Source organism: Hemicordylus capensis, chromosome 4 (assembly GCF_027244095.1).
Source record: "Hemicordylus capensis ecotype Gifberg chromosome 4, rHemCap1.1.pri, whole genome shotgun sequence".
Taxonomy (NCBI): Eukaryota; Metazoa; Chordata; class Lepidosauria; order Squamata; family Cordylidae; genus Hemicordylus; species Hemicordylus capensis.
Window position 1 is genome coordinate 6,500,584 of NC_069660.1, and position 71,277 is coordinate 6,571,860.

Below are 71,277 nucleotides of genomic sequence, written 5' to 3' on the forward strand. Positions count from 1 at the left end.
CTAAAATGCCCTCTTGTGGTGGACGCCCAGCTGCTGCGTACAGATGTCCGCTCTATCTTCAGTGATGGCACTAGGAAAAAAATCTGGGCAGGCTCAGAAGGGGCAAAGTGCTTTTCTGAGGGTAAGGGACAAACTTCGTCCCACATGTTAGATTTCTGAAAGAGAACTATTGCCCATTTTATGAAGTATTTTTGAATCGGTGCATTAAATGTCTTTCCCCAGAAATAAGGCCGGCTGATCCTGATGGAATTAAAAGTTCCCTTTGTCACCCGAGTTCTGTCACTGACCAGGGCGCTTTCCTGGAACAGCAACAAAATGCCCCCATTCAGGCAAGTCGCATTGAAAATGTAAACAGCAGGTGGAGCAGTCTCGCAGCAACTAACAACCCGAAAAAACAGCAACTTTTTCACGCCAGATGTACAACGTCCTTGCTCTATATCGCAGCGATTAAATTCTCAACAAGGCATTGGAAATGTGAACGGCACCCTCCTGCCCCCCGTAGGGACTGCGGTGTCACGACGCAGGAAGTATGGAAGCACACTTCCGAGATTCGTGCTGACCCCATTGTAGGGTCTAGTCTGGAAAGCGCCCAGTGGAAGCGAATCCATGTGGCTCAGAGTTACCCTGACGGTAATAAAGAAAAGCACTTGGAATAGGTGAAAAGTGACTTGTGCTTTCCTCCAAGAAACCATGGGGGGCGGCGGTTTCCAGCAATAGGGGGTGAGTTACTTCTTGTGGGGTGCTTGCCCCATCACTCCTACTGGCACTGCTGGGGTCTCCCATGCTTTTGGAAGATAGGAGGTAAGCTTGGGAAGAAGGACAAAAGCCTGTAGACAGAAGAAACATCAAACCACTCTAAGTGTCATCGCTGCCTTCTAACCTTGCTAACTGGGCAAAGAGGAACCTTTTAAAGTGGTGACTTTTATATCTAGCGGGGGAGAGCAACTGTCTCAATTTGTCATGTAAATCACTTTGAGAAATGTTTGGTTTGGTTGAAAAGCAACATATACATGTTTTAATAAAATAATAATCATGGGAATAACTTCCAAGTCTACAGGCGACTGAGCTGCAACTATCCATGGAGAGTAAATACTGTACTCTCCTGGAGTATCTTGTAACATATGTTTTGAGTACTATTTTCAATCTGGTTTGTACAGATGGATCCCACCCACTCACCACATACAGCAGATGGCATTTTTAAACATTTACTCCAGATCAATGATTGCTACCAAAAAACCCCTCCAACCCTCTTAGAGAAACGTTTGATTCAGCTGTAATAGGTGTGAGATATTTCTGCTTCTGCCTTAACCTGTCACTGGATGTGACTGTTAAGTGTTTTGTTTCAAAAACAGAAAGTGTAAAGTTGACGGAGCAGGAGAATTCTCAGGTCATGAAGGGGTATCCATGTGCCATATGTGAAAATAAATGACAGGCTGGAGCGGCTGGTCCTAACAAGCGAGGGGGTTGGGGTGCAGGGTGCCAAAGGAAGCACAGCTGCCTCTGCTTCCTGGAGCGCCATTTGCTGCTCTCTCTCCCACACCATGCTGCCTGTCGGCTGACCATTCATCAGGTAGAGCTGCATGTGACGAACGACCAGCCTACAGGCAGCATGGGACGGGAGAGCAAATGGAGCTCATGAAGCAGAGGCAGCTGGGCCTCCTTTGGCGTGGTGCCTCCCTCCTGGCTCAATAATACCAGCCATTCCTGATTAGAGCAGACACTGGGATCAGGGCCTATCTGGCCAAGCAAGATGTCCCAGAGCTTATTTACTTTCACAATCTCATTGCATTCCCTTCATATGTGAAGCCCTGGCAGAGGTGGAGAGTGTGTGTGCCTCATGAGCAGAGTAGAGTGAAGCCATCCCCAAACTTTAGCTTTTGCCATTCAGAGCTGACAAGGATGATGGGCCAATGCTCTGACTCAGAAATTGGTAGCTTCATATAGGAGGGGTAGGGATTTAATGAGCTGTATGTAAAGATCCAACCTAGCCACTCGACAGCACTGATGCCAGAGAAAAAAGGTAAGAACATGGGACTTTTAAACACTGACACCATGTAACGACAATGCCTGGAGAGAAGCACCATGACTACAATTAGTTAAAGCAATCTTCCCACTCAAATTCCTCAACATTTCATTATTTGTCTCCAGAACATTTTTCTACTGTCCAGGCCAATTCTGGACATGCGACAATTGTACTCTAAGTCCATGAGTACAGCTGGTTATAGATTGCATAAATTAGGGATGTGCACGCTGAGGTCGTGCACAGGTTTGGAGCTGAAATGGTTTGGACGCTGTGATGCACATGGCACCACGCATGTGCGGGCACCATTTCCTGACCACGCAAATGACGCCCATGTGATTAAAAAAACCCTCTGCAGAGTTCAATGAGACTTGTACATCAGATTGCACCCTCAAAACAGGCAGGTCATAAAAATTTAGCATAAATTTGGATTTACATGAGCACATGTGTGCAGTGCTGTCACAGCAAATTCAAAAATGCAGGTGCTCTCTCCAAGACACTTCCCATAGCCACACCCACCCTAACAATCACACCCCATAGCCACACCCACTCCAATAGCCACCCCCCCCACTTAGATGAAAGTAAAGTGTGTTGTCGAATCGATGAAGACTCCTGTAGATGCAGTAATTTGAGATTCTTTTAATGAAAGGCGATATAGAAATGTAACAATAAATTAATTAATTTATCAAGAATACGCAACTCTATACCTGCTTTCCTGGGAGTAAGCCCCATTAAATTCAATGGGACTTACTTCTGAATAGACATGCATAGGATTGCATGGGTCTGCTCTAAACATACAGTTCAGTTAATGGAAGATTAAAGTGTGATTCAGTCATTATGATAAATGAGTGTTTTTGTGTGAATGACTGTGCCTGTGCTCATTTTAAAAGTGAACCCGGACACAGGCCCTTCAAATTCAATGGTCCAGATAGGAAGTTCACCTGCACTCAGCATAACCTGTGAATGACTGTACCTGTGTACACTGACTGTACACTCGTTGAATTATGAGTGTTGAACATGACGTGTGAATGGGGCTTAAGTGATTGCTATTTTATATTCATTATTGCGTTAAACAAATTACAGACGTAGCTTTAAATACAACTTTTAGGAAACTAAAAGCTAGTGCAAAATGGGCAGCTAGAGTTTTATCTGGAGCTGCCCGGTGGGAGCACATCACACCCATTTTGAAAGAGCTGCACTGGCTGCCAGTTTGTTTCCGAGTCCAATTCAAGGTGCTGGCTTTGACCTTTAAAGCCCTTAATGGCTTGGTCCCCGGATACCTGAGGGACCGCCTGCTCCCAAGGGTTGCTGCCCGCTTGTCGAGGTCATCTGAGGGGGCTCTGCTGCGGGTGCCGCCAGTGAGGGAGGCTCTGCTGTCGTGCACACGGGACGGGGCCTTCTCTGTTACTGCCCCCAAACTCTAGAATGCTCTCCCGGTGGCTATTCGCTCCTCAGTCTCCATCACAGCTTTTAGAAAGCATGTGAAATCTTGGCTTTTTAACGATTGTCTCTACTGCTGCTTCTTTGTATTTCGTACAGTTTTTAGGCTTGTATTTTAAATCTTTTTAGTCAGATTTGTTTTATATTTTAGCTTAATATTTTAATTGTCATTTTTATAGTGTGTGTGTGTGTGTGTGTGTGTGTGTGTGTGTGTGTGTGTAAACCGCCTGGGGATTGTTTTAATGAAAGGCGGTATAGAAATTTAACATTAAAATAAATAAAATTAAAATAAGCCGACAGATCTGAACTTGGGAGAGCCGCGTCTCTGCTGAAGCCCCGAAGGGGGAAAAGAACAGGGCCGGGGACCCTTCCGGTCTCTCCCTGCGCCGCTACCCCACCGTATGCCCAGCCCGTAGGTGGCGCGTAGAGATCCAGGGGTGTAGCTAGGGAGGGGCGGCTGTGTTTGCCCCTCTCCTTGGCGGCCCCCTGGAGTGAGGGAGATAATAAAGAAAACAGGGAGGGATGGAGCTGGGGGCCCCTCAGGGACCTGGGAGCCCGGGGTCTTTGAACCCATCTGCTCCATCATAGCCCTCCATCTCAGCCGCCCTTTATTGGGAGATGAGGGCTGCTGCAGTCCCGCAAAGGCTGGAGAGCCTCAGGCTGAGCTCCGCTCCCCCGCCCCCAAAAAACTCCAACTCCCAGGAGGCCACGCGGGCGAAGCAAGGGACGCATGCGGGGGCACAGGCTCCGCGAAGCTCCGCCCTGACGCTTAGAGACCCGGGGGTGCTCAGCAGCAGAGAGGCTGCCGCGCTAGAGAGGCCGTGAGTGTGTGGCGGTGCAGAGGAGAGGAGCCCGCTTCCGCTTCCGGCCAGCCTCGCTCTGGTTCCTGCGGCTGGCGGCCGAGCCTTGTGCCTCCGCCATATTGTCTGTGTGAGGCCGGCGAGTGAGTGAGGGAGAGAGCCAGTGAGGGGGGAGAGCGCGCGCAGGAGGCAGGAAGGCGCGGCGGCCGCCCCAGGTAACCGCGGCAGAGGGGTGGCTGGCTGGCTGGCTGGCGGGAGGGAGAGGCGGGTGGGCGGGAAGCTGAGAGGAGGGGGGGGACAGTGGCCCCTCCCCCTCTCTCCCCTTCTCCCCCCCGCGGCCGACCACATAAACCCGAGGGGGGTGGAGGAAGGTAAGGGCCTCTCCCCCCCCATCAAGCGCAGCCTCAAGCGGGGGGGGGGTCTCCTTCCTCGTGAAGCGGCTCCTGCGCCCCCTCCCCCCCGGGAGCTGCACGGTGGCGGAGTTCCTTGGGGGGAGGGGCTGTCCTTCCTGAGTGGGTGGGGCTCCTGCCCGGGTGGGGGGGCGGGCTTGTCTCTCCCCACCCTTCTGCACAGAAGGTCCCTTCTTTCCTCTCTCAAGCAGCTGCGTAGTGGGAAGCTCCCCTCGGGTGGGTTGGGGGGGACCCCTCCCCACCCACCCACCCCACCCCCATGTGGGGCAAGGATGAAGGGGAGAGGGTCCCCATAGGGATCTTCACCTGCCCTCTTGGGTGAAAGGTGCCCCTCCCCAGGATGCCAGGCTCCTCTTGTGATAGAGGATCTCCCCTCTTCCACCACCCTCTGCCCCTGGGGGTATATTGGAGCTACTCCTTGCATGCTTGGATAGCACGATTTGGGATGTAGGCAGTGATTTCTTCTTCTTTTTTAATGGTGGGCAGTGTGAAAGAAGGCTCACCTCTTTGTAAGGCCTGCAGTGGCTTTTCTGAATAGTGTCTTGGTGGGGGTGGGGCACGCCATTGCAGACAAGGAGGAGATGCCTCTGTCAAGGGGGTCAGTGGAGAGCACTCAGCACAGGAGGCCCCAAACCTGCCTGCCCTTGCCAAAGATATTGCCTCCACTCTGCTTATTGGGGCATATTTATCTGTGTAAGGGAGTTTACACTTGAGGTTCACCAGTGTGTAAGCCTGAGCATCTTCCAGAGGGACTGTAAAAGTGTTATGTTTGGATAAATGATGAGTGATGAGGTCTAAGTGGCGGGCAACATGCAGCCTAGTTAATCATAACTAAGCACTGTTGGAATCAGTGAAACAATGTAGCCATGACTAATTTAACTCCCATTAGTTTCAGTTGAGCTTAGTCTGGGCGTGTTGCTCAGAGTGTGTGAATCTGCATTTTTAAAAACTTGTCATAAAGTTTTTTTATTTGGGTTTTTGTACATAGGGCCGTTCACAAATATTTGGTAAATCATAAGGGGAAGAGTACTTATGGCAAATATTTTGTAGATTCCTTGCTTCTGTGCTTATGAGAGTCATAAGGATTGTCTTGCTGGATCAGACCAAGGTCTGTCTATAGCATCCTGTTTCCAGCAGTGGGCAGCCAGGTGCCTCTTGGCACTCAGCAGAGTAGAGCATGCAGATAATGGTCCTATCCTCTTGTTTGTCCCTAGCACCTGGTATTCAGAGGTAAACTGCACAAGGAGTTTCCCTTTTCCTGTTGAGACTAATAATGGTTGGCTGGTTGAGCCATCCTCCATGAACATATCCAATCCTGGTTGAACGCAGTGCTCTTCTCTCACAATCCCTTCTCTAGAACACCTCATTTGCTTGGTCTTGTAGCGGCTTTCCACCTTCTCATGGGGTAGCAAGTCCATATCGTGCTCTGTATACTGACACATTTCTGTGATTACAAAGGAGTGGTCTTCCTTCTTCACCTTAGTACTGTGATGCTCTTCATCCCATTCTACAGCCGATTGTTTGACAGCCAAGTTAGATGCATCGAGGCAGTCCAGATGTATTTTATTAATGTATGTGCCCCATTCACATATTAAGTGGAGAGTTACTTTAAAAAAAAACTTGAAATTGAGTGTGTGTGGGGGGGGGAAGCAATATGATCACTACAGTGGAGATTTGTGCTGTTTCTTATCTTCTCAAAAATGGCAGTAGAAAGGAGATTTCTGGAGAGGAGATCTCTGTGGTGCTGGGTGTCCTGCTCACCAAAGGGCTGGGGGTGCTCACTACTGGTGAACTGGCATGTGGATTTGTAGATGTCTTCACATGGCTAGGTCTCACACTTGGTTTAGCCCTGAGAATCCACCTCCTATCAGTACTCTGATGATGATGATCCTTGAAGTGTTTCTTGTTAAGTGTACAAATCCTGCAGGTGCCTATTCTAGTTTCTCTATGTTCGTCTGTTGGCTTCTTTTTTGTGGGAAGGTGACATTATTTATTTACATTTCTAGCCTGCCGTATACCCAAAGGTCCCAGAGCGGGTTACAATAAAACCAATATAAAGCATAATTAAAATTCAGCATCATAAAATCAAAAATACAGTAAAAAAAATACAGTGCCTGAGAGGGGAATAACCACTACTTCTCTAGTCAAAGGCCAGGGTAAAGAGGTGCGTCGTCACCATTCTCCTGAATGTGCACAATGTCGGAGTTTGGTGCACCTTAGAGGGGAGGGCATTCCACAACCTAGGGGCCACCACAGAGAAAGCCCTCTCACGTGCCCGTACCCCTTTAACGTCTGACAGTGGTAGTACTACCAAGAGGGTCTCTCCTACGATCTTAACTGACAGGCAGGTCTATATGGGAGAAGGTGTTTCTTCAGGTATTTGGGGCCCAGGTTGTTCAGGGCTTTATAAGTCAGTGTGAAAACCTTGAATCTGGCTTGGTGGCAAATTGGCAACCAGTGCAGTTCCTTTAAGAATGGCATGATGTGCATCTGGCCAGTAGTGCCCATCATAAGTCTTGCTGCTGCATTTTGCACTAGTTGCAGCCTCCGAACCGTCTTCAGGGGCAGCACCACATAAAGTGCATTACAATAGTCTAGTCTGGACGTTACCAGAGCATGGATCACTGTGGCCAGGCTATCTCTGTCCAGAAAGGGTCATAGCTGGCGGTCAAGCCTGAATTGAAAATAGGCACTCCTGGCCACCGTTGCCACCTGGGCCTCCAGCAACGAATCCAGGAGTATCCCCAAGCTACATACCTGTTCCTTCTGGGTTACTACCATCCCCTCAAGAACAAAGTCTCTTCACTTCATGGACTTGAGAGCCCCTGACACACAGCACCTTCAACTTATCTGGATTCAGTTTCAATTTATTGGTCCACATCCAGCTCATTACCGCCTCCAGGCAACAGTCAAGCACCTCAACCACCTCTCCTGATTGAGATGGAATAGATAGTTAGAACTGGACATCATCAGCATAATGGTGGCACCTCAGGCCAAACCTCCTGATGACCTCTCCCAGCAGCTTCATATAGATGTTAAAAAACATAGGGGATAGGATCGACCCCTGCGGAACCCCACAGGTCAACTCCCAGGGGACTGAACAGAATTCCCCCATGGCAACTCTTTGATATTGACCCTGGAGATAGGAGCGAAACCACCGCAATGCAGTGCCTCCAACCCTCAACTCTCGAAGCCTTTCCAAAAGGATCCCATGGTCAATGGTATCAAAAGCCACTGAGAGATTGAGGAGAACCCACAGGGTAACATTGCCCCTCTCCCGGTAAAGGTCATCAACCAGGGTGACCAAGGCCGTTTTGGTGCCATGACCAGGCCTGAAGCCAGCCTGGAATGGATCCAAATAATCAGCTTCCTCCAAGGATGCTTGAATTTGAGTCACCACCACCTTCTTGAGTACCTGGCCAAGGAAGGGTATATTTGTTATTCAATACTTATTACTATGTATAAGATGTATACAGCTCATACAAAATGGCAATCCCAGTGCCTGAGGGGACATCCCCCCACCAACTGTTCATGATGGTTTTTCCCCATAGCCAGCTGCATGTGGAAATGTCCATGTGTAGTTGAGTGGTGGTGGTCCTTTCTTGTATCACCATAGGTGGGGTGTAGGGGACTCCTGGTTTTTATGGGGTCCCACTGTTAGCTGAATATTAAGATATGTGTCTCTCTCAGGATACTTTTCTCCCTTAGTCTTAGGGGAGACTTGTACTAGTAGGGGGTTTAGTGGTGCTGCAAGCATTAAGTATTAGATTAATCAACTAAAGTTATAATTGATCAATTGGTGGGGTAGTAGTTCTAAGCAGTGAGGGCAAATTTTAATCTCTGAGGTTGAGAATTTAGGGCACTTTTGTGACTGTAGGTCTTCAGGCTATTTTAATTTTGTTATGTTGCTATAATAGGAATCACAAAGGATGGCCTTTCCTAACAATGAGTGATCACTTGTATTAAACTGTGAGGTCTCTAGTTTCCTTCAGTATCTCAGAAAAGTACCTATATTGAGGGTATTGTGACCGATAGATTTATTTAAATTTAATCAATTTAAACTGTCTGAAAACATTTTTAATTGTGCGTTATCACCCAATATAGTAGTGCTTGTCAGCATACGACAACACAGTTAAAAGGCAATAATAAAATCAAAATAGAAAGCACAATAGCAGGGGATAGGAGATAAGGTTAAGAGTGTGGCACACCCCAAGCTATAGGGAGTCATATAGGTAACAGACCAAACACCCAGAAGGCCAAAGGCCTGCTGTAAGAGGGGGAAAAATGTTCATTTTGTTACAAAAGGTCAGTAAGGAAGGGACCATGTGGCTTTCTTGGGACAGGGGGTTCCACAGTGTGTGGCCGCAGAGAAGGTCCAGTCACGCATCCCTATCAACTAAAACTAATGACAGGTGACTTAATATAGAAGCTTCATCCTTAATTTTTGTAGTGGGGCTTCTCCCTTTATCTGATGGTAGGATGACCCTTTTGTGTATAATGAATTACTCCTCTAGTGAAAGCTTCTGCTGTCCCATGTCTGCATGAGGGAAAGGTTCTCCTTCCCCCAACCACAATATTTAGTAGGATAGAGTAAGACTAATCCTGGTTTGAAAGTCTTCGCTAGGTTGTAAGGGAGGGAGGGTGACAAAGGGTCAAACAATTGTGTAACTGTTTATTGTCTTTGAGGAAGATAGGAATGGGTGTTCAGTTGTAGTTTACCAGCTTTCCAACTGGCCATGCCTTGGGAGTGGTCATCTCTCTAGTATCTTATCTAGAAGAGGGTGAGGGTTATGTAGGGCATACTATTTCCTTAATCTCAACTAGCCTCCCCTTTTTACAAAGCAGGGAAGCAAATCTGATTAGTTTTTCCAGTCTCACTCTCTTCTGAACCCATTCCAAAATTCGGGAGGCAGTCAAATGTTCTCATTTGAAATTAATAATTTCAGGATGTGAATACAAGCCATAAATACAATTAGTTTATTGTAATATTATCCATGCACCAGTGTTGGTTGCTAATACCCAGTGAACAATTTGTAATCACATTTGTCCTTATGCAAGATAGTATCCCCCTTTTCAAGCTATATTTGGACCTCATTTGCTGTGTATGCAGGGAGAGACTGTTTGAAAAACGTTCCTATGGTTCAGGGTACGAGACACAGCACTCTCCACATGGCCAGCAGAAGCAAGATAAGCAAGCAGATGCTTGCTTTGTTTTGCTTGTTCAGTTTCAGAATATGGACTGCAGAATCCTGTCTATATTACGTTTAAAGATCACTTGGCCTTTAAGGTCTCTCAGTGAAGCATTCATTGCTGTGGTAATCAAGTCCATCCACCTTGCTGCTGGTCGTCCTCTTCTTCTGTTTCCTTCAACTTTCCCCAGCATCATGGACTTCTCAAGGGAGCTGGGTCTTCGCATAATGTTTGCGAAATATGATAGTTTGAGCCTGGTCATTTGTGCCTTGAGTGGAAATTTTGGATTGATTTGTTCTATGATCCATTTGTTTGTTTTCCTGGCTGTCCATGGTATCCTCAAAAGTCTTCTCCAGCAGCAGAGTTCAAAACTGTTAATGCTTTTTAAAATCTTGCTTCTTCAAAGTCCAGCTTTTGCATCCACAGAGTGTCATGGGGCAAACCATTGTAATGATCATAGCAGGGTCTTAATCTGTTCTCCTCCTGCCAATAGGAGAGCACCATTGGCCTGTGCACCCAAGCAAGGCAAAATTGATTGCCCTGGAAATAGTGGATGTTCCCGTTATTTGTACAGTAGAGGTTTAGACCCCAAGGAGCTCTCTTGCTGTTGATGAAAGTTAGCTTTCAAAATCTTGATTAGAATCATTAGGTGCTGGCAGAACAGAGTTTTGCAAACAGTCGGCTTTCAAATCCTTCAATGTGAACCCAAGCAACCTTGAGCAGCACTTAACACTTATAGTGTGTAACATCCAGAATGGAACAGGTTGTGTACTAATAAGCCTGGGAAGCTTGTGTGCTGAATGAACTTGAAAGGTGGTGTTGGATCTTAATGGCCTCAAAAATGTGGTCCCTCAAAGTCATAAGAACGTAGGACACTAACCTCTACTGAGTTGGACTATTGGCCCATCTAACTCCATATTGTCTATTCTGGCTGGCAGCAGCTCTCCAGGGTTTCAGACAGGAGTCTTTCCCAGCCCTGCTTGCAGATGCCAATGGAATTGAACCTGGGACCGTCTGTGTGCAAAGCAGATGCTCTACCACTGCTTCCCGGCATGAATTCTTAAAGTCTACATGTAGCCAGCAAATGCATGAAATGCTGCTGGCCAACTTTCTCTTGTTTAACTCCACTCCCTTTCCCCAGAAGCCCTGTCCCATTCAGAGCCCCCAAAGGCATGACTTTACTAGTGAACATATTAAAAAAATGTGTAGCCATGTCACACATGATTACATATGTCGTCGCAGTGCATGCAGTGGCTGGTGCATGTTGTCAAACTATGGGTGGTGTTTTAATTAAGTGTATTGCACGTGAGAATTACTTGCTTTGTTGAATTACTTCCATAAAGATCTGCCCTACTTTCCCCTTCCCTAATTTTCCCTTCCAATAAGGGAAATGTGCACAGTTGATACCCTCATCTCAGTATAAGAGTCTTGTAATCAAACATGCATATTTTTCTTCCACTAAAATGCCCAGATCCCCCTGCAGGCTTGAACATTTGAGCCTCCAGAACATTTTGCACATTATCACAGTGCAACTTGAGTCTTGTGAGTTAGCCTCCTGGAACAAATTGCTAGTTTCTCCAGCAAGCAGCTGAGTTTGTACTTGGGTAAGTGTGATCTCTGCCTGCAGATCCAAATTCTGTGCTCACTAAAGCATGCAGATTAATCTTGTATAGGTTTTCTAAGTCCTGTTTCCTGCCAAGCTTCTATATTTGGGCAGGAGAGCTGATCTTGTGGTAACATGCATGAATTGTCTGTTTTGCTAAGCAAGGTCCACCTTGGTTTGCATTTGGATGGGAGACTATATGTGAGCATTATATGATATTCCCCTTAGCTAACAGGACCATAGTTGAGTGAAAGAGCATCTCAGAAGGTCCCGGGTTCAGTCCCTGGTAGCATCTCTAGGTAAGGCTGGGAGAACCTCCTGCCTGTAACCTTGGATAGCTGCTGCAAGTCAGTGTAGATGATACTGGGCTAGATGGACCAGTGGTCTGACCAGCTACCTATGTTCCTATTTCAAATGTTGGATGTAAAATGACAGTACAGGATTGGTATGATGGGCATAGAAATTGAAGTAGTAGGGGAGAAGAAAATATTTTGGAAAGGCAAATGGCAGATGTGCAGTCCACCTGCACCAGAATAATTGCCAACATTTTTAGACTGCTCTTCTGCAGCTGTGCAATGTATTTAGATGCTGAAGTTCTCAAGAAACTTGGATCTGCAGGACTATTCTCTTTGTGAAGTGCACACACTGAAGCTTAGAGATTGGCTTCTGTTCATTTCACTCCTGGTTTGTTCTGTTCACTTGCATTTAATTATGAAAAACTTCATGCTTGGCTCTCAGCAAGTGTGCCTAAATTATTTGCCACTACAGATCATAAAGTGTGAAAAATAGGGTGAGTGAGAAATGCCCTACTGAGATGAGTCAAGGAAGTTTGCATCCTTCTAGAAATGCTGTTTGCACTAGTTGAGGAGGTGGGGAGATGGCGCACCGTCATCTTTGCATTTTCGTACCATTTCAGGAAACTGTAATGGTTAGAAGTGTGCTTTCTAAATAAAAATCATGGCTCGAAGTTTTATAATTAGTTTAATTTCTCACCTTTTCCGTTCCAAAGGTGGGTACCAGTACTTTAAAACATGCTAAATAAGATACTTTAATATTTGGGTACTAATTTTAGAACTTTTGTTGAAAGGAGTTTAATATTTGCCACTTGAGTAACCTTAAGGGAGAGTCCTTTATTTTAAGGTAATCTAGATCAGGGATTCTCAGCGTTGGGTCCCCAGATGTTATTGGACTTCAACTCCCATAATCCCCAACCAAAGGCCACTGGGGCTGGGATTATGGGAGTTGAAGTCCAAAACATCTGGGGACCCAACGTTGAGAACCCCTGATCTAGATCATTGGCCTTAAACTGGTAGGTCAGGATTGGCACGTGGATCATGCTGTGGCTCAGATCATGCAGTGACCTAAGGTCTGCTGCAATAATGGATACAATCCTCGTTTCATATCTTGGCTTGCTTGCAAACTGGTATCTATATTAGCTTAACATCGCCAGGTTTAGATATCATGACAAATCCTAGCTTGTTGTAAACCATGAAAGGAAGTTGAAAACGTTCTCCCCCCACATGCAAATGTGAGGGGGTGTATGTGAACCCAAGGCTCATGATTATCATGCTAAACATGGTTTTGTGTGATGTCTGAAATGGACGAAACACTAACTGCAAAAGAGGGCTGTGCTACTATTAATAGTTGTGAGGCATTCAGCAGGTGCAACTTCTCACCTGCATCTGTCAAGTTGTACTTGACAAACTTCCTCTTTGTTACAACTGCGAAGGTACAAGAATCTCATTATCCTCCATCTGGTCATCTAGCTCTTAAGAACAATGATATGTATGGTGAAAAGTTAAAGGTAGGGCGGGGAGGGGTGAAGAGTGGATTCTGGTTCTTGAGCAAAAATGGCTGAACTTCTTTACCATGAGCCCCACCACCTGTTAAGATCACCTGGAGAGGTTCTTCTGTGGTTGCCACCAACTCATCTGGTGGCTGCTCAATAACGGGCCTTCTCCGTTGCTGCCCCTGGACTTTGGAATGTGCTCCCTGTTGAACTAAAAGCCTCCTCATCTCTGGCAACTTTTAAAAAGGCACTGAAGACACATTTATTCACCCAGGTTTTTAATCAGATTTATAGTTTTAATATTTTTAATATTGGGTTTTAAATTCAAGTTTTGAGCAGTATAGAAATATTTTAAATAAATACATTTATTTTTGTTTTAAAGGGTTTTTTAATGTATCGAGTTTTTATAAGGTTTTGAATTTTTTTTTGCTGCTTTATTGTATTTTAAAATTTTTATTCCCAATTATTGATTGATTTTAACTATTTTATGATATTTGTGAACCGCCCTGAGCTATTCTGTAAGGGCAGTCTACAAATCGAACGAACAAATAAATAAATAATAAAATGTTACTTTTGAAGGCAGAAGCCCCTTATGATTGGCAATATTTATTTTTATCATTTTATTTTATTCAATTTCTATACCACCCTTCCAAAAATGGCTCAGGATGGTTCACACAGAGAAATAATAAATAAATAAGATGGATTCCTGTCCCCAAAGGGCTCACAATTTAAAAAGAAACATAAGATAGACACCAGCAACAGTCACTGGAGGTACTGTCCTGGGGGGTGGATAGGGCCAGTTACTCTCCCCCTGCTAAATAAAGAGAGTCACCACGTTAAAAGGTGCCTCTTTGCCATTTAGTAGGGCTGTGCACAGGCTGAATTACAGGCCTGTTCCAGATAACTATCCAGGCCACTTGTGTGCTTTGCCCACAATGCAAGGGATTGCATTGAGCCAATAATGAGTACAGTATCAACTCGATGCATTGTTGTGTGTAGCTTCTCTGAAGAAACTGGTTGGCTTAAGAACATAAGAACAGCCCTGCTGGATCAGGCCCAAGCCTATCTAGTCCAGCATCATGTTTCACACAGTGGCCCACCAGATGCCTCTGGGGAGTACACAGGCAAGAGGTATGTGCATGCCCTCACCTTCTGGGCAGCCTCACTGTTTGAAAACACTATATTCTCTTTCCTGGTACTGTCCTACAACGTCATGACATTGCCTCCTTTTCCTGGTTCATTAACAGAGGAAAACATGCCTGTGCCTGTACCCTATAAGTTACAGGGTATGGCCATCCCTCCCCCCCCCCAACCGCCGTAATGCACCAGGAAAAGGATGCAACACCATGAGGCTGCATCCTTTACTGCCACATTATTGAGCGAGACCAGGAAGGAAACACAACATTTTGAAATGCTACCGCCATGGTTACCCAGTTCTTCAAAGAAGCTGGATCTTCGCTAAAGGTAAGCCCACCCCCACCCAATGCTTTTCAGTACAATACTGATATGAGGTGGCATTGTATTGAATCATTCCCTGATGACATGATATTTTTTCATCAGAATCATTGATGATGAAAAATACTTTGATAGGGCTTACATTGCCTCAACCCAGTTATTGGCTCAATGCAATGCGCAACCCTAATATTTAGTCTTATTTATTTATATACCGCTCTTCCAAACGTGGCTCAGAGTGGTTTATATTCAAATAAAAAACCAATTAAAATCAGATTAAAGGTAAAATTAGATAAAGTTAAAAGAAAATATAATTAAAAGCCAGGCTAAAAAGATGGGTCTTTATGGCTATCCTGAAGGCCTCCAACAAAGACAATCTCATCAAGAAAGAACATTGTGACTGTTCTTACTAGTAGCAGCTAAAATTTCATAGCAAAAGTATGAAAATGGTAAGTATCCTGGATGTTATTCTGTGCTTAAAAAGAAAAACATGGGACTTTGAAATAATGGGAGGTGAGCAATAACCAATATTCAAATAAGAGACAGAAGACTGGATGAATTTATTGCAGTATGGTGCCCATTTACTGTCTCTCTTAAGCATTCCATGTATGAATATATGAATATGAAATAGGAGGTAGAAAATGTTTCGAATGACATTTTACTTTAAATATCCCCCCAAATTCAGAAATATTTAAAATTCGGCTAGTTTTATTTATTCGATTTCCTTCCAGAATGGCTCAGGGTGGTTTACATTAAAGCAAAACAATTAAAATCAATTAGCAGTTAAAAACAGAGGTTGTAAAACACCATAAAACAATAGCAGCTAAAACATTCAAAACAGATTAAAAAACCCTGAAAAACCAGGTTACAACGTTAAAACCATTTACAACAATTTAAAAACCCTGGAAGGCCAGGCCAAACAGACAGTTTTGAGGGCTCTGCTGAAGGCCAATAAATAATTCAGATTATGGATTTCTGCAGGGAATGCATTCCACAGCTTAGGAGCAGCTACAGAGAAGGCCCGCTTCTGAGTCGCCACCGGACGTACCGGTGGTAGCTGGAGACAGACCTCTTCAGATGACCTTAATGTGCGGTGGGGATCATGTATAAGAAGGTGCTCTCTAAGGTAACCTGAACCTAAGCCATTCAGGGCTTTAAAGGTAATAACCAGCACTTTATATTTTGCCTGGAAACATATCGGCAGCCTGTGCAACTGTTTTAAAGCAGGCATAATATGGTCTCTCCGGGTTGTCCCAGAGACCAATCTGGCTGCCGCATTTTGTACATAGTTTGGAAACTTCAGTTAGTTCAAAGGCAGCCCCACGTAGAATACCCTGCAATAGACAAGCCGGGAGGTTACCACCTGGTGCACCACTGTTTTGAGGTTGTCCTCTTCAAGGAATGGACGCAGCTGTCGAATCAGCCGAAACTAATAGAAAGCACTCCTGGCCATAGCCTCCACCTGAGATACCAGGGTGAGGCCTGGGTCCAGGGGTACTCCCAACCTGTGTACCTGCTCCTTCCAGGGGAGTGCATATTTGTGGTGTGGTGTTCATAATATTTGGTTTTTCTCACACAGTATAGGAGGTCATCTGTAACAATGGGTTAGAAGCAGGGCAACTTAGAAACGGCATGAAAAGTTTGATTTCTAGTCCTCTCCAGCCCTTGGGCTTGGAGGGGTTGACGAGATAAAGTACCTGATTTACATTGATATAAGGCAGATAAATAATTATTGCCCCATGCCTGCTTGACTGCCTTAGTTACAAGCCAGCCAAAGCAAAGCAAGTATGCCCTGTTGCAAGTGCTTCCAGAAAACATGCAAGCTCAGATTCAACTGTCTTAGGCATCTGAGATGCTCACACTATTATCTAAGCTAGTGATCTTCACTATTTTTCAAGCAGGGGCCAGGGCCCTTTAAGAGAGGTACAGCCCTCTCTTAACAGTTCTAGGAGGAAAGCACTGGGAAGGGCTTCACTTTCCAGCACTCTGTGTACACTTTCCAAGAGGTGCAGGGGCTCAAGAGGGCTTTCCCATAATGGAGCATCCCCTGGCACTGGGTAGCGCAGCATTGCATGGTGGGAGCAGTCATCTCCACGTGCTGCCAGAGGGACTGTGCGGAGTATTCAGCTTTGACTAAAGCTTCACACAGCCCCCCCGTAAATTTTTTTACAGGTAGCCACACTTAGGGTTGATGTGGACTGCCACTGGGCCCTGGACCTTACAATGAAGAATGTTGGTCTAAGCTGTTGGTGGCTACTCTTGATACAGCTAGGCAATAATCTTAACATGGGAGGAATTTGGCTTCCAAGAGAGATTCTTATATGCCTCAAATATGTAACAGGCTTGACACTTCTGCCTATTTGATTTTATTGTATGTTTATATACAATGCCCTATGGCTGAGCATAATAACTGATATTGGCATATGTCTGTTTCAACTGGCTGTGTGTAAAGCCTTCCTATATTGTGACTCTAGAGCTACAATTGTGGCTGGGGGTGCTGGGAGTTGTAGTTCAGCAACATCTGGAGGAACCCAGGTTGGGAACCACTGCTCTAGTACAATATTGAGGTGCTGAAGCTTTGCTAAGTCTAAATCTCCTTTACAGCTCGCCATTTACCTAATTGCTTAAAATGTGCATCTTCTGTCCAGATGAGTAGCTTGCCAAACCAGTTGTTCCAAACTGCCCTATAAAGTGTGGGTGGGCTTGTAAAGATGCTCTACTTCTGTGCAAGCCCTTGCAAATCCTGGCCTAAGTAATCATCCGAATTTCCATGAGACACACTTTGGTTTTTGGCAGAAGTAGGAATAAGAATTTGAATGCCAACTGTGAGGATGGTTCCAACCCATGTTGGGACCATCTCTTCTTTGCATTCTCCTTTGCTTTTGGTGGCTGCTGGAGCTCCAGACCTGATTGCCATGTTTCTTTCCAAGATCCCTTATGCACATATTGGAGCAAATGTGCTTTACTCTGTTTAACAAAAAAAAGCAGCTGAGAAAGATTTATATTTATTTATTTATGACCCATGGTCAGCTTAAAAATCAACTAGAAATAGTAGAATAAAAGAGGTTAACCAGAGGTTAATAGTTGCTAGAAAATAACATCAATCACATACAGTATGAATCAAAAACTTAACTAGCAATTGCTAACAATAAAATATAAATATAAACTAAAAATTCACGAAGAACTTATGCATGAAATAAAAAAGATGCAAGAGTAGTGGGAAAGCAGAGACGAGAGACCTTGAGGGCTGGTTATAGGATCTTCATTAGTCTGTTGTAGCTTGTGGGCTATCTATTAAGAAACAAAGACAGAGTATGATTCTGTGCTGTGGTCCAATATGCAGATGTTTTAGATTAGCAACCATATTGTGTGTGTACTTGGAAGAGAGTTGTATTGTGTTCAGTAGGGTTTACTCCCAAGTAAATTAGCCATAGCCTTTTTATGGGCAGTTCAGCTTTTCTTTTGAAGAACAGAGGAAGCTGCTTTATAGTGTCAGAAAGTACCTCCAGTATTGTCTATGCTGACTAACTGTGACTCGCCAGAGTTTCAGATGGGTCTTTCTATTCTCTACCTGCATATGCCAGGGATTGACTAGTTTTTTCCTCTTCAGAGGGATTTATGGAAACCATTTCTATCACATAGCAGGTATTGGGTATCAAGATGAGCAGTAGATGACAAGGAACTGTCCAGACAACTCGGTGACTGGAAGCAAATCTGGGTGCATTTTATGAATATCAACTGCATCTTAGATTTGGGATCAGAAGAATGTATGGATGTCGTGGTCGGAAGTGAGTGGCTTTCCCTATCTTGTGAGTGTGAAGGGGAGAGAGAGGGGTCAAGACCAGTGTTCTCTAATTTTTTTCATCTTTGTTCGGAATGAGTTTTGTTCTGGGCGGCATTATCAAGGCGGTGTGTGCACACGTGCATTCAGAGTGGGGCCTTCCTGATTCAACCTGAGCAGAATCTAAAATTAACCGAGCAGACATCCAAAAATGTGTGGGCATGCACACATACCCACCTTAGAGGGAACAGTGGTCAAGGCATGTAATGGTGGAGAATTGGCTAGGAGTCCAGGATCACAGGTGTTAATAGAGGTTATTTTGCAAGAAAGTGGAGGGAAGTAGGAAGGTGACCATCTGTCTTTAGGAAGTAGTAAGAAAATTAGATTGTGGGGTGGGGGGGTATGTGTGTTTTTGCAAAGATGAGAGATTAGCATTAGAAATTGGCACTATTGGGAAGGAAGTATGGTAGTAGTCTTGTGATGCAGTTTGGATGTAGACTTGGGAAAGAATTGCCTACTTCTAGGTAGCCAATTTTCCTGTGAGAATGGTTTCCTTCCATGTAAGTAGCTTGCTAGACTAGTTGTTCAAGCTGCAGCAAGCATTTCCATAGCTTAAGATGAAGATCCCCCTTTGAATTGTTGTACCTTTTGAATTGTTGAAAAAGGTTTCTTCCTATGGAAAAGCACAAAGCCTTAGAGCAGGGATAAGCTTGGCAGAAAGAACTGCATTTGAAACATGCCATTAGTTGGACATGCATAGCTCCTTAAAAGGCTTCTGTAAAAGGTTCACAATTGGAGTGGGCATGTTGTAGTCTGCCCTTCTGCAGTTCTTGTTAATGTTGCACAGGAGACTGCTTCCCTGGCCTCTTCATTGGCCAGTTTGGAGGGCATTTACTCCCTAACTGGACTGCAAAAAGCTTTACTTTAGGCAAAGAGGGAAGCATCCTCAATCAGGGCATCCTCCTGAGGATCTGCTTCTATCTCTGCTTGGCACAGTCTCTGGAATGCTCCAGGCTCACTACCCCCAGCCTCCTGTGGAGTGCCCAGTCTCTCGCTACCCAGCTTTGAGTCCCCCATCACTTGTCTGGGACCTCCAGTCTTCTTTACCTCCCCACCGCAGCACTTCTGATGCACAAGTGCTCTGACTTCACTTCTGGCTTGGACTTTTATTCTTTGAGGTTGGAAGCTAGTTAAGACACGTGGCAAGGTAGAGAGAGAAGGTCAGAGTTGTACATCTTGTTCAGTTTCTAGTGAGTCTTCAAGAGTGGTCATGCTTTAGCTTTGAAAAGAGTTGGAATTAAATGGGAACTGAATGAACACTTCAGTTACAGGGTTTGAAAAGTTCCAGTTGCTTGATTGGCTGGATGACAAACTTTTATGCTAGTGACTAGGAATTCTAAGTGTTTCTTTAGCCTTGGTCTACCATTTGGTCTCCTAATTAATTGTATTACAGGAATTAGACTTAAGGTTTCAAGGAAGAAATTTCTGCCCTGTCGGGATGTATGGGCAATCTTTACCAGCTGGATTTTCAAACTCAAACCTCTGTTTAAAAAAACCAGCACAGTATTTACTAAAAGTGTGTTTCCAGGTCAAATCACAAGTCTTAATTTTCCAGACAAAATGCAGCTTTGAAAACTGTTTGTAGTATACACAACTCGTGTGTGTACATATTTAAATTGTGGTCTTCCCCCATACCCCAGTCAATTTTGAGATTCCTTTGTGTTTGAAACAACACAGTATGTAATTGCAGAGGATGAAAATGATGGGCCGATGTATGGACATACAAAATTGTTCTTTATTCCTCTTCTGTACCTCTGTCTTGTGGGGCTCACTTACATTTCCATTCTTTAATAAATGTGCTGTCTCTAATTTAAACCAGTGTTTGTTAGATCTACCACGTAGAACTAAAGTTTTTTCCTCTCTAGGGAATTTGCAAACCTCTTATTTGGCTGGTGTGATCAAAATCTAGTCACACCCTATAGTCACGTGGGAGCCTTAGACGTCCAGAAATTGGGTGAATAAATCTTGCTCAGCCTTGGTAGCCATTAGAAATCTGTTGTCCTGACAGATTCTGCCCTTCTGCCGATTCAGAGTAGCAGGTGACACCTTGTCTCTGACTCTGTGGTGCTTAGGAGATACTCAGAAGTGGTATTTTTAGAAACGTTTCTGTCCTGCCTTTCTGTTCTTTGGGGCTTCCCAATGTGACTAACAGGCTTTACAACAATCCAACAAATTAAAAACAAATCATTAAAACCATTGAACAGCTAAAAAAAACCAAGCCCAACCATCTTAATAACAATAACAAACCAGATACGGTGTAATTAAAGCAGCATAGAAGATGCAATCAATGAGTCTCTCACATGCTTGCATGCACACACAATTCCCAAGGCTCCAAAATCCTAGTGAGATAAAGGAAGAAGTGTCACACCTAAGAGCTTTAGGGGAGCTAGTCTTGCAGGCATCCCAGGGGAAAGCCTTTGAAAGGGAAAGTGCTGGAAGATGGCCCGCTTTTAAAATAGGCGTAAGTAACTGGAGGTCAAATATGACTCCAGCATAGCTCCTTATCCCAAGGAACACCTCGCACCCCCCATATTTTTATGCACCTCAATAATTTTCTCCAGATGAATTATAGCTTTTAACAATATTAAGTAAATCTTGTATATATGTGAATGATTCACGAAGCCTTTGGCTTTTATCCTGGAACACCAGGGTCAGTCTATAGTTATTAAACTAGTGCTCTGTGATTCCTGCAGCAAGCAAGATTGAGTCCTGATCTTTGCCACTGACACAGCTGGGAGATGCCTGCATTTGTTGTTTAATATATTTATATACTGCATCTCCACAAAAAGTTCCCGAAGCAGTTTATATTGCAGCAAAAGGAATGAGAAAACCTTTTTTTAAAGGTTTCCCTTCATCTTAAGACCCCAGGGCAGTTGTTAACAAGATGATCAATAAAAACAGAACAAATGCATCTAAAAATTTGAAAAGAGCAGAGAACAGCTCTTTTGGCCAAAAGCCTGAATAAAAAGGGCAGAAAATGGTTCCCTGCCCTGTGATGGAGATACCAGTGATGGCCACTGAGAGGGATTTTATGCTGGGATGAATAGAGACAGTTGCTCACCTTCTGATAATGTAATAACCACCATTTTAAGTGGTACTTGTATGGCCAGTTAGCAGGGGTCCATCAGTTATAATAGCTGAAACTTGGTGGTTTTGGAATATTTTGACAATATAGAACCACAATCAAATAATAGGCAGTAATATGATTGGTCAGTCTGACCAGTGTGGCAGCCACATCCTGTTGCCTGGTATTGATTCTTGATCTCTGATTTTAAGCTTGCCTTATACACAGAGTAAAATTTCCAAAAAATGTTTCCAGGTGCCATGAAAACCTGGCAATTTTGTCATTTCTTGTACAAAGCTAGACCTTCATATTCTGTATTTTAGGGTTCTCAAAACAATTTGATAACTTTCATTACTACTTTGAAATTGAGCATTACCCCTTTGTGATGTGTCTTCCCAATAATTGTGCTTAGAACATGAGGTGTCTTATTTATGGGTAAAACATTTCTAACTTGCCTGACTGTGAAGTGGGTAAATCTAGCACAAGCCAGCCATCATGATTCTAGAAGGCAGCCTACAAAGATGGCTGAAAACTTCTAGTTGTCCTGATACTATAAGCAAAATGTTTGTGTAGTTTAACAAGGGAGTTAACCTTGACATTTCACATGCAATTTTGAAAAAACCACCTTCCTAAACTAATGGTGAAGTTCTGTTGAACATTGTTCCATCAAATCAGAGACTAGAGGAAACCCCACAGATCATGGAGAAGCATTCGAAAGGGTAGTTGTGAGGTTATCATGGGAACAGAGTTTATCAGTAGCTTAGTGTGGGAATAGAAAAAAATATTCCAAGTTCCTGTTGTGACATATTAAGTGACTTTAAAGTTCATATGAGATTGATTAAAACATTTTTTAAAATCCTAGTTCTCCCTTGAAGTAAGAGGTCGCAACTTACAAAGGGTTAACTTCCCCCTCATGCTCCCAGTAGACTGAAAATATCAGGTATTTTTCAGGTATCCTGAGGTCTGTCCCCTTTCCTTTTATGCTCAGGGAGTCAGATCCCCAGTTCCTTCTTGTCTTTGCTCCTGGTAGGCCAGATTTCTTGGGGCTTCTGTCTCATCCATCCTTTCTCAAATTCAACTCTTGGTGAGCTAATTCTTTTTATTCCTTTCCCCCAAGAACTAACTCCCCTCTTTCAAAAACAAACTAGACCAGAACTGAAAACACCAGTTTGGCCTTTTACATTGGGAGTTGATCCCTCGCATGTAAGGGAAAACTCCCACAGACTCTCTCTTGGAGGACCCCGGGATGGAGGCCCAAGGTAGGGCCAAGCATAAGAACCAAGGCCACCAAGCAGGACCGCCATCGGTCCTCGCCAAATGGTGCATACAAATGTCTCCGTTAAAAATCCTAGATTCCATTCTTACATTTTTAGGTGTCAAAGGTGTCCCTGGTGGCGCGGAGGAGCCCCTGGTGGCGCAGTGGTAAAACTGCCACCCTGTAACCAGAAGGTTACAAGTTCGATCCTGACCAGGGGCTCAAGGTTGACTCAGCCTTCCATCCTTCCGAGGTCGGTAAAATGAGTACCCAGAATGTTGGGGGCAATATGCTAAATCATTGTAAACCGCTTAGAGAGCTTCCAGCTATAGAGCGGTATATAAATGTAAGTGCTATTGCTATTGCTAAAGAGCTGAGCCAGGGGAGTTAGCCTTGTGGAAGGAGCCCTCTTTATATCCCCTACATAAGGAGTAGAGTTTTCTGACATCAACCTTTGATAGGCAGGCAGCAAGAAGCTTCTGGATTGGCTGGGAGTTTGGCTTTTGTCATAGGGCTGGCATACAAGTCAGTGGATCAATCGGATGTTGCCAGTTGACTGGTCAGTTGACTGCTCATTTGAGCACTATCAAATAGTCATGAAGCTGATGCTTGAAGTGTTTGCCTGCTACTTATTTAGCACAACTGCCTTTAAACTGACTTTTAAGTAGTTGTTTACTTGATTTCTTTTGCAGTTTCATTTTTTTATATTGCTGTAAACTGATCCTAGTTTTCTAGGATAAAAACCAGAGAGAAGAACTGTTCAGTGAATTGCTCACATTTATAGCAAGCTCACCCAGTGTTTTTAAAAGTTACAATTCATTATATTTTTTAAAAAGTTAATTTCTCTGGTGCGTATTCTGGCTAGTACTTCATGATCAGACGATGTGATTTTTACCAGGAGTGAAAAAACCTCCCCCATTAATGGAATATCTGCTGCTTGTGGAAGTCCTGGTAAGGGTGCTGACCAGTTCGTTTAAATAAGTTAACTCATATGTTTCTGTAACTCCAATCCTGTGGATGATTAACTTCTCTCTCATGGTAGTTCTTCCAAAATCAATGCTTAAATACTTCATTATGTTTTTATACCATTTTTCTACCAGAGAGCTAAAGCAGTGTACAATAACACAGATAAATACAATTTTTAAAACTTAAACCAAAACTGAATTATTATTCAAAAATATTTGAATGGTCAATTGACATTGTTTATTGACTTTTGGTCTGACCATGTATCCAGACCCACTGAGTTCTCCTCAAGTCCACTGAGTTAATGATAGTAGGGACAGGGCAGGAATAAAGCAGGATTTGCATCTCTCAGATCTTGACTCTATGCATGCTTTCATGGAAGGAGGTTCAAGTGATGGCTATTGATGGCTATAGATTATTTCATGGTTCATGAAATATTACTTGTTCATTATGGTTCATGAATTATTTCATATTATTAGAGATAATAGAGAAACTCAAGGATGTAGTACACCGCTCTGGGCTCCTTGGAGGAAGAGCGGGATATAAATGTAGTAGTAGTAGTAGTAGTAATAATAATAATAATAATAATAATAATAATAATAAAAATAGCAGTTTCAGGGCAGCAACAGCAAGAGAGGGGGCATGCCTTCATCTCTTGCCTGTGGGCTTCCCAGAGGCATCTGGTGGGCCACTGTCTAAAACAGGATGCTGTACTAAATGCTGTACTGGACTTTCTGTACATACACAGGATGCTGTGTATGTTATTGCTTGTAAGCCGCCCTGAGTCCTATGGGACTAGGGTGACACATAAATCTAACTAACTAAACTAAATAGGCCTTGAGCCAGATCCAGCAAGTCTGTTATTATGAACACATTCAAGTGGCTGAAAGGCCATCCCCTTTGGCCATTGTGGCTGTGGATGATGGGAGTTTTAGTCTAGCATCATCTGGGGACTGAAAGGGTGATAGTGGGAGAAAGAGGGAGCCATGATGGTGGTGGTATTCATGCTTGGCATGCTATCTCTTCTGAAACCATAAACCTGGAGTAGCCAAACAGTAGCTTGTCTACTGCATGTAACTCTTTGCTTTCACAATAAATCAGATAGATGACGTTAGTGTCCTCTAGAGCTAGGGATAGTGAATGTTTCCTTCCTGCTTCCTTCCAGTCTGCTTTGGTAGCCAAATGATGAGCCTGAGAGAAGTAAAGAACAGGTGTTTGGCTGTGAGGACTTGAAGGAGAAAGGACTGTTAGGATGAGAGCAACAAAAGGAAGTACTTTTTCACACCGTGCATAATTAATTTATAGAATTATCTGCCATGGGATGTGGTGATGGCCATTAGCTTGGATGGTTTTAAAAGAGCTTAGACAAAATCATGGAGGACAGGTCTATCGGTGACTACTAGTCTGGTGACTATAAGCCACCTCCAGCCTTCGAGGCAAGATGCTTCTAAATACCAATTTCCAGGGAGCTACAGCAAGAGAGAGGGCATACCTTTCTTATGTTAGCAGGGGTTCCCAGGCTTTGGTCCCCAGATCTTGTTGAACTACAGCTCCCATCATCCTGTTTGGCCCTTGTGGCTGTGGGTGATGGGAGTTGTAGTCTAGAATCATCTGGGGACTGAAGGCTGGGAAGCCCAGGCTTGCTTAGAGGAAGGGAGCAGCAGTGATGGCCGAGACTGGTGACTGGGCAGGGGAAAGCTGTGAGTCTTTGGGGCTGTGAGCCATGTGGATAAATGCTAGGTTTGGATGGGTACTAAGAGACAAGTCCAATGAGGAAAGGCTTTAAGGAACTGGTGGCTGCATTTAGAGAGAGGGAGCTGGAAATAGAAAATGCTAGCTGTTTTCCAAGACTCTTGAGAGATCCCTAGAAGAAGAATTATTTGCCAGGTCCTTTAGTTATAGAAGCACCTTTGTTTTGGAGCCTCTCAGATCTTATGCTCCACAAAAATAAATGTGGAAAAACACACATCAAAATTATCTCTTAAGTTATTAAGCAGGTTGGGGTGAAAAGTGGAGGCTTTCTCCTTCCTTTCATTTTCTAAAGATGCCTTGTACATCAAAATTTGCCTTTCAGAAACACCCTGCAAGAACTGAAATGGCATTGGTAGGTCTATTAGGCTGATATTATGGGGGGTGGAATGGCTTCTGCATTGAAGTGCTTTGTGTTTAGTGGTCTGTTTTTCTGTGAACCTTCTCTGGCTGTGTTCTGTCTAATTGATCACCTTACTGAGTTTATCCTGTTGCCATTCTCTTTTCCCTCCTCTCCCTGTTGTGTTGAATATAAGAACAGCCCTGCTGGATCAGGCCCAAGGAGGCCCATCTAGTCCAGCATCCTGTTTCACACAGTGGCCCACCAGATGCCGCTGGAAGCCTACAGGCAGGAGTTGAGGGCATGCCCTCTCTCCTGCTGTTACTCCCCTGCAACTGGTACTCAGAGGCATCCGGCCTCTGAGGCTGGAAGTGGCCTATAGCCCTCCGACTGGTAACCGCTGATAGACCTCTCCTCATGAAGTTATCCAAACGCCTCTTAAAGCCATCCAGGTTGTTGGCTGTCACCACATGCCAACAACATGTGTTCTTGTATGTGTGCAGTGTCTGAATCTGGGGACATGAGCTTTTGGCTGACAGTTGCTGCTGTGCACCATATCCCCCAAATTAAACTCAAGCTGTGGAGCATGGCACACTCTTGTCAGTGCCTGCCTGTGTTCTGGGTCCCCCTTGGCTGATCTGTGAACCACTGAGCAAGTTGTGGTTGGGGAAGACGTGGAAGGAGCATGGCACCTCCTCTATTCAAAAATTGCTGTTCATTGAATACTTTACTACTACTACTACTACTACTACTACTGCTACAGTTTATATACAACTTTTCAACAAAAGTTTCCTAAGTGGTTCACATAGATAAATAATTAATAAATAAAATGGATACTTTAGATATGGATCAGGAAAAGTGATAGCTTTCCATATGTACAACTTTATGATTCCATTCCCTTTGAAAGCGAGGAAAAAGAAGCTCAGCTATCAGTGAGAAAAGAAAACCTCTTATTTCCAAATTGCAGACAGTGTTAAAAGGAAATGGTGAGATACTGACTGGTTCATTGCCGATTCTGAATGACAAGACTTGCAGTGATGCTCTCTAAAAACCAGGGTGGATTTGATTTAAATCAAACTGATTTAAATCACTAGCAGGGTGGATAAAAATAAAAAAATTCTGATTTAAATCAAAAAAATCCGATTTAAATCAAAAAAATTGGATTTTTTAATTTAAATCGGATTTTTTTAATTTTTATCCACCCTGCTAGTGATTTAAATCGTGATTTAAATCAGTTTGATTTAAATCAAATCCACACTGCTAAAAACCATTTGTGGTTTGGAAATGGCTGTGCCCCACCCACCAGCTCAGCGAGCTGTTTGTTTAGACTCCCAGTCAAAAACTTAATCTCTGTAGCGGAGAATGTCAAGACACTGCTTATGCAGGCCTCCATAATGTGGGGAAGAGGTTTTTCCTTCACGAAGGGAACTCTGTGCAGTCCAGAGTCTAGCTGGACATTGATGGTGGTGGTGCTTTTAAGAAATGGCACCTGGAGGGTGTGGAGAGCAAAGGAAGGCATAGCTTGAACTGCCTACACTTCAGTGCAGCTGATGTATGCTACTGTGCTGGGAAGATCGGGAAGTCAACTGTGAGTGAGACTTCCCCCCATTAATTAGCTCACTTTCTTGTCTTGTTCTCTCTGCTCCTTTGCATCTGTTTCCCCCCAATCTATTTTTTTTAAAGCAACGTGCTTCAAGCCCTTAAGGCCACAAAGAGAGGTTAGAAAATGTGTGGTAAAGCTTGGTGAGATCTCAGATGCTGGTGGGGTTGAGCAGGGTTTCTGGAAGTTAGGGTGAGGGGAGAGGTTTCAGGGGTCTGCATTGCTCTTTTATACCCTCCTGAGGATAAGCAGAAAACTAAATTCTGCAAAACAAGTCTATGCAAAATGGCTTGACTTGATACTGGTCTAGGTCAGAATTCTGATTTCTTGTTGTTAAAGCAGACTAGCCTCAGTTGGGTATTGTTGGTGACAAGGAATTGAAATCCCCCCCCCCCCGGCAAGTTAAAAAAAACTTCCCAGAACAGTTTTATATTTACAGAAACTGAGCATATGTTTCAGTTTATTTGCAACTGACTTTATTGCTTGTGAATACGAAGGAAGTCGATGATGGAGGAGGAGGAAAACGGCTGACATCCTGACAAAGCACTTGCAAATGAGCAAAGTTGCGGTAGTGCAAGAAGGTTGCATAGCTATGCTAAACCAGCAATTTGCACAATTACACAAATTCCATTTAAAACAAACGAGATGGCGCAGTTGTGCATTGTTGCACAAACATGCTTGCTCTGTAGCATAACACTATTCTGAAATGTAAGCTTCAGACTTTATTTATTTTTTACATTTATATACCACTCCATCCAAACAGCTCTGGAGGTGCACAACAATAAAAATAAAAATTAAAAATCAATCCTTTAAAAAATAATCATTACAGAACAACTTTAAAACAGCATAAAACCATTAACAATTAAAACAGTTTTTTAAAAAAAAACCTGGAAGGCCAGGCCAAACAGATAGGTTTTAGGGGCTCTCCCGAAAGTCAACTACAGGTTTCTCCTGGGAGTGCATTCAACAGCCCAGGAGCAACTACAGAGAAGGCCTGCCTCTGTGTCACCACCAGATGTACCGGTGGTAACTGGAGATGGACCTCCTTAGATGACCTTAATGCGCTGTGGTGATCATGCAGAAGAAGGCGCTCTCTAAGGTAATCCAGACTGAAGCCATTGAGGGCTTTAAAGGTAATAACCAGCACTTTGAATTTTGCCCAGAAACATATCGGCAGCTAGTGCAACTGTTTCAAAACAGGCATTATATGGTCTGTCCGGGTTACCCAGCATTTTGAACTAACTGAAGTTTCCAAACTACGTACAAAGGCAGCCCCACGTAGAGCGCCTTGCAATAGTCAAGCCTGAAGGTTACCAGCTGATGCACCACTGTTTTGAAGTAATCCTCTTCAAGGAATGGACACAGCTGTTGAATTAGCTGAAGCTGATAGAAAGCACTCCTGACCAGAACCTCCACCTGAGATACCAGGGTGAGGCCTGGGTCCAGGAGTACCCCCAAGCTGCATACCTGTTCCTTCTGGGGGATTGTAACCCCATCTGGCACAAGATCTAACCCATCCCTCAAATTCTGAGCCCCTACAATGAGCACCTCGATTTTGCTTGGATTCAGTTTTAATTTGCTGTCCCTCATCCAGCCCATTACTGCCTGTAGGCAGGCATTTAGCTAATGAATGCCATTTCCTGATAATGAAGATGAAAAGGAGAAATAGATTTGGGTGTCATCAGCATACTGTTAGCACCCAGCACCAAATCTTCTGATGAACTCACCCAGCTGTTTCATGTAGATATTAAAAAGCATTGGTGACAGAATGGAGCCCGGAGGGACTCCTTATAACATCTCCTGTTTTGAGGATCAGCTGTCACCAAGCTCCACCATCTGGTATCTACCCGCGAGATAGAAGTAGAACCACTACAATGCAGTGCCTCCTATCCCCAATGCCCCCAGGCGATCCAGAAGGATACCATGGTCAATGGTATTGAATGTCGTTGAGAGATCCAAAAGAACCAGCAGAGTCTCACTCTCTTTGTTGATTCCCCAGTAAAGGTCATCCATCCGCCAACTGTCTCAACCCCATAGCCCACTCTGACCCAGTTTGAAATGGGTCTAGTTTCCTCCAAAACTGCTTTGTATTAGCATGATGTCGACCATTGGATATTAGCATATTAGCATTGGATATCGACCACTTTTTCCACAGCCTGAGGGGGTCATCCTCCATTGTATGGGATTATGGACTGAGCATTCTCCAGACAGGACCAATTAAAGAACTGAAGGTGTAACTAGCTCCCTGTGCAGGAGGAGACCCAGCCCCAGTTCCGATCCTATCTTTGCTCCACAAACAGATTGGTTCCTTTGCTCTTGCAAAATTTTTTGATTTTGTGCTTGCCTAGCTAGATCTTTCTACCTTTTTCAATTATCTTATTTTCTGCTGTCTAATATTGTGCAAGCAGGGGAGAGAAGTTGCATTTTCTTTTAGTTTTAAATTACCAAAGTCAAAGCTTTTCAGTTCAGGTCCCTTAATTTGGCTCAATTTTTTGGCGGTTTCCTCATTTACTTCCGTTTTTGCTGGTTTTTTGGCTCAATGGAGCATGCTCATGCAGGCATCCCTCTCGAAGGCTCTCTCTCTGAGGGGCCCACTTTGGATCAAAGGGCTCTACAACCCTTCTGCATGTCTGCCCCTCCGAGGGAGGTCGACACTCCTTCTCCCCCTGGCGAACGCTGTTATCAGCAACAGACAGCCACTCCCTCTGCCTCTTCTAGCTAATCTAAGAAAGAGCAGAAGAAGGCAAAGAAGAAATCTAAACACCTCAAGGACGAACATTGAAACGATCCACTGCTACTAAAATGCACTCGGCACCTGCTTCGGCTGTGCGCCTGAGCAAGCAGCTCCTGTTGCAGGCCATTTGCGCAGAGCGTCTGCCCCACTGCCTGCCGAGTCTGAGGGGAGAAGCCGGTGTGCCGTGGAACCAGAGCGCTTGGGCCCCATGTCTGTCGCCGATCCCTCCTCTCACTTTGTTGGAGGAGGAGGTGATCGAGCTAATCAATGCAGGTACTGAGCCTCCTCCCCCCAACCTTCAGAAGGGGAGATGGAGTTGCTGGCAAAGGAGACTGCGCCCACGATGCCGCCCAGGACACCTCTCTCACCTCCACTACTAGAACTGGCCATGCTGACGCGGGAGCGTCCCCCGTTGCTGCGGCCCAGTCTGCCCACATGTGCTCTGCCTGTGTGGCCTGTCTCCTTGCCGGGACCCTCAATACCAGCCGGCTCCAGGGACTTGAGTACCACACCAGCCCCTGGCATTAACCCCTTCCCGCCCGATATTGCAGCCTGGTTGGCCGACTTTATCAGTAGGCAGTGCACTGACTTAATGAAGGCTCATGTTCCTCTGGTGTTTGCGCAGCTCCCCCACCCCCGCCCCGGCCATTGGTTCTCTGGCCACTTCACCACTATTCTCTTCCCCAGACTCCTGTCCTGGGAGAGACCCTATTCCTGCCAGTGGGTGTTCCGAGCTTGTCCATCTGCTGCCTGGTCCAAGGTCTCTGTCGGAGAAGCTTGTCTGTCCACTGCCTGGGCTAAGGTCTTTGCCAGGGAGCCAGTGGCTCAGGAATCCACTCTGGTCTGTAAGAAAGCACAAGAGAACAAATCACTACCGAGTATCAAGTTCCAGTGGCTCCCCCGCACCCTATGTTGCTCACCAGATTCTAAGAGTTGTGAGCCCAAAGGTCCAAGGCGTCACCAAGGGAGGTATTGAGGCTGGATAAAGCTGTCCGGTCTTTCTCAGGAATCGGGTTTCAAGCAGGGAAGTCTGGGTCTCCAGAGTCCGAATATGAAGCTGGGAATTCCACGAAGCCAAGGCTTGGTCTGTAGCAAGCTCAAATGACGCGTTGCTTCAGGCAACTTGGTTGTTACCTGTTGTTGTTGTTATTACATTTATATCTCGCTCTTCCTCCAAGGAGCCCAGAGCGGTGTACTGCATACTTAAAGTTTCTCTTTCACAACAACCCTGTGAAGTAGGTTAGGCTGAGAGAGAAGTGACTGGCCCAGAGTCACCCAGCTAGTTTCACGGCTGAATGGGGATTTGAACTCGAGTCTCCCCAGTCCTAGTCCAGCACTCTAACCACTACACCACGCTGGCTCAGAGTGTTGACTGTTTTATATAATATAATCTATTACTATAATATATTATTATTATTATTATTATTATTATTATTATATTATAATATATATAATTATTATTATATATAATCAGCTGTTGACTGATTTATAGTACTTGGCCTAATTGCTCTCCTTCTTCAGCCAGCTGTTAGCGATTCAGTGTTTATCTTAGTGCTTGCTGAGGAGCCGTTGACGCCATCTGAGTGTCTGCAGCTGCTGTTAGCGTTTTGCACGCCTCCGCTCTTTGGCAGTTAATGGTTGTTCGTCCTCTGGCCTTCCATCCCCCATCTCCTCTGCCTCAGACAGGCCTTCTTGTCCAGAAGCTTTGTCCGGACCCATCTCAGCTCCCTCCTGTGGCCTGATAGCTGAGCTCTCCCCTTCAGATGCCTCTGCCCCTGCTGGAGGGTTTCCAACCTCCTGTTCTTCTTCACTATCCAAGGATGAGGGTATGACAACGAGAAGGGCTTGTTCCAGCCTCGCCCTAGGGCCCCAAGGCGAAAAAAGAGACCTAGATTGCCTTCTCCTTCCTCATCCCCTGCAGGGGCCTCTGCTCCCAAATGTGCTAACCCACCCAAGCAGCCTGGGGTGCCATCCAGACCCCCTCCTCCTGCCCCTTTGACACCGGTGCAGGCCCCTCCTCACCCTCGCCCCCCTCACAGCCCACTAACCCCCCTTCTGATCAGGAAATAGGTTTGAGTGGCAATCATGGTGACGAATCTTCCCCATTGACCAGGGAGGAGGGGGAACCTCTCGCATCTTCCTATCGCCTGTTTTCCTCCTCCAATTTTGAGGTGATGCTCTCTAATGCAAGGTGCGCCATTAATGATGTGACTTGGATTGACAATTCTAGTTCTTCTCTCTCCCTTGATCATAATGTGTTTCCTTCCAGCATGGCACCTCTGGCCACAGTTCCTTTTCCTCAACTGTTCAAAGACATTATGATGGCGGAATGGGCCTCCCCCGCTTCATCCAAGGCTCTGGGTCTGATCCCTAGGAAACACTACAATTTGCCACCGGAAGTTTCTTCTCTCCTGGCGGTTCCCATGGTGGACCCTCATGTGGCTCAATTAGCGTCCCCTTCTGTAGTGATGAAGGAAGGTGAGGAGCAACTCGGATCCCCCGAGGATCTTAAGGCAGACATGCTCTGTCGCAAATCACATTCTGCCTTGGCCACTGTTGTTAAAGCGGCTACCATGAACTCTATATTCGCCAGGGCTTCTATGCTCTGGGTCAAGGAAATCCCTGCTTTGATCCCTCCCAAGCTGTCCAAGGTTCGTCAGGGGTTAAACAAATTGGCCAAGGCCACCGCCTTTATGGCGGATACAAGCCTGGATTGCATCCAGTATGCTGGCCGCACTATGGCAGCGGAGGTAGCAGTCCACCATTCCCTGCGGCTTAAACACTGGGACGTGTACTCATGTTCCAGACTTAACCTTTCAGCCACGCCTTTCGCAGGGGCCCAACTCTTCGGGGCAGTTTTAGACCTGATCCTGGTAAAGATTAAAGATAAGAAAAAAGCTTTACTATCTACCCGTTGGGATTTCCGTAGCCCTTTCGGTCAAATACCCAGTCCTTTAGTCCCTTCAGGGGAAATCAAAGATCTTCCTGGGCGTCACCCAGAGACAACAGAGGCTTCGCCTGTTTGTTTGTTTGTTTGTTTGCTTGCTTGTTTGTTTGTTTGTTTATTATTAAAACTTTTATACTGCCCTTCCAAAAGGCTCAGAGCGGTTTACATTAAAAATGTTGTTTACATTAAAAATGTTGCCCTTCATGGCATAACCAGTGGCAACAACAGGGAGGTGGTACAACAAGGAGTCACTCTTCCCGCTCCTTTACCCAGATATCCACCCTTTCCCCTCGAAAGCAATGACTATCCCCCAGTGGGAGGCAGGCTTCTTGAATTTGCCGCACAATGGGAAGCCACAACGCAAGATAGTTGGGTACTCTCTTCCATCACCCACAGGTACGCCATAGACTTAATTGCCGCTCCCCGGAACCACATCACCAGAACCCCAAGGTCAAGGCTTCCAGACAAACATCAGCTTATGACTCTTGCTATTCAACATCTCCTGCAAATCAATACCATCGAAGCAGTACCATCGACTGAGTTATGGCGCTGTGTTTACTCGCCCTGGTATTCAGGGTGGCCTGCATGGTGGCATCCAGGCACGGACCAGACCTGCTTGCATAGCTTCTTCAGCAAGGTGGCTGCATCATGTGCGATCAGACTGTGCCCTGGGTCTTTTGAGATTGTGAGTCGGCAGTGGCTTTAGGTGTACTAGCCCCTGGGCTAGCAAAGGACATGCAGAGTTCCCACATTTTGAAAGTTGTGGTGGGAGGGGGTGAACTCTTTCTACCATCAGTCCTGATCTCTCTTCTCCACCCCTGCCCACCTCCACCTACTACTGGATTGATGGCTCTGAACGTGTGCTCACTTGTGAACAGTGCAGCTGCTCCACCCTAACAGCAGAGCTGTTTTGGTAGCTTTTTGCGTTGCTAGCCTCTCATGCACCCTTCTGGACTGACAGCTTACTCAAGAGAAAGAAGTAGGCAACCATATAACCATGGACACTCAGAAACCTCCCTGCTTGTCTTGGGCAATTTACTTCTGTGCCAAAAATACTCTGTCTCTGTGTCATTTCCCCACAATATAAAAAACGCACAAACCACCAGTAAGTCGTTCTTTGGGACCACCTAATGGTGCAGCGGGGAAGTAACTTGCCGAGGGAGCAAGAAGTTGCTGGTTCAGATCCCCACTGGTATGTTTCCCAGACTATGGGAAACACCTATATTGGGCGGCAGCGATATAGGAGGATGCTACAAGGCATCATCTCATAGTGAGTTATGATGGAGATGGCAGTGGTAAACCCCTCCTGTATTCTACCAAATAAAACCACAGGGCTCTGTGGATGCCAGGAGTCGACACCAACTCGATGGCACAATTTTCTTAAGTTGTTTATGCAAGTTGATCCTGCACTTAAAGCAAATTAACATGAAGGTCAGAAGTGAATGTTATGGAAGGAAGTTCTGAGTAGCAATGTCTCTACCACAAAATGTGCTTGCAAGAGTGAATACCCTCTGAGCACTGTATGTTATAATTCTAGTGTGATATCTCAAGGTAATTCAATTTAGATTCAGTTGAGAGAACTTAGATTATCATGAGACTTATGAATTGTTGTTCGATATTGACAAATACTGATATATAAAGTTCATAGGCTAAGGATGGTTGTATTGATTACACTGTCTAAGGGCAATTATGATGGACTTCTCTTGGGAAGAAGAGAAAACATTTGGGATTATAATATTCAATCAGAGGTTAGTCTTTTAAGTATTTTCAGAACTAGGTTGTTCAAACGTAAATGGGCTTTATGATCTTCAGGTGGTTTGAGCATCTGTGATACCTTTAAAAATATTTAAACCTAATGTGATACTGGGAGAAGAGCTATCAGTGAGATAGGCTGTTCACAGGTACAAATTTGTCTTGAAGAAAACTTCGTTTTTTCTATACAGTTTTAGAACCTTTTATATTATTGAAACTGGGTTAATACATTCTCTGAATTGTGTGTAAGTTATTTTATCATTATTATAGTTACTATGTAAAGTAGTTATGTACTAATCCATTGTTTGGATGACAAATCAATAATAGCTTGTGGTTATATATAGCTCCTGGGGGGTTTTTTGGGGGGGTGGGGGAGGGGAGAACTGAATTAGACCAGGTTTGTTAGTGAGCTGTAGTATTGTTATATGTTTTTATATTATGTAGAATAACCATGTGGGACTACAGGGAGTTTGATTCATCTGTCTTCTATCTATATTTCTCTTAGGCGTACCCCTTGCTAATCCCATGCGTTGCAGCTCCTGTGAGAGTTGGCGAGCTGCCGGCAGGGGAAGGGAAGAGCAGTGGCACCAGACAGACTTGTGGGTGGGTGTGGAGAAGGCAGCAGGGGTTGAAAACAGCGGCGGCAGGCAGGCGGAGGGAGAACTAGACGCACAGATGCTCTGTGCCCAGCCCAGCTAGTTATAATGCCAATGATAAAGGCTTTGGTCGAAACGGGTGTGGCTCATGATACAAAATTACTAATAAAATCTTCTTGTGCCACACCACGGCAGTACAGTTTCCATGGAGAACAGATTATTGGACATAGAAGTTAACTTCCGTGAAGCCCAGCATTCCTGTTAGAACATCCTTTTGGGAACCTTTTTGGACTTTATATTTTCATATTTTGCCCTGCTAACTTGGCAAAGAGGCATATTTTAACATGGTGATTCTCTTTATTTAGCAGGTGGAGAGTAAATGGCCCTATCCACCCGCAGGACAGTACCTCCAGTGATTGCTGCTGGTGTCTATCTTGTGTTTCTTTTTAGATTGTGAGCCCTTTGGGGACAGGGATCCATCTTATTTATTTATTATTTCTCTGTGTAAACCACCTTGAGCCATTTTTGGAAGGGCAGTATAATAAGAATAAGTCAGAAAAAGACCAAAGTAATCCCAGTGGTAATTGGCGCCCTAGTTGCCATTCCAAAACAACTTGAAGAGCACCTCAACACCATAGGGGCTGCAGAAATCACCACCAGCCAATTACAAAAAGCAGCATTACTGGGAACAGCCTATATTCTGCGACGAAATCTATAACAACAACAAGAACAATATTGCTAACAAAATTCAGCCATCCCAGGTCCTTGGAAAGGCCTCGATGTCTGGATAAAACAAACCAGTCAATAACACCTCCTGACTGTGTAAACAAGAAATAATAATATATATGTGGTGGTTTTTAACGTCACCCAGGAGAATATACATTGTTAGTTGTTGTTTGGGATTGTCTACATGTTCTATAGATTTATCTAGTCTCTGTGCTATCTTAATGATCATATGCTACTTATTGTCTCTATATTTGAGGTTTAGACTGAGGATCCATATTATTCAATTTATTATTACATTTATATTTCTGATTAAAATTATTGTGAATAGATGGACACATATATGACACAGATACATATACACATATACGTGTGTGTGTATGTATGTGTCTATAGATATAGATATAAAAATACATATATGGGGGATGCTCTTTCTTGTTCACTAGTGTCATCTTGAGACCTTAGAAGGTTTTATGCAGTCACATGCTTCTTTAGATCACACTCATTTCTTTTGGATATGCTCTGAGTTGACATTAGTTGTACCTAAGTTGATCTGCTCCAGTTGTGTGCCCTTGGGTTTTGTGATGGCATAGGTTACTTAGGAACCTTGTATCATCAAGTCAGACCCTTGGTCCTTCTAGTTCAGTATTGTTTATAGAGTCTGGCTGTGACTCTCAAAGGTCTCAGGCAGGGAATTTCACCAGGCCAATTTAGAGATACCAGGGATTTCTGCATACAGAGATTAGCTGTAGCTCAGGGGCAGAGCATCTGCTCTGCATGCAGCAGGTCCTAGGTTCAGTCCCTGGCAGCATTTCCAGGTAGGGCTGGGAGAGTCTCCTGCCTGAAATCTTGGAGAGCTGCTGCCAGTCAGTGTAAACAATACTGAACTAGATTGCTATGTTTGTTCCTATGCAAACCTGTGTTCTGTCCAAATGGCACTGACCTTGGTTTGATCTCGGAAAAAGACAGTGATCTAAAAGTGGCAAAGGAGGAACTGAGGTGCTGTTGCTGTTATCGGAAAGCATTTGAATTGAACTTATGCCTTGGAGAAGCACCTGATCTCTGAAACTTCCGCCCTTCTCCTGAAATTACCTGTTTGAGTAGGTAGTTGTGCAAACTGTCCTGTTAATTGGTTTTGCTTTTTTTACCCTCTTAGCATTGATCCTCCTTGTTTTCACAGCTGGAAGATTGTGAGTTCTGTCTGAGGCCCATCCCTGATTTGCATTGACGTTGGAAGCAACACACACCCTGAATCCTTAACCTAGCTCGGCCTGCCAATCTGTCCGATATGTCGGGACCTGTGCCAAGCAGGGCCAGAGTTTACACGGATGTAAATACACACAGACCTCGAGAATACTGGGATTATGAGTCGCATGTTGTTGAATGGGGGTAAGTTTCAGTATTACTGAAATGGCCAGGTACGAGGTTGTGTTGGCTTGCTGGGATCATGGTACCTCACACTCGTGGCTTTGATGCTAGCATTTGGATGGAGCCGTAACTCTGTGGTAGAGCATCTGCCTGGCATGCAGAAGGTCCCAGGTTCAGTCTCTGGCATCTCCAGCTAGGGTTGGGAAAGACTCCTTCCTGAAACCTTGAAGATCCAGTGCCAGTCAGTGTAGACAATACTGGACTAAATTGACCAATGGTCTGAATCAGTATAAAACAGCTTCCTATGTTCCTGATTTGCCACACCTTTTGGAAATAATCCAGTGCATAGCAAGCATTGTTCATTCAGTGTTCTGCCGTGGTGAGAAGAACCTGATGACTGTTCCTCCAAATTCAGCCAATCCGAGATCAGCTTGGTAGCTGGGACTCAGGGTGGATCTCCCATGAGAAATATATTAGGCCATTGCCGGAGGCTGTGTGCAGACCCCCCCACTGTGGGCATCATCCCACCTGTCTGCTACCACTGCCTACATTTTCTTCCTATGTTTGCCCTTGCCTGCTCTGCTCCCCACCCTGGACGCTGTACTAATGCTGTACCTCACCAGTCTTACCTTTCAGGGCACATAAACTCCTCTGGCTTCTATAGCAGGCATTGTGCATCCATCTTTGCTGGCTCTTCGGTCCCTTGCTGCCACCACTGCACCAGTTTGGGTGCACCTGCTCTTGCTCTCTTCCCCTGCCGACTCTCCCCTCCAGCATCAAACATCCTTTTTTCCTCTCCATTTCACAAGGTGGGGCCAGGGGGAAGCAAGCTGGTGCTAGCACAGTGGTGGCAGTAAGAGACATAGACTGGGAAAGCTGGATGCAGACTGCCTTCTGTGCTGCAGGATGGTGGCACTGACTGGAGGACAGAGTGTATCCTGGAAGGTGCGTCGAGTGAGGGGACCTGGGGCAGTGCCTCTAGCTTGGCAGGCAGGGCCAGTGGAAGCGGGGTGGGGTGGGGTGGGTCAAGTGCTGGGCTTGTCCCGGGGGTGGGGCCAGTGAGGGTGTGGTGTGGCACATTGCAGCTTCTCTCAGGTGGTGACAGCAAGAAGTTGCCTCTTAGAAGACCGTATAAGGATGGGAGCCATAGCTTGGTGATGGCACAGAGCACATTGTTCTCACACAGCAGGTCCCAGTTACAAGGATCCCAGGTAGTAAGGGAGGAAACGGTTTCTGTGTCTGAGACCTTGAACAGCTGCTGTCTTTTGAAGTAGCCAGCACTGGTCTGAATGGATCCAACTTGTATTAAAGCAGCTTGGAAGTATCAAATAATCACTTTGTAACTAATACACCATCACTGTATGTAATGCTGTACGGAGGAGCTTAACCAAACAGTACAGATCCCTTTCCTGAGGAGCTTACAGTGGAGGAGACCACCAAAGGCAAGGAACATAAGAACAGCCCTGCTGGATCAGGCCCAAGGCCCATCTAGTTCAGCATCCTGTTTCACACAGTGGCCCACCTGATGCCTCTGAGAAGCCCACAGGCAAGAGGTGAGGGCATGCCCTCTCTCCTGCTGTTGCTCCCCTGCAACTGGTATTTAGAGGCATCCTGAGGCTGGAGGTGGCCTGTATCTCTCAGACTAGTAGCCATTGATAGGCCTGTCCTCCATGAATTTCTCCAACCCCTTTTTAAAGCCATCCAAGCTAGTGGCCATCACCACATCCTATGGCAGAGGGTTACAGAGATTATTCACTTTGTGAAAAAGTAATTTTTGTCAGTCCTAAATTTCCTGGCCATTTGTTTCATGGGATGACCCCTGGGAGAAAACTTTCTCTGACCACTCTCTCTACTCCATGCAAAATTTTATATGCCTCTACCATGTCTCCCCATAGTCGCCTCTCTTCCAAACTCAAAAGCCTCAGATGCTATAATAAGGAAGGTGCTCCAGGCCCCTGAACATCTTGGTTGCCTTCTTCTGCACCTTTGACAGTTTTACAGTGACCAGAACTCTATGCAGTACTCCAAATATGGCCATACCATAGATTTGTAGAAGGGCATTATAATATTAGCAGTTTTATTTTCAATCCCCTTCCTAATGATCCCGAGCATGGAATTTGTCTCTTTCACAGCTGCCGCACATGGAAACAAAACTTTCAAGGAGCTGTCCACCATAACCCACAGATCTCTCTCCTGGTCAATCACTGACAGCTCAGACCCCATCAGTGTATATGTGAAGTTGGGTTTTTGTGCCCCACTATACATCGCTTTGCACTTGCTAACATTGAACCACATCTGCCATTTTGTTGCCTACTCACTCAGTTTGGAGAGATCCTTTTGGAGCTCTTCACAGTCTGTTTTGGATTTCATTCCCCCTTAATAGTTTAGGGTCTTCTGCAAATTTGGCCACCTCATTGCTTACCCCAACGTCTAGATCATTTATGAACAATTTAGAGCACTGGTCCTAGTACAGATCCCTGGGGGACCCCACTTCTTACTTCCCTCCACTGTGAAAACTGTCTATTTATTCCTACCCTCTGTTTCCTGTCAGTCAACCAGTTACCGATCCACACATGAACCTGTTCCCTTATCCCATGACTGCTAAGGTAAGGGGATTCAAGATTTGCAATACAGTCCTGTGCATGTTTACTCTGAAGTAAGCCCCATTGTTCAGTGGGGCTTAGTCTCAGGTAAGTGTGCATACGATTGCAACTTTAGTTACCATTTAACATACTGTGGGACTGGATGAGTGACATGGCAGCTTCCAGAAGTCTTCAAACTCATAGAGATCAGACATGTTCTTATGCAAAAGAAAGTGGGGGACTTCCAGCAACATGTAAACATATCCACCTCTATAGTTCATCTTGATGGGTGGTTGTGGAGTGACTGCACACATAGGTGAGCTTCTGGGGTGGTTGGTGCATAATCTGGTTCTTTTGCACAGTGTAAAATGCCTGGTGTTAACTTTGTCTTCATAGAAACCAAGATGACTACCAGCTAGTCCGGAAACTGGGCCGGGGCAAATACAGTGAAGTCTTTGAAGCCATCAACATCACAAATAATGAAAAAGTAGTTGTTAAAATCCTGAAGGTGAGCCTCCATTAGCTTTGATTATGTACACTGCCTATTGATACATCAGGCAGTATATAAATATGATCAATTTATTCTGGTGTGAGTGCAAAGAGAAAGATTTTTGCATAATGCATCTTTGTTGGTTCTTAACAGTGGGAAAGGCAGTTTTCAATCAACAATGTTCTGAGTATTTGAGGGTCTTGGAAGCACCAGCTTTCAAGGCCTTCTGTTCTTGGAAGATGGAGGGCAGCATTTAAAATTCCAAGGCAGCTGGTGATGTGCTCCTGGTTGTGCTAAGGCAGTCCCACTCAGAATTCTCCAAAAAATGGGAAGATGGCCCTCTGAATAACTTAGTCATTGGTGGCCAGAAGTCTTGTGCTAGTGACATGTAAACCTATCCACTAGTGCTAGTGGCTGGTGATAAGGCTGCTTCCATTCCACTTGCTCAGTTTGTCATTCAGCATGGCGCAGTGTGAAGAGTTGCTTGTGGTGTGCTTTCTGCAGGGTGTACCCACTCAACCACCGGGATCATGTTTGGAGCGCCTTCTGGATTAGTCCGAACTCCCCTCCACCCATTACTCTCCACCTCCCAAGCCCATCTGGTTTCAAATGTAGATTTTGTTAGTAGCGTGTCTTACTGTTAGGTCACCATTTTCCTGCTTCCTGCCCTATGCTGCTGGGGTGCTTTTCTCCCCTCTTTTTCTAAGGAATTAAAATTTCTTCAAAGTAAAAAGTGAATACACATGGTTTTAGCAGGCTGCAAAGTCTCCACTGCACAGAGTAACAATGGAAGGCTTAAAGATTTAAAATGATTAAAAATTTGTCCTCCTGGCATGGAGCCCAACCTTCTTCGAAGAGGAATTCTGTTTCCTCATTAAAAGCAGTGGGCTTGCTTAACCTTGGTAGCCTACTGGCCTCATTGTTCCTCTGCAAATTAAATGGTAGAACCTGGTTTTGATTTGCGCTTTTAGCTGCAAATCTGGTTTCGTCCAGCCAGTGCTTTCTTTGGCTAGTAAAAGGTCATTGGCAAACTTATCTTAGCACCGCTCTGGTGGTTCCCAGGCTCTCAAATGTTTTATGCATGACTTGAATGGCAGTGTAGCGGTAACTGCTTGAATGGTCATCTTGTGCATGTGCAATATGGCCCAGATGCTGCTGCACCCTAAATTCTCTATCTACCCAATCTCAGATGTATTCCTTAAGAATATTGCTGGTTTCCTGTGCTTGCCAGGTGTTCCACTTGGGGGAAGAAATGATTTACAAAACGATGAGGAGGAGAATGCTAATTTTTCAGTGTCTGTGCTGAGGATGACAGAAAGAGTGATGGATTAAACCTCAAGGAGGTTAGAAGAAGAGCCGCTGAGCAGTGAAATAAAGAAGGGTGTGAAATCTCCTTCTCAGACTTTCAGGAAGAGCTTGAGCAAAACAAAAACATAGGCCTAACGTGTCATGACTTCATGTTTTGAGTGCAAGATTTGGTGCAGGTCTTGTCTGAGCCTGGGCAGCCACCACAGTGGGAGAGACTGTGCAGTATGTGTGGCTCTTTGAACGCTCGAGTTTTACCCCTGCCAGGACAGATGGTGGAACAGGTGGCCAGGCTTAATTTCCCCCAGACACAGCAGCTGCTCCAAGAAGGGAGTTGACTTTGACCAAGCAGATGACCAAGTTTTAACTTATATTTGTGATGTCAGGGTTGTCAGAGGAGTTCAACATGGGAAAACAGAAAAACCAGCTGATCCATATTCTTCTCAAGAAATGTGCAAACTGTTTGACCCTCTGAGCTTAGAAAAGGCCATTTTATTTCATCATTTGCATGCCCCACTATTAATTGTGAGTTATGAAAAAATGCTCAGTGGCCAAGCTCATAACATTTTAAGGTACTGCCAAGGACTTGGGCATGGCCAGTGGGATTTGGACTAGTTTCTCTCTTGAACAGCAGACCTCCGTGCTATGCCCCAGTCCTCCCTCAGTTTCAGTTGTAGCTTGCTTTGCTACATGGAAGGCTGCTGTTCAAGAAACACAAGCACAAAGCCTCCGTGTGGGATGGCAGAGGTTTCATGGTTCTGTCGATTGACTCCATCCAATAAACTAGATAGAAGAAGGTAAGGTTGGAGGCAAATGCTGATTTTTTTCACAATTTAACATTTGGATTCACTGAATATTGTAGTAGCTGCTGGGCCTTTTGAAAAGGGTCAATTAAATCTTTGGCTTTATTAGTGGCTACTAGTTGTATCACCACAATTCTTGGCTGGGCATGGTTGCCACGCTATAAATTGTGATTGTCTGCTGCCCACCCCCTTTCTGTGGATGCCTCCACCAAGCAGTGGCTGAGAAAGTCCTGTCTCCTTCTCCCATGGGAAAAGGAACTGCAGAGTTTACCTGTTTGGCCAAAACTGGGTAGCTTAGCCAAGCAGGGGCTAAGGAAGCTGCTCCTCCAGCAAGAAACAGAGGTGTGGGCCTTGCCCATTGGTCAGCTGAGGCACTCGCAAGCACTGCAGCTGAACAGTGCAGGCCCCAGGCCCCACCCCCTTTGGCACTCTTTTTGGCTCCCCAATTGGAAAGGATGCCAGGGGCTTCTTGGGTTGGCCTTGCCCACCTCAGCATTGCAGCATCCAAAGCCCCCAGACTTCCTGTAGCAGTGGACTTGGGGAAGGGCAGAGGATCTCTGCGCATCTGTGGAGAGATCTCCATCTACCTCTGCAGCTCCAGAGTTGGGAGGACTAGTGGAGTTCGCACTCCAGAGGGCAGCCCATCCTGCTCTCTCTGGCGAGGGGAGGGCTCAGATGAAAATGTGAAGCTGTGTGTATTAGCCAGAAGTGTGCCTTCCCTAAAGAGGAGAATCTTCAACCAAAAACTAGTACAAAATGGGTAGATCATCCTGTCCTCGTGAATTTCTCAGTTGTCGAGTTCCTTCCTCTCAGAAATGAGATGCTGGGACCTAGATGAAGTGTTTGCTGGCCTAGCATAACATTTTTATAATGTCTTTTTCATGTTTAACCACCTTTTGGTTGCAGAACAGGTTCCCAGTGCAGATCTCTGTTTGGGGGGGGGAATCTGAATCCTGCAGAAAGTCAAATTGAGTGGATTGAAAATCTCGTTTTTATCAAAGAAAAGAGAAACACTAACCAGTAGGAGCACAGCTCTTAAGCTGCAGTGTCCCGTCTCCCCCACACACACACCTTATTGACTTTGTTTCGACCTGAAATGTTGCTTTTGTTAACCTGCCGTTTTCCTTTATCAGCCGGTGAAAAAGAAGAAAATTAAGCGTGAAATCAAAATCTTAGAAAATTTGCGAGGTGGCCCGAATATCATCACCCTTGCAGATATAGTGAAAGACCCTGTGGTGAGTCGCTCCAGAACAGAACAGCTCCAGCTTGTGAGGTTGGGGAGAGAGACCTGTCGTAGTTGACTTTTAAAAGGGTTAGATACGTTCATGAAAGAGGTTTGTCAAATGTTGAGAGTTATGGTTGATAAATGAAACCTCCTTGTTCAGAGACAGTCTCTCTGAGTGCCAGATGTTGAGAAGGAATGAGAGGGGTTGGTCCTAACCATCATGCCTTGCTGCTGAGCTTCCCAGGAGTATCTGGCTGTTCACTTCTTAAAAATAGAATTCTTGGCTAGCCAAAGTTTGGTCTGATCTAGCAAGACCATTCTCACACTTTTATTATATGCTAAGAAAGTTTTTTGGCTTTATATACAAAAGAGGCAAATTAGAGTCTTGTATGGGCCTCTGGCACGACTGGTTTTCTTAGTGTGTGCTAGTGCTTAGCACCAGGCATATAGATGCACATTCAGACTAGGTGCCTTTGGGGTCTTTTCTTGATAATGTGCTACTGAATTTAAAATATAGCACCTTCAGTGCCACACTCGTACGAAATGTGAATCGTTATGTCTCTGCTACTTTGCAAATACCCTGGCGGCCCAAACTGTGTCTATTCCTGGTTGCTGCTCTTGGATGAAGACCTGGCCTTCACATAGACAACTGCCAAGTTCTATGTGGCAGCGTGTAGGATCTGCTGGGTCATGACTGCCAGGCCACTCCCTGGCGCATCACCTCTGCCTAGTTTTAAAGAGTTGACTATTTTATCATTTTCAGTGTTCCTATTTAGATCTTACATTTTTTATGTTTATATTTTTAAGTAATATAGTTTTATGCACCAGCTTTGCATAGTTTTAAACTGCCGATTATACTGTTCCTAGTGTTCCTGTTGAGATGTTTTATTATATACTCTGCTTTAGCCTGTCCTGCATTTTATTTATTCCTCATTCTATGTTTGATTTCCTAGCTACCATCTTCTTTAAGGGTAGTGGCCTTTTAGTATTATAATATAGCTTTATAGTGTTCGAGTAGTAATTTTAAAGTAACTTAGTTTTATGGTTCCATAATCTGTGTTTAATCATGCTCTACTGCTCTATTTTATGCTGGTCTTGGACCGTAATAAAGATGATTGATTAATTGAAATGTGGACCCTGAAGTGCCTGAGGCACGTGGTGGGCAAGCATCTGCTAGTTGTGGAGAAGGCAGGCTTGTGAATTGCTAACACATTTTCTCCCTCAGATAGAATGCTCAGCCAGAGAGAGGGGCGGCCAGGGAGAGAGACTGAGAGAGTGTGCACAAAACTGGTTACATAGACAAGCTGTCCTACTTGCTTCAAATAATGGCATAAGAGCAGTACATAAGACACATTGACATTTTGGGCATCTGTTGATCATGGGATGCAGCAGTAACCCTGTGCACAGGATCACAAGATGCAGCAATAGCACTATAGAGCCTCTCTCTGTTTCCCTTCTGTTTTTGAATTGCCTAATCAGATCAAGTCTCTTAATCAGATTAGCTTCTTTGAGGAGCCGCCTCCTCCCACCTGCAACTTCTTCTCCTAGATTTTTAGAAATGTGTGCTAATCCATTTGGCAAAACCATTAGTGCAGATGTTAATAGCATCCTGGAGAGGGTAAGGGGTATATGTAGGTCAGCAATAGATCTGAAAGCAACTTAAGAGCAGCTGTGGAGACCCAACGAAAACAAATGTGTTTCTTTCTTTCTTCCAGTCTCGGACCCCAGCCCTGGTTTTTGAACATGTAAACAACACAGATTTTAAGGTACATCATCACCCACCACAGACTGCCAAATTTTCTGTTATGGCATGCATGTATGTGCGGGCATATATATTAAGAGGGTTGGGGAGAGAAGAATTTGGGGTGAGTTCTGGTGGGAAGAGGCAGGACTGACTCTGCTGCTTGAAAGCCTTCCCTGTTTTCACTTGGGCAAATATAGATGGATTTCATAAAAATCTGTCCGTTTGGACACTTGTGTGACTTCCTAGCACATTTGTTAATCCAGGCTAACTATTTTCTCTGAGGGGCGGAAGTGACTTTATTCCCATAGGTGACGACGATGTCCCCTTGTATACAATAAATAAGGCCACTCCCAAACGTCTTACGTGTACGTTCTTTAAAAAGAAGCAAATATGACTGCACCAAAATAGATGGTTTGTGTATGCACACAACATACAAGTTACAAATTAATGTGTAAACTGCCTGAAGATTTTATATGAGGTGGTGTATAAATGTGATAAGTACCTTGATCAGGGAGCCATGATTGTCTGCAGCTTCCTGTTGGGTATGTACAGCTTGCCCCCCAAAATACGTAATGCACATGCTCCTCATAGTGGATCAAAAACAAATTAATTCCTTCTGGTCCCTATAATTAATTGGTTTGGGAACTGGAGGGTTGCTTCAGCCGTAACACTGATAACTTGTGTTGGTCTTCCACAGCAATTGTACCAAACATTAACAGACTACGACATTCGGTTCTACATGTATGAAATCTTGAAGGTGAGTTCACAATCACTGCTTACCTTATTGTTATGTGAGATGGTATATAAGAACAAGGATGGTTAGGAAACAGGAGCTAGCAGTCCAGGGAAGTTGGAAGATTACCTTCCCTGGTAGCTTTTTCTGAGGAACATTGATGCGCATCTGCTTGTTCAAAGGGTTATGGCTTGGGCAGGGGTGGTGGGAAAGTTCAAACTTGCACCTCCCCACCCCAAACCCTGTGTTGCCTTGGAGCTGTTACCCTTTCTTTCTAGCCTCTTAATTAGTGTGGGATGTGTTCAAGAAAGGCTGTCAAATAGGCTCAAGGAGCTTCATCAGCTTTTTGAGGTACACAGTGTTGGCCTGCAGCTCCTTTGCCATACACCACACACATTTTTTCATTATCTTGAGGACAGAAGCTGATTCCTTGAAACATAAGTGAAAGGTTCTGGCTTGGCAGTGACTTACTACAGAGGGCTTCAACCTCTGCCTTTCTATGTGGCTGCCAGGTATACCTGGGTGTGATGTTTGACCTTCCAATTTCATAAGTTTGAAGCCTCTGTATTAAAGGTTACAAGGTGGAGGAAACCCCTTCTGAAAAACACCCAGATTTGAGAGCATCCGTATGAGTTAATTTGCAGTGAACATGCTTGTATAGTGCACATATGTAACACTAGGTGACATGATGGTTGGAACTGCAATGCTGGCGGCAGTTACAGCAGAGGCAAAGTCAGGATGGATGGTGAGGCTTGAGGTGATACAGTTAGAAGAAGTAAGAAATTCTCCCCCTTTGCCAGCTGTTGGCGGTTTATCTTTGATATCTTCAACTGTGAGTCTGTAACTTCCAGAAAACTGATATTTTTTGGTAGGGATTAATACAGAATGGTGGAATCTCTTCTCTGATGCCTGTGTGTGTGTGGCTGGTTTGTTCTTTCTCTTCTCTAGGCCCTGGATTATTGTCACAGTATGGGAATAATGCATAGAGACGTCAAACCTCACAATGTCATGATTGACCATGAACACAGAAAGGTGAGGAGGAGCTGACCCAAGAGCGTCAGGGAACAAAGTTTTGCTGTGAAATAGACTAGTATGAAGAGTAGGAGTGAGACTGGGCAAACGTCTGCAGAACTTCTTAGCTAGCTAGCTTAGGTCTGGTTTTCAGACTTTCTACCTGCCGGGAGAGCTTCCCATATCAGCTTGCCTGCCTTGGAACCTCCTGTATGTTCTAAGGATTCTGGAGCACTTCCTAAAACAGAGGTTCTGAAATGTTTTGGTCCCCAGATGTTGGACTACAGCTCCCATCATCTTTGGCCACAGTGGTGTTTGGCTATTGGGATGATGGGAGTTGTAGTCCGGTCACATCTGGGGACCAAAAATTTGAGAAACTGTTCTAAGCTACTCCTTTGGCCTGTTATGCCTCACCGTGACTCTGCATGAGCTGAACCCTCCTAAGAAAGCACCTAGCACTCTCTTGTTGCTACGCATTGCAAGAGGAGATTGGTGGTTTTGGGCAAGCTGTCTTTAAGAGAAGCTTTTTACCATTATTTTATTGTACCCCACATTTCAGCCGAGATTAGTCCCCAAAGTGTCTTAAAACAATTGAAATTACATGTTAGGAGTATATGTGGTGAAAGGATGTTTGCAGCTCACTCTTCTAACTTCCTTGCATTTTTGTGCTCCTTGCATTTTTTTAATTCCTCTTGCCATAATCTGCTTGGCTGGTTCATCCTTCTGTGTATTTTGATCCAAAGCCAGCTGCTTTGATCACTGATTTCCCCCCCTCTGTATTCCTCAAAGTTGTCTTAGGTGTTCTAACCCTTATTTCCAGTCTCTGAGTTTGGTTGAATGGATTCATCTCTCATCCTATCTTTTTTTTTTGCACAGTACGTTAGTTTGATTGCACTGTTTTTGCTACAGAGCATTTTACATAGCTATCAGTTGCTTTCTGCACCTCTGCTCAGTTTATTTACTTTTGCATCACTTCTATAATTTGGTTTATTTCCGATGCTGTTCTTTCCTGTGGCATGCAATCTGCAAAGTCGTTGGAAAGGCAAACCAAGGAAAAGGAAGGGTGTGTGTCTCCTCCCTTAATCTCTCCCTGTTCTGTTTTTAGCTGCGGCTAATAGATTGGGGTTTGGCTGAATTCTATCATCCTGGCCAAGAGTACAATGTCCGAGTGGCTTCCAGATACTTCAAAGGCCCAGAGCTCCTTGTAGATTATCAGGTAACTGCTCTAGCTGCAGAAGCACCAGCACTGTGGGAAAGCTGATGAGTGAGAACCAACAGTTGCCACAGTTTAGGTGGGATTCTTGAGCATGAAGGAACCACCCTAGAACTGGAAGAAAGGGATACTTAGTCCCATTGAGCAGGGAGATGAATGTCTCAGTGTCTTGAATTATGCCCTGCCCTGGCCTTCAAAACGAAGGAGACAGGCAGAACTTGGATTTTAATTTATAAAATCTGGAGACCTTTTTAACAGCACAACCTGCTGAACTTACTTTTGGACTCTTATTTCTTAGTTCAAGGTCTCTCTCTTGCTCAGCACTCTCTGCCACCTTCAGGGCATCCTTGTGTGGTTATGACATCTCCCCCCACCCTCCCCGTGGCTGGCATCCAGAACAACTTTGTAATGATATTTATATAAATGGCCTTTGGCCAGAGTGACTGGGGATGGTAGGACGTAGTCCATCAGCATCTGGGAACCCGTGAAGCAGTAGTCACCTTATTTCTCCCTGCCCAGTCCCCTCCAGTTAGGACTTGTTTTCTTCTTGCTTCTTGTATCTGCATCCTTGCCCACCTGGCTTTCAGTTTGGCTATATTATTGAGGATTGATTCCTTACCTTAGACTTGGTACATGAAACAGCTACTAAAGTATTGCCTCGGCAAATGCAGGAAGCAACTTCTCTGTATTGGATTTTGTTTCTTGAAACAGCCGCAGATATCCTCCCACTGATCATGCTTGAGTTACTTGTTTCATTGTGTAGGAGTACATTTGGTTAGCCACATAAGACCTACTGGGACTTCTCATCCTGTAGTACCTTCTCCTTGCTGGAACTGATTCTGTTTACTCACACAAGTTCTTCAACAAGAACAAGCATCTGTCTGTGGCCAGCCATCATGAAATGTCTTACAAGTCTGAAACTGAACCACACTGACAAACCATTTTTGCTCCCCTGCAGATGTATGACTATAGTTTGGATATGTGGAGTTTGGGTTGCATGCTAGCCAGCATGATCTTCCGGAAGGAGCCCTTTTTCCATGGTCATGACAACTATGATCAGGTGAGATTATGGCAGACAGGTGCCTTTTTTGCCTTTTGTGTCCTGTGTGTTCAGCATGTTTTCAGCCTTTGCAAGAGGATGACGTAGCTCAGAATTTACAGGAAGGGCTGGTTCACAAATGTGTGTTTCTCACTTGATCACTGCAACATCAAGTGGTGACTTGCCTGTGTGCATCCCTCAATTCATGTCTGTGAGGATGCAAGTGATAGGGACGGTTTGGCAGTCCCCAGTAGGGATGTGCAAGGAACCAGCGACTGCCAGTTTGAAGGTGGGTGGGTGGGATAGCTTAAGGACCAGGGAGGGTGCTCTTACCCCTCCTGCCGCATTTCCCTGTTTTTGCTGTGGTTTAAAACAGTCCCTTGGGGTGGCAGCGTACCTCCTTGCTGCCCTGGTGTGTGTTGGACTAGAAGTGCGCAGTATGCATGTCACAACGTGCACCAGGCACTTCTGGGTACGAGGTGCACTGACGCGCTGCGGGACAGTTTTAAACCACAGCACCAGTGGGGGAAACCGCGGCAGGAGCGGGGGTAAGATAACCCTCCGCGGTCCTCAAAGCTATCCCTCCTCCCTGAACCAACCAATCCGCCAGACTTTTGAACTGGTTCGGAGATCCATAAAAGGGCCTCTGAACCTGTTCGTGCACATCCCTAGTCCCCAGTGGAAGATAAGAAGATAATGTCTGCAGTGTTCACATGAGCCACCATGGATCAAACTCCATGGACAGAACTTGGGTTTGAGTGTGAAATGAACTGATTACCTATAGCGCAAGTTCACACATTTTAGATGCAAGCCATGCAAGGTGTGAGAAGTCAGATAATTTAAATGTTGTGTGAACCAGCCTTCCATCATCCTAGGTAAGATTACTCTCCTTACCAAACACGTTGCAAGGGCTTGCTCTGCAAATTCACTCTGGAAAGGTATGGAGCAGCTCTCGGGGATTAGAAGAGCTGTCGGTGTTGACCAGGAATCCTGTTTTCTGATACCTCAAAACTACCTAGAAAAGCTCCTTGTTTAGTAAAGGAGAAGATGACCTTGTCATGGCTGAAGTATCTGTGAGCACCATTACCAGTCGAAGCTATTGCCTGTTGAGGTCTAGCTTCCCCTAACCCAAGCATGGCTCTTCCCGTGAGGTCTTGTCTAGAGCACTCTTGTGATTTCACAGCTCTTGTCAGTGATGAACCTGCTTCTTCTTTTTTTAATGTCTCTTTATCCCTCAGGAACTTGTTCTGTGGTTGGCAGTCTCCCAGCAGGGAGCCCCACCTCTTGTGCAAGTTTGCACAGCTGTTTGATGGCCTTGCACTTTGTCTATTCACAGTTGGTGAGAATAGCCAAGGTGTTGGGGACAGAAGATCTGTACGACTACATTGACAAATACAACATTGAGCTCGACCCCCGTTTCAATGACATCTTGGGCAGGTATGTTAGTCAGTACTTTAGCACTTTGCATATGCTGTAACAGTGACCCCATAAGATAAGCAGGCATTATCTCCATGTTGCAGATGGGCTGAGGCTGAGAGGGAAGGGCTTGCCTAGAAACATCTAGCACATTCAGGTCAAAGGTGCCACTTGAACCAGAGACTGTCTCTAAGTTGTAGGTTAGTCTGTTGGGTATAATGCTACACCAGCTTTTAAGCTATGATAGGGTTGGTTTAAAACTTTGGTCCCCAGATGATGATGATGGACTAAAACTCCCATCATCCCCAGCCACAAGTTGGCCAAAGGCCATTGTGGCTGGGGATGATAGGAGTTGTAGTGAACAATGTTTGGGAACCCCCTTTTTAAAGCATCAGGCTAGCATCACTTAATGCTTGGTAAGGTAAACCCAACTAAAGTTCCAGAAATGTGTGTAATTGGCATACCTATACTGTGTTGCTTTTTATGGCTTTGATCCAGTCTTGAAGTGTTGTATTACAAAATAATTATTTTATGTTTATATACTGCTTTTCAACAACAACAGAGTTCTCAAAATATAGCAAGTAGCATGAAAAGATAGTCCCTTATCCCAAAGGAGCTCACAGTCTAAAGCGAGACCTAAGGGAGATGGCAGAAAACAGCTACTGGAGAGATGCTGTGCTGTGCTTCATTGTAGAAGAGTTGATTCCCCCTGCTAAATGTAAGGGAGCCACGACTTTGAAAGGCGTATCTTTGCCCAGTTAGCAGGGGAAATGTCTGTGCCTGTAGATGAAATGGGGTAAGGGGAGACACATTGCTATCCCAATAAATAACTGCTGAATTGAGATGTGTGGGGATGTGAGTCCCACTGGAGGGATGTGGGCTTATGGCAAGCTCACATTATCATTGAGCTATGGCCCTTCCTCGAGTGTGTGCTTCACAAGCAGAAGGTCCCAGGTTCAATCCCTGGCAGCATCTCCAGACAGAGCTGGGAAAGACCTTGTCTGAAATTCTGGACAGCCACTGCCAGCCGGAGTATACAATAGTGAGCTCAATGGACCAGTGGTTTGTCTCTGCAGAAGACGGCTCCGTATGTCCATATGTGCTTTCTGTGTTGAAGAGTGTACCTTCAGGCTTGGCAACTGCAGCCTCCTTTTCCTCATGGGGGGTGGTGCATGTTCTCCCTAGTCCATCAGAGGCACCTCCTTCTCCTTCTCTCTTGCTACTGCTTGCATTTCCCAGAATGAGACTATGTGCCCTGCATATCACAAGCGCTACAGAAATGGTAGGCAACCTTGCTGTGAGTTAGCGGCACAGGCTCCTCCTCCCTATGTGTTTTGTTTGAAAGCACGTTAGTGACTTGCAAAATAATTCATTTGCTGGGAAGGTGGAAAGAGGCCAGAAAGGGACTCATTTACTCTGCATTCCGTCCCCCAACAGGCACTCACGTAAGCGATGGGAACGCTTTGTTCACAGTGAGAACCAGCACTTGGTCAGCCCCGAGGCCCTGGATTTCTTAGACAAGTTGCTGCGATACGATCACCAGTCCCGGCTCACGGCAAGAGAAGCCATGGAACACCCTTACTTCTGTGAGTGTGACACCCCCACTGGGCAAGAAATGGGTAGGAGAAAGAAATATGGGTAGGGCTGAGGGCTTTCAACTGGGTGTCTTTTGGCCTGGTGCCCAAGCACAGAAAAGTTGCAAGTGTCTGTCCCTTTATGGTGACAGAGACCAGATTGGCAGCAGGTTGTGAAGTGTCGAAGGCTAAACCAGGAGCTGAATGTAACTTGCTGTGTCCAAGGAGGTAAAGCTAAATGCACTCCCAAGTCCTTTCCATCTTTGGGCTTTCCAAACTCTGCCCGCTTTGTTCCTGCAGTTCTTGCCAAAATATTTTCAAATCCTTGGGAAATTTTGAGGCTGTGCAAACAAATACGCACTTTCGTATAACTTTATGAATGCAGGATTCAGATTTTTGGCACAAAGTATTTATAATCCCGGCGGCAGCAGGCCTTGAGGCTAGTGGAGGTGTGTGGGAGTTCCGTAAGGGTAGATGGAAACCCTGCCTCCTGCGCACCAGTGGAGGCTTCTGCCATCTTCCTCAAGATAGTTGCCCCTAGGGACGGGCCAGTGGTAGAGACCTGCTTTGCATGCAGTAGATCCTCTTGAGCAGGGAAAGGCCACCATCTGAAATCCTGCTGAGTTGCTGCCTATTGGTTTAGACCGTGTTCTTCATTGTAAGGCCACTGGTGACCAGTGGCAGCTCCCATCAACCCCAAGGGCAGCTCCCAGACTAATTGTTGGTTGGGCCTGCATGGAGTTTTGGCCGAAGCTGGATACTCTGCACGGTTCCCCGGCACCACGTAGAGGCATCCATTCCCACCACACACTGCTGTACTTTGTCCAGTGCTGGTGGGACCCCTTGAAAGGAAATGGAGCCCTCTTGAGCCCCTGCACCATCTTGGAAGGCCTGCACAGCGTGGTGCTGGGAAGTGTAGCCCTTTTCAGGGCTTTCCCAAGAGATGGCTCTCTATCTCTTAAAGAGTCAGCAGACTGGGAAATGGCTCTCCATTAAAGAGTGATGTTTGGGGGGGGGGGGGGGTGTTTTTTTTTCCTTTGCAAAAGTGGCCCCTACTTGAAATACAATGAAGATAACTATAAACTGGTCGTCTGGCTGCTGAACTGGCTGCTAGATGAACCAATGGTCTTTCCTGGGAGAAAACAGTTTCCTGTGTTCCTAGGCATGAGGAGAATAAAAACTTTGAGATTTTTTGCTTTGTTTTCCCCAGGGAAAAGCTGTCTTGTAACTGCATTTTATACCAGATAGTAGGTCCTGTTGGATTTACAGAGTTGCAGATTATGGTTACCTGAGAGTGGGTGGGCACCTGTGTGCAGGTGTTTCTAGATAGGTAGTCAGTTTGCCTTTTGTGTTAGTCCAGATGACTTCTAATTCAGGGATGGGCATACTTGGCCCTGCAGCATCCCTGATTCAGCATCAAGAAAATCTGTCATTTGTATGAATGTTTTGCAAACATGAGCACCTGGATAATTCTGCATCTACCATGCTGAGCCGCAACCATCAGAAAATATCATAAGAACACAAGAGCAGCTCTTCTGGATCAGGCCCATGGCCTATCTTGTCCAGCATTCCAAGAAAATTACAGAAGTGGGGTAGTAGGAAGCCAGTTTCCCAGTTGTTTCCCTGCCCCCCACCTACCTTGCAAGACTTTACCAGACATTTCCAGCTACTTTTCTGCTTCCTTTCACAGCCTTAAGAGCTAGAAGATTGCCTTTTTAAATAAATGGAAGCCAAGACACTCCCCTGAATTCTGTGCCCAGTAGAGATGGTGTTTGTGGGAGGGGAGTTATAATTGTGGAATACGCTCACCCCTGCTCTAATCTAGAGGTGCTGGGGGGCCTCTTGTTGCAGACCCCATAGTGAAGGACCAGGCTCGGATGAGCTCGACCAACATGCCGGGCAGCAGCACTCCTGTCAGCAGCGCCAGTATGTTGTCAGGTAAGATCATGTCCGATTACACTCGTATCTGCGAGTGGTCTGGGCTAGAGCATCTCCTGCAGAGAGTGAGATGGTGGAGGAGGCATTCCACTCCTACAGCATGCACCAGCCCCCTGAGTGTGTGTGTCAAGGAGGCACAGAAGACTTGGTTGACTCAAAGCACAGGCAAGGCAGCAGAAACTGTTCCTCAGCTTGTGCCATTTCGATCAGGGAAGGGAGACTGCATAGTTGAGGACTCCCCCATCTGAACAGAACTTCCTACTAGATGCCAGGGGGAGAGTTCTGTGCCTCTATGGGGAGGTGTGCAGCCGTGGGGTCGCTTCCCTGGGCTCTGAAGTGTTACAGTTCCAGAAACAGGTTTACTCCCACCTCCGTGTGGATAAGGCTGAAGGCCATGAGGTAACCCCACAGGCTGCTGGGCAGTGCTGCAAACCGCTGGCTGTGTGCCTGTGGTGTGCTTGGCAGTGGCCAGAACACAGACGCGTGGCCTGGAGGGCTGAGGCCGACAGAGCAAGGGAGAACTCCTGGATTGACAAGAGCGGGAGGGCAGCAGGAGGGCTCTGTTTTAACCAGCATGCAGATAAGCCACTTAGCATATTTTGGGGGGAAAGCAATTGATAAGCTTATGGGTAAAAACTGGGAGGAGCATGTGTGCAGATGTGATTATTTCCCACCCCAGCATCACCAGTCCTCAGTGAGAGAGACTCCAGTTGGTTTTTAACCACCTGATGTTTTCAGTTCAGGGTTCCCTTTTCACACGATCCCAAGTGTTGGCTTACTAATATGAACGTGCCTGGCATTGTCCTTTGCAAAGTCTGCATATTGACATTAGAGAAAGCCCTTGCTTTCCGAGAGCTCCTTTCCTTTTTTGACTGTAGGTTGTGCTACGTTCCCTGACCCAGCCTCCTCTTAATACAAAGCAGTTCCTTTACCAGCAGCAACAAAAAGAAGTTCCCAGTGACCATGCCTGCATTTCCCAACTGCCCACTTCAGTCTCAGTTTTTATATGGTGGCGGCAGCTGCTGCTGCTGCTCCTCTCTTGCAAGGTGCTGCAGAATTGCTTAGGAAAGTGCTGGGCTGACTCGCATGTGCATGTTCTGTCCCAGAGGTTAAATACAGGTTATGCGTGTGTTCACCCAGAAGGAATAGCACTCTGATTTTAAGGTAACCCCCATTTTCTAATGTCAAAGAACTTGGGGGGGGGGGACTGGATTCAGATAAATACAGTATTTATTTAATCTATCCATCCCAAATTACAGAACTGTTTTAAGAGTAAGCGTATTCCTTTGACACTGTGGGGCAGGATCAGCCTTCCTCTTAATTTCTTCTGTCTTCCTTCAAAAGATTCACACACTTGCTGGGCCAGCCAGCTTCTTCAGAGTGAATCTGGCCCATGTGAAGTCGGTGTTGAGCAGTCCAGTTGCATCTGCTGGTTGACTGTGGAGGCCACAAAGCATTCCATGAAAAAAGCCCAGTCTGTGTGGGGTGGGGGCATGAATGTTCTTCCTCAGGGGCAGTGATTAAAACAAAGCAACCCTCTGTATTATCCGTATCCTTGAGGGAGAGCACCCACCCACCCCCAGAAGTGCACAGGTCTTAATTTTTAAAAACCCAACACCACACATTTTTAGTCCATCATTGAAGCTTCCTCTCCTGCTTTTCCTGTTTGCATCTGTTCACCAGCCCAGAAATGCTGTTGAAACTGCCCTTTACTTGAAGAAGGAGCAGTTGTAGGGAGCTTGCACACTTGCAAAAGAGCCACACACTTGGTTGTTGCTGGTAAGCTGCCCTGGCAAGGAGGAGACTTTCTGTGGCTACTGGAGGGCTAAGGCTACCTACCGGGCAGTTGCCCCACTTCTGACCTGGCAAGAACATCCATCCGCACGGGGGAAGCAGCCTGGTTCATGCCTGTTTCAGACTCGCCACTTGTGTTCCTGTGATCAAAATGATCTTGCTCCTCTAACCTTTCCCTCCACTCACCAGCCTCCTCTAACAGGGGTTCCCAGATGATGTTTACTACAATTCCCAGGATCACCAACTGCATTGGCCTTTGGCTGGGGATTATGGGAGTTGTAGTCAACAACAACTGGGAATCCCTGTTAGAGGGAACACTGATTCCTCTGGGTCTCTTGTCTTTTTCATTTGTGAACTTGGGGGCAGAGACGCGGGATGCTCTTATTTGGCTGAGAAAGGAGGTGCAATGACATGCTCTCTGGTGAAGCAGGCCCTTTCCCGTTTCTAACGGCCGTTCTCCTTCCCCTGCAGGTATTTCTTCGGTGCCAACATCTTCCCCCCTTGGGCCCCTCGCAGGCTCCCCTGTGATTGCTGCTGCCAACACCCTCGGTCTGCCAGTTCCAGCTGCCGCGGGAGCCCAGCAGTAGAGGAGGCCGCGCCTCCCGTCTCCCAGATGCCTGACCAGAGCCAGGGGGGGCTGAGGTGCTCCCTCCCCCCCTTCTCCAGGACAACAGCAGCCGTTCACGCCCAGTGTTGGGGGAGGGGGAAGGGAGGGGATGCTGTGGAGGAGCGATGTCTGAACAGTTGCTTGTGGATTTCTAGTAGTTCAGTCATAAAGAAAAATTATAGGCCGAATTTTTTTCCCTTTTTTTACTTGAACTTTTCGTAACTCAGGGGAATCCCTGAGAAAACCCGCAGATGGAGTATTTTGTGGACAATTCTTCCCCACCCCGTTCACCGCTACCATTTTTCTCCCTTAAGATCCAAGGTGAGGCCACCTTGGCTCCAGGCTCTCTCTCTTCCTGTCCCTTCTGCTGGCTGATGGCAAGGCAGAGGGCAGCCTTTGTGTTTTTTCTCCTGCTGAGAGCGGTCAACTGTGCAGATCTTTCAAAGGCATCAGGGAGGGCCAGTGGCGTGTTAAGTAGCAATCACGTTCACCCTACTGGTTTCTGCGTCTTAACTTGGCTTCTGAGCGGCGTGGGAGAAGACTCCATGTGCAGAGATAGTAAACAAAGTCCCCCTTCGCATTGCAGCAAAGGCCAGCAGGTTGGTAGCTTGCTTGTAGGAACTGGGTCTCCTCCCATGAGCCACCTGGATCGCCAACTCTTCCCTTCCTTGCATGAGTTCTTAGTCAAAAGTCTCCAGGTTACTGATCAACTGGAAGGAAGCCCACTCCTGCTCTCCATGAAAGGTGTTCTGGCATAGGGCAAACGATATAGTCCCATGTTGCTTTTCTCCCCACCCTAACCCCCATCAAAAGTTAAGGACATCTCCTTGGTTTGGGATTCTAGGAATGAATTTGTCCCTAGATATCTCTTAAAAGTAACTTAAACTTCTGGCCAGCTACTTCCTCCCAAATTGGACCATGCTGACTGCTGTGGGGTGTTCACCTGCCCACCCACTTTTCTCCATGTGCCATGTGGTGGGAGATGCTGTTGTGTTGAGGGGTTGAGAAGTAGCTTGCAGCCTTGCAAATAGACTCGGAGAGGAAGGAGTGAGCAGCCCGTGACTTTAAACAAACAGAACAAAATGGTAGACATCAAAATTAACTGTGGAGAACATCTGCTTACCCCTCTGTGTGTGTGTGTGTATATATATATAACTCTTGTCCTTATGCGGAAAGATCCATTGGTGGAATTCTTTGCTGTAAATATACTGTTGGGTTTTTTTATTTATCAAAGGTTAGGTTTGAGTTGCCTGTGCAGAGGTTCTCCCTGGGCCAGTGTTGCGTACTTCTGTACAAAGTTGCAGCCTCTCAGTCGCAGTTTGGGGCTTTGAGGCATGGGCTACTTTTACTTCATGTTTGCACCTTGCACAGAATTGGTTATCGTAGCGAGCAGCGCTAAGAAGCCTTATCAGAAGCATCTCACAAGCCAAAGCATCGCCTGGAACAAAAAAAGGATGGTTCGTCATGCGTTCTCCTTTCTCACCTTGGCTGCACTGGGATTTTAGGGTGGAGGGAGTAGGGAAGGAAAGTTCCCAGTTTCTTCTGCTCAGTGTTGCTGTTCACCGAATTCAAACCACTGTTGGGGAGAGACTGAAAGCGCCTCCGCCCCTTCACTTCAGGATTACCTCCTCATTCAACAGCCACTTCAAGAGGTGGATTGCTTTGTGGGAGCCCCATGAGCTTGTCTTGAGAGCGTTCATCACTTGATTTGAATAAATATATATAAATGTGTGTGTGCAACTTTGGGGGTTGGGTCACCACGTATTGCTTGTTTTTTATTCCTTTTTTGTCTGGGTAGGACACTGAGGGTATGAGCTGTGCAGGAACAAATCACAGGATATGGAGTGAGAGACCCTGAGCCGCCCTGGTCTCTTCTCCCAGCCCCGCCCCACCCCCAATAGAATTTCAAGTAAGAAAATGACTGGTGAATTGACACGATAGTACCTTTACTCACTTGTGGAGATCCCTGGTGGTGGTGGTGGTGGCGGAACACTCATGCCCTTGAGCTGATGGGGAGGCTGGGCCATATAGGCTGCTGCAGAAGCACAGCGTGCAGGAAATAAAATGTCTCTGTTGGCATTAGCTTGAATCCTACACAGAACTCTCAAGCAGGTGACTGGTTCCCCTCCTGTCTCCCCTTTTTTTTAAAAAAAAACTTTTTTTTTAATGTGGTGAGTGGGGCAAAAGAGGGAAGCCAGATAGAGCAAGGACCCACCCATGGCTGCAGGCAGGCACCCCAGCACCCACCAGACCTTAAAAAGGGGTTGGGGGTTCTGGGGGTAATGCAACCATTTTCCTGCCCCGTACAAAGTGCTTATGCCAGTGTTTTGCTCCCCAAGCAGGCAGCAGCGCAAGGAGGGCAGGAGGAAATTGCAGATTGTAACAACGTCTGTGTTGTAAATTACCTCATCTGTATACCTTGTATCAGAACACTTTTTTTTTAATTTCTCAGCACTTCCTGTTTTTTCTGCATTGTGTTAGATGGCGGGAAAATAAAATGCCAATATAACAGTCCGGTTGGCAACTTAACTTAAAAAAAAAAAGTTTTTTAAAAGGTTTTTTAAATCTTGTTTGAAGTGACCCCCTTTTGTTGAAATTTAGAGTTTTGGTTCTTTTCCTTTTGAATTTATTGGTTGTAATTGTATTGTAATTGTTAAAAAAAACAAAAAACTAACCCTTAACTGTGCTGGGAAGAAGTTGTGCCATGGAGGTCTTTAATTTTTTTTAATAAAATCAGTGAAACAAACTGCATCCCACTGAATAGTCAATTACTACATTAGCCTTTGGGATTCCTTGTGTGAGGAAAGAGATGAATTTCCAAGTGTGTGTTTCAGTTGGAGCTGTTTCTGACACCCTGTTTTGCAGTTGAGATGCTCTTCTTCTTTACAGGTTTGGTATTTGTGGTATAGATACTTGAAATCAGATGGGTGAGATCTAGGGCTATAAAATTTAATGGCCAGTTGAGTGAATCTGTTAAAACTCCAGCATGATTAAAAAGGTGTCTGGGAAGGAAAGCTGGCCTTGTGGTGATGAGCATAAATGGTCCCTTTTGCTAAACAGGGTCTTCTTTGGTTTGCATTTGGATGGGTGATTACATGTAGCATTGTAAGAGATTCCCCTTAAGGAGTAGGGCCATAACTCATGGGAAGAGCATCTAGGTCCCAGGTTCAATCCCTGGCAACATCTCCTTCTAGGGCGGGGAGAGACTCCTGCCTAATACCTTGAAGAGCTGCCACCAGTCACTGTAGACCAGTGGTTCCCAACAAGTGGTCCGTGGACCACTGGTGGTCCATGAGAATACTGCAGGTGGTCCATGGGGGTGGGGAGATAATGTAACAGCCTTCTCATTCGTTTAGTTTTCCCCACTGGTAGGCCTACTGCAGATAAATGTGCTGTGACAAGTGCAATATGTTTTTGAGTGAACATAATTAGAAATAGTTGCGTTTTTAAGTATCCCTTGAAATACAAGTTTGATGCCCATCAGCCATAGGCTATGTTAAATATGTTTAAAAATGGCTTGCTTATGTAGTGGTCCACAAAAGCTTCGATGGGAAGATAGTGGCCCACATAAAGGCAAAGGTTGAAAACCACTGTGTAGACAATACTGAGCTAGTTGGACAAATCGTCTGACTCTACTTAAAGCATCTTCCTGTGTAAAAGTGTGTTCCAATCAATCAAATAGCAGACTTAATTTAAAAAAACAAAAACAAAACACCTTCTAAAAACTACAGGTACCAGCACCATCTTTAGAAGCATTCTCTCTTTTCCCTCATACAAAAGAACTCCTAAGACGAGGGCTGCTGAGACCGGTCATTTAAAAATATTTATTTTAAAAGTGTATTAAATGTGTTGATCATTTGGCAGGAAATGATTTTAAAAAGCTCTCTCAGATGTGCTTGAAGCTATAAAAATCCTTCCAGACTGATCTTGTTTTTTTAATTGGGTTACTGGCTTGGGGGATGGTGGGAGCACTGTGGGTGTCATTTATCTTTATTTCAAGCAAAGCATTTGGCCCGGTTCCTCATTACATTTTGGTCAGCAAACTCCTGAAAGACAGGCTAGATGATACTGTCGGGTGGATTCATGGCTAGTCGGAAAACTAGTCTCAAAGACTCCTCAGTGACTTATCAAACTGGAAGGAGACTTTTATGGGGTTGCTCAAGTTTCTGCCTTGTAACATTTCTGTCCTGGGCATGGTCAATCATTTAAACGAAGTAGTGGACAAAGTCCTTCCTGATTTATGTCTGAAAAAATGAGAGACAGCTAATGCCTTGGAAGAGGTGAGCAGCAATGGCTGTTAAGAGTCTGGGAAACTAGTCCTTTAAGAAAGGTTGAGGGGATTGTGTGTGTGTGTGTGTGTGTTGAATTAGTGGGGTTGGGCATGGCATAGATTTCTGAAGATTTCACAGAAGAGGGCAAGTGAACGTCTTTGCTGCCCCAAACCTCTAATGCTCTGTCTTGTTTTGGCTGAACATCAGGAGGAACTTCTTCATAGAGCAATGGAACTACGGTAACTACTTGGCCTTTGCAAAGGCTGATCTTTGAAGTGTTGAAGTTTAATCATGTGCAACGCTCCCCTGCTTAGAGCACAGGGGTGGGCTTTAAGGGGAGCAAAGTTGCTGGAAGCTGCGCCAGAAGGTGGGCAAACCTAGTCCTTTCCAGTGATAAGGAAAGGGTAAGTGGGGACCCAGGACTGGGAACTGTTGGTCTGGGCCAGGACTCTAGAACTTTGGCCCTCTGGCTGCTTAATTTGCACCACAGCTCCCAAAATCTGCCGCCACAGTGGCTAATATAATAGTGAGGGATTGTAGGAGTTGTAGTCTGACATTTGCACGGGGGCCAGAGTTGTGCAGCCCTGGTCTAGGCTAATAACTAGCTGTTCTATTGCCCAGTTAACAAAAGTAGCAATGTTGTACTTGGTAGTGCTGCCTGCTTGGTTTGTCCCGGGCTGGCCAGCAGAGGGCGCTGACATTCCGATTTCCATCTCCTAGATACGGCCTGAACACTGCCTATTCCTTCTGCTGCAGGCAGGGGCGTATCTAGGGTAGGGCAGGCAGGGCACGTGCCCTGGGCACCACTTGAAGGGGGGGCGCAAATTCTCAAAATTATTTTTTTTAAAAAAAATGGCCACCAAAAACAAAATGTCCACCACGCATGCTCAAATGGCCTCTGTGAGGCCCTAGGCTATGCCAGGCCTCGCAGAGGCCATTTGAGCATGTGTGGTGGCCATTTTGTTTTCAGCGGCCATTTAAAAAACCACACAAAAAATGGCCACTGCACATGCTCAAATGGTCTCTGCGAGGCCCTAGAGGCTAGCAGTGGGAGGGGTAACACCCCCCCACAGCCTATAGGAAGTACCCCAAAGGGGCTACAGGTAAAAAAAAATAATTTAATATATGTCACTGTACACATACTCAGTTTGGCACTTATGTACAGAGAATCAGGGCTTGTGAATACTGAGCTGAAGCTTATGAGCTAGGATTGTATTCATTTGCTCTTACTTTGCTTCTTGTAAATAGTGAGTTAAATGTGATGTCTTAATAATATGGTTATTAATGGTGAGTTTGTCTTTGAATCAGTGTGAAATCCTTAGTATTAAGGCCCACTGGGAGTTTCTTGCTCTTTCTCTCATTTTAACTATCTTTCTGAAATACTAGAATATATTCCAAGCAGTGACACAGTTTACTCTGCATATCCTTTAATTTTTTTCAGATTATCTGGGAAAAGTCAATAGTGATACTAGAGAATTAGGCACTTTTGTTTAGTTTTCCAAGTACACCTCCACATAGTATTTGGGTATTTCATGAGCCCCAGCATACTGAAATTTGTAGTTTTTCAGCATTTTTTGGTCTGGCTACGTCTACTGCTAAATAGTTTTTGAAATTTTAAAAGATTAATGAGCTTGACATATTTTTCAGCTGATATTATAGTAAAGTTATCTGAAAGATGGGTGTCAGATGTTTGGACAAGGGGCACAATTTCAGTGCTTGCCCTAGGCACTATTTTCCCTAGATATGCCTCTGGCTGCAGGCAGCAAGAACAGGTTTATTGAGCCCCCCCCACACACACACACACACTCCTAGTGAGTAATCATACAGAGCTGTTGTGATCAACTTGTGCTTCAAAAGTTGTGCTGTCTGTTGTAGAGTTCTACTGTCCCTCCCAAGAAGACCTGGAGAGGAGAGCTGGTCTTGTGGTAGCAAGCATGACTTGTCCCCATAGCTAAGCAGGGTCTGCCCTGGTTGCATATGAATGGGAGACCTGATGTGTGAACACTGGAAGATATTCCCCTCAGAGGATGGAGCCGCTCTGGGAAGAGCAGAAAAAGGTTCCAAGTTCCCTCCCTGGCAGCATCTCCAAGATAGGACAAGATTTTTTAATTAACCCAACAAACTACCAAAGCATACAGTAGGTTTGGGCTGAGAGAGACTCCTGCCTGCAACCTTGGAGAAGCCGCTGCCAGTCAGTGTAGACAATACTGAGCTAGATGGACCAATGATCTGACTCAGTATATGGCAGCTTCCTATGTCCATATCCTATACCTGCCTGGAACACCCAAAGAGTTAAAAGGAACTCAATGGAGGCTGGGGAGTGGACAGCATAAAAATCCCAGAGAGGTGACTAGAGAGCCTTGTCCTTCTGTGGATTTCTCTCCTATAGGTGCTGCTCAGTAGTGAAAGCAGAGACGACCCCTTTGAAAAGCTGCAGGGAATATGCACTCAGAGTGTTGTGAATAGTGCCGATGTGCAGCAGTACCTTCTGTACATTTTAAAAATCAATAGCTGAAAAATCTGTCCTGCAAAATCTCACTCGCTTCCTCCCAGGTGGCTCCAGAGACCCCACAAGACGCCTGCGGGCCCTATACTTGTCCTACATTTAAGGGCCCCGAGACACCTATGGATGGCCCCAGTCTTCCACTGCCACTCCCACCATCTTTGGCGCTTCTAAGCGCCTCATCAGGCGCATGCTCACTCTTCTCTTAGCCCAACCAAAGGCCAGAGGATGTTAGGTGTTGTAGTCCAATAACTTTCCATGGACCCAAAGTTGGGAAACTCTACAATTAGAGATAAAAGCAATGGGAGCTAATCACACAGCCCGGGGGGTGGGGGGAGAGGCAAGGTTCAACCTACCTTACCCCCAGACAATCTATCTTTGTATCTGTGGTGCATGAGCCGTGTGGCCACACGACATGTGCTGCCGGGAGCAGCGTGGATCACTACCTGCACTGCCCCCACCAGCACGAATCAACAGAGGCTAGGACCCATTTTCCTGGCCTCCTGATATCCCAAAAGACACCATGTAATGAAGGGAGGGGAGTTTCCCCTGCCAGATGGGCTCTCTCGGCACTCATCCACTTGTGGAACTCTCTGCCACAGGATGTGGTGACAGCCAACAACCTGGATGGCTTTAAGAGGGGTTTGCATAACTTCATGGAGGAGAGGTCTATCAACGGCTACTAGTCGGAGGGCTATATGCCATCTCTAGCCTCAAGGGCAGGGTGCCTCTGAGTACCAGTTGCAGGGGAGTAATGGCAGGAGAGAGGGCACGCCCTCAACTCCTGTCTGTGGCTTCCAGCGGCATCTGGTGGGCCACTGTGCGAAACAGGATGCTGGACTAGATGGGCCTCCTTGGGCCTGATCCAGCAGGGCTGTTCTTATGCTCTTATGCTCTTGGGTGGCATTTGGCTCGTGGTGGAGAGTGAGAGGCAGCTGGAGGGAAGGAGCCTTCTCTTCCGAAGCGGCAAGCCCACCCAGCACTTCACCCTGACTTGCTGACACTTCAGTGTGTGTAGCAGGAGCCTAAGCAAGTAGACGTGCCATTGACTTCGGTGGGATTTACTCCCTAGTGACACTGCTTAGGGTTGCCACCGAGTGCAGTTTGCCAGGGCTATGCTGAGAATTCGAGGGCAGCAAAGCAGATCCAGCCTAAACAATACTTGGGTTTGACAAAGAGCTTTCACAGCATTTCATAAATGTCACAACCCTACAGCACAGGTCTCTTCCCCGCTCTCAGAGGCAGCGCTTGCTGGAGCAGTGGGGCTGGGTGGGAGGGGTGTGTCCCCCCCCATCTCCCCCAAAACCTAGGGAAGGGGGGGTTAAAGCAGGAGTCATCTCTCCCCCACAGCTAATCATCATGAGGGAGGAGGGGGCAGGAATCCTGCGGCTGGACAGCCTGCACCTCCCCGTGTGGGAATGTGCCCCTCTCCTTCCTAGCCGGAGAGGGTGGTTCTGTCCAGAGATCCATGAGTAGAACTGGAGGCTGCCACAGAAGGGCTGCAACTCAAGTGTGTTGATGTGACTGTCTCATTTCTGCTCTTGTCGCTTGCATTTTCTCTCTCCTGCAGTTTCTAAGAAATGGATGCCTCCACATCATTCCCCCACCCCCACCATCAGAAATGATGAAAAATTAGATAGCAATGATTTTCTTTCAAATATGCAAGTTCAGGGGTGTAACTATAATGGGGCAAGGGGAGACAGTTCTCCGAGGTCGGCTGCCTCAAGCCCCCCCCGACAAGTCACATGACTTCCCCCACCTGCCTGCCCAGGTTTCATTCATTATTAATTAAATTGGTTCCTTTTTGACCTCTTCCTAGTCAAGCCTTCATTCCTGGGTGACTTTCCTCAGAAACAAGCCTGGGAACAACAGCTCTTCTCAGAGCAGCCCCACCGCCTGAATGGTATATCTTACAGTAGGGTTGTGCATTGTTGTTGTTGTTTTCCTGTTTTGTTTTTGGCCCGAATCAGAAACACCCCCGTTTTGTTCTTTGTTCAAAATCAGCCAATCCGAAACACCCCAATTTTGTTCTTTGTTCGAAATTGCAAAATCCGAATCTGAAACGTTTTGGATTTTTAAAAATGGCCTCGGGGGAAAACTAGTGGGTGGTGGTGGTGGTGCCCGATGGGTGGAAACTACCACACAAGTTTCAGAGGAATTGGGCAAAGGGCTAATTTTGGGTGAATTTTTGAAGTATAGGATTTTTCCCATAGGGAAGAATGGAGGTTTCAGCAAAAGTACAGCTTCATGTTGGGGGGAAAGGGGTGGCCCAGAGCAGAGTAGGGTGGGTGGTCGTGCCCAGTGGGGGCAAGGAAGCTGCCAGAATTATTTCAAAGGAATTGGGCAGAGGGCTGATTTTTAAAGATGTAATGGAGTTTGCGCATCTGTAAAGTTCTTCCCCATAGGGAATGATGGACCTCCATAATTCCTGCCCCATAACTGCACTTGGGGGGCACCAAGGTGGCCCAGAGCAAGTGGTGGTGTAGAGCACATAGGGTGCCAACCACCCCCATGGGTTGCTAACCCATGGGGTACTGGGTTCTGTTGTTTCTGAGATGTTTTGAGTGTAAATTCAGATTCTCTGGTAGCATATGAGAGTGGATTCATGGTTTGTCATTGAAAATCTCATATGCTACCAGAGAATCTATACTCAGAACACCTCAGAAACAACAGAACCCAGCACCCCATAGGGGTGGTTGGCACCCTATGTGCACTACACCACCACTCACTCCCGGCTACCCCAGTGCCCCCCAGGTGGAGTTATAGGTCTGCTGAAACCTCCATTATTCCCGGGGGGGGGGACCTTAAAGAAGCGTAAACTTCAACAATTCCTAAGAAATCAGCCCTTTGCCCTATTCCTTTGGAATAGGGCAAGTGGCAGGCACCCCTTGGGGCACTGCCACCCAACCCACTGTTTTGCCCCTCAGGACCCCTTTCTGCTCCGAATCTGCCCCAAAGACATGTCAACTTCAGAAATTCTTTAAAAATCAGCCCTTTTCCCAATTCCTTTGGAATCTGGGTGGCAGCAGGTACCCATTGGGGCACTACCACCTGAACCACTCTTCTGCCCCCAAAGCCCCCTTTCTGCCCTGAATCTACCCCAAATAACATCAACATCACACATCAACAACAGCAGAGCTTAGGAAAAAATCAGGCAGATTGCCAAAAGTCATGCACATGCACCCCCCCCCCCGAAATGCAATTGATCTACACACAACAGTGTGAAACAACAATGAAATGCACACTGCCCCACTGGCCAATGAGGGTAAAATTTACCCTTAAATTTGCTTAAAAGGAATAAGGAGCCAATTGCCAGCAGATCAGCTAATAATGCTTTCGCTGGCCAATCTGCGAGCTGGAAGGACTGGAAATTCAAACAGATGTCAAAACTCAAAATGGAGACTGAAGGAGAAAGACTTTTTGCGATTGCAAAATGGAGTTCCAAAATAGCCAAAACAACAAAACATTTTGTATCTGAAACAGGGACGTTTTGTTTTGGCTACAAAATAGCCGAAACGGCCTGTTTTGTGCACAAAACGTTTTGTATCCGAAACAAAACGCACATCCCTGTCTTACAGGACTCACATGGTCTCTCATCCAAATGCATATCAGGCACTGCTTAGCAAAGAAGACAATTAATGTTTGTGACCACAAGACCAGCTCTCCTGGTGGGCTTCAGCCCAGAGACAAGGTTAGCTCTCCCCCAAGTGCTGCTGCTGCCCCCTCCACCAAGTGCTGCTTGATAAGTGTCCAGAGTAAGAAAGTAAAGTAAAAGTAAGAAAACTAAAGAAAGAAAAGTGGGCTGGGGGTGGTGGTAATTATGATGATGAATGTGGCTGTTGTGTTGCTTAAATGAAAAAGGGTCTCTAGGCTGGTCATTACATTGGACTGTGCTGAGCATTATCATGACTCTGCTCTAAAGAGTTCCAGGGGCCCCACTCCATCCCACGGGCTTCCTTATTTTCCTCCATCGCATCTTGGATGATATTTTTCTCTCTCTTCTCTCCCCTTCCCCACCCCTCTTGTATTAGGAGAGGAAGGCAGTGACAGGGGGCCCATTTTTAAATCTCGTCTCTGGGCCCACTCCAACCTTGCTACGCTCCTGTGCAGGTTGGTGTATATTGTTTAAGTCATTTTCTATCCTGCCTTTCCGTCTCAAAACAGCTCCAAGACAGCTTACAAAAATAAAATGGGTGTGGAAAATGCAATTTCCCCAGGGCTCCTGAAGGACGTTTCTAACAAGTGTTCTTAGTGTCATTTTCAAAGTCAAGGAAAAAAGATCTCGGGCACACCAGCTTGGTAGGGCAGAACAGGAACTCCTGAGAGAGCAGCTGACCTTTTGGCATCCTATATCATACTAGAGAAGGCCCCCTCTTCCAAAGTGAGCCAAAAGCTTTCACTTGAAGTCCTTTCTCAAGTTGAGTTCCCATCTGGAAGTGAAGACTTCTCTCAGGTTTGAGGGCACTTCTCACTCTAGCTGTAGAACTCCTTTAAACTGAGGGTGGTGGTGGTGGTGATGATGATGATTAATTCAATTTCTATACCGCCCTTCCCAAAATGGATCAGGGCGGTTTACAAAGAGAGATAACAAACAAATGAGATGCCTCCCTGTCCCCAAAGGGCTCACATTCTAAAAAGAAACATAAGACACACACCAGCAACAGTCACTGGAAGTACTGTGCTGGGGGTGGATAGGGCCAGTTACTCTCCCCCTGCTAAATAAAGAGAATCACCATGGTAAAAGGTGCCTCTTTGCCCAGTTAGCATGATCCAGCGAAGCTCACGTAAGCTTTAGGTGTGAGATGAGTAAAGAGTGTGCCATGGAGTCAGTGTCGACTCCTGGAGACCACAGAGCCCTGTGGTTTTCTTTGGTAGAATACAGGAGGGGTTTCCCATGGCCTCCTCCCGCACAGTGTGAGATGATGCCTTTCAGCATCTTCCTATATCGCTGCTGCCTGATATAGTACCAGTGGGGATTTGAACTGGCAACCTTCTGCTTGTTAGTCAAGCATTTCCCCGCTGCGCCACTTAAAGAGGCACCTTTTTAAAAAGTGGTGGTTCTCTTGTGCTTCGCAGGGGAAGAGCCAGTAGCAGAGCAAGGTTGGAGTGGGCCCTGGGGCAGCAAGTAAAGATGGGCCCCTGCCTGTGCCACCTCCTTCAGAGAGCAAGGAGCCAGCTGCCCAGCTGGTGGGCTTCACTCTGTCACGGGCCTAGTGCCACTTGCCCCCCCCCCCGCCCCCTTCCTTGTTCACTTGTGGCTCAGTCCCTGGGGAGAGCTCCTGTCCCTTTCCAACCCCAGCATGCCTTCAGTGGCTGTTGCTGGCAGGGGTGTAGCTATCACTGAGCAGATGGGTTCAGAGAACCTGGGGGCCCCAACTCCTGAAAGCCCCCCAGCTCCACCCCTCCCTATTTTCTTCATTATCTTCCTCACGTCCAGGGGCTGGTGGGGAGAGAGGTGAACACAGGCCTCCCCCCTCCCCTAGCTACGCCCCTTGCTGGTGTCTACCTTAGGTTTCTTTTTAGATTGTGAGTCCTTTGGGGACAGGGAGCCACCAGTGGCTGTGGTTGTGGTAGTAAAAAATTGCTTTGAGAACTTTTGTAGAAAAGCAGTATAAACACTTCTTGTTAAGATGTGACGTGCACTCAGCCTCGTCAGAATTATTCCAGCCCACCTTGGTGGTCTCACAAAACACTCTTGGCAGAACTGTCATCGACAAGAGAAAGGCCATGAGACCAAAGTGTTAAGCCAGACTCTCTCTGGGCCTGACCGTTCTTTTCTTCTGAGCTCAGTGTATTATGCAGCTGCACCACAATCCTAATGAACACTGCCAGAAGTGATAGCTGCTAGATATCCATGTATTTGAATATTTTCATACCTGATGCTGAAGAGTGTTTGGGTGAGCAGTAAAAGCAGAGGGCGCTATAAGGCTATCTATTTATCTTCCTCTTTTGCAAGCAAATTAATTGTAAAGATAATCTAAGTACAGAGGCTATCCTCCTCCAAGCCCCCCTTATCAGGACTCAGTTGTTTAACCAAGGAGTTCTCAAGGTTGGGTCCCTAGATGTTGTTGAACTACATCTCCCATCATCCCAAGAAGGCCATTGTGGCTGGAAATGATGAGAATTGTAATCTAGTACACAAAGTTTGATGTTGCCTTAGGTGGCGCAGTGGGGAAATGTTTGACTAACAAGCAGAAGGTTGCCGGTTTGAATCCCCACTGGTATTCTATTGGGCAGCAGCGATAGAGGAAGATGCTGAAAGGCATCATCTCATACTGCATGGGAGGAGGCAATGGTAAACTCCTCCTGTACTCCACCAAAGAAAACCACAGGGCTCTGTGGGCGCCAGGAGTCAAAATTGACTCAACAGCACACTTTACCTTGACACCAAGTTTGATAACCTTTGTTTTATCTTAGCCTCATTTAACCTAATGGTCCATTGCTATTGGCTCAGACCTTTCCCAAGAATACTCGTTATTAAACCCTGTCTGTTCCTTCCATCTAATACTGATAGCAGGTTTGTGGGGCAGAAACCCTGCCATTTGTAATCTGTACATCTCCTAGCACACGAGGATAGGTGCGTGTTTAACACCCAGCAGAGTAGCACCATATTATTTATTATTAAAAATTTTATACCGCCCTTCCAAAAGGCTCAGGGCGGTTTACATTAAAGCACCATTAAAATCAATTAACAATTAAAACAAAGATTATAAAATGCATAAAATAATAATTAACAATTAAAACATCGTAAAACACCAATTAAATAGCCAAAATAATTTAAAAACAAGTTTTAAAAAGCTGATGTGTTTTCAAAAGTTTCTTAAAAATTGCCAGAGATGGGGAGGCTCGTATCTTAGTATGGAGCGCATTCCACAATCTTGGGGCAGCAGCTGAGAAGGCCCGTCTGTGTAGGCCCGTCTCTGGGTAGCCACCAAACGAGTTGGCGGCAACTGGAGACAGACCTCCTCAAGTGACCTCAATGGGCGGTGGGGCACATGTATAGGGAAGTTGCCATATACAGGGCAAGTGTTCCTGAATCTTTTGTGGAGCACTTGAGCACCAAGCTAGAAATAAGGGAAGCAGCAGGGCCAAAAGGAAGTGCTACCTGTCAAGATTTCCTGGGCTTGAGTTCTGCAGACTTCGCACTACTCATCCCCCCGTATCTGCCATCAGGCAATTGCTTTAACTATTAGTTTTGTGTCCAAGTAGATGCCCATTACAAGGTAGTGCTCACCCAGTAAACATGATTTGGACATGTAACATTCATGTAATGAAATGGAATATTTTTAAGGCATTGTGAATAAATGTAGTACAACTTATTTCATAGATATGCCATTTTTAGTAATGTTTAAAATGAAATCACTGGCCTTATTTCAAGGAATATTAATATTAA

General features: G+C 45.6%; 1 protein-coding gene across 7 annotated transcripts; it reads left to right on the forward strand.

Moving 5' to 3' along the window:
* Nucleotides 1-4,262: 4,262 nt before the first annotated feature.
* CSNK2A1 (casein kinase 2 alpha 1) lies at nt 4,263-59,861 on the forward strand. 7 transcript variants are annotated; one of them, XM_053247895.1, is made up of 14 exons: nt 4,263-4,475; nt 15,686-15,830; nt 37,449-37,657; nt 40,615-40,726; nt 43,950-44,051; nt 45,757-45,807; nt 46,483-46,542; nt 47,467-47,550; nt 48,635-48,745; nt 49,701-49,802; nt 51,118-51,218; nt 52,635-52,783; nt 54,623-54,709; nt 56,975-59,861. In XM_053247895.1, exons 3-14 carry the CDS (start codon nt 37,557-37,559, stop codon nt 57,088-57,090), a joined length of 1,176 nt encoding a protein of 391 aa, XP_053103870.1. In that variant the 5' UTR covers nt 4,263-4,475; nt 15,686-15,830; nt 37,449-37,556; the 3' UTR covers nt 57,091-59,861. The 7 variants fall into 7 exon arrangements, with proteins under 7 accessions (XP_053103870.1, XP_053103875.1, XP_053103869.1 ...); XM_053247894.1 differs by lacking the exon at nt 15,686-15,830 and having other exon boundaries at nt 4,264-4,475; XM_053247896.1 differs by lacking the exon at nt 15,686-15,830 and having other exon boundaries at nt 4,266-4,403.
* The last annotated feature ends 11,416 nt before the right edge of the window (nt 59,862-71,277 follow it).

Coding starts and splice junctions, on each gene's coding strand:
- CSNK2A1 (XM_053247895.1), top strand. CDS start 37,557: ATGTCGGGACCTGTGCCAAGCAGGGCCAGAGTTTACACGGATGTAAAT. Junction 51,219..52,634: donor TTCAATGACATCTTGGGCAG/GTATGTTAGTCA, acceptor GTCCCCCAACAG/GCACTCACGTAAGCGATGGG. Junction 54,710..56,974: donor CAGCGCCAGTATGTTGTCAG/GTAAGATCATGT, acceptor CTTCCCCTGCAG/GTATTTCTTCGGTGCCAACA.